This window comes from Coffea arabica, chromosome 3e (genome assembly GCF_036785885.1).
Source record: "Coffea arabica cultivar ET-39 chromosome 3e, Coffea Arabica ET-39 HiFi, whole genome shotgun sequence".
Lineage (NCBI taxonomy): Eukaryota > Viridiplantae > Streptophyta > Magnoliopsida > Gentianales > Rubiaceae > Coffea > Coffea arabica.
This window is the reverse complement of record NC_092315.1, coordinates 38,526,995-38,599,083: the sequence shown is the minus strand read 5'-3', so window position 1 is coordinate 38,599,083 and position 72,089 is coordinate 38,526,995. Positions and strand designations below refer to the sequence as shown.

Here is a 72,089-nt window from a genome sequence, read left to right as displayed (position 1 = left end):
GATTGTGCTTTTTGTATAGTTAGATCAAATAAAATCCATCATTTGATGCTTAATCAAACAAGAGTGTGAAGAATTTCTCACACAATAAGTCATTCCTGGTCTCTTACTTGATTATTTGAGTTATTATAGAATTTTGATAATCTTTCAGATTTAACCTTCTTCAATAATCTCTCCCAATCCTAGACAAGTAGGATGAGGGATTGTGATGCATATCTTTCTAAGAGAGTCCATTATTATTTTTGTTACCTATTGATAACAAATAAACTAAAGATGTTTAAATCTAGAGCTGTCAGTTTTGTTACAATTACCTTCTTTCAAAGACTTTTTATTTAATGTAAGGGCACATTTGTAGAAGTAACAAGTTTGACAATCATTTCCTTTCACTTATCTGAACTCCAACTAATTTGAAATAGTAGAGGTTTTAGTTCTACGAAGGCGTGGGTGAAACTTTTATGAAATTTTGACTTTTAATAGTTATAAAGTAATAAAATACAAAACGTTTATGAGAATATGAGAAGTATCATCAATTAATGATAATAAAATTATGAAAAATTAAGAAACAATTAGAGAAAAGCATATTTTTATGATATTTGGTATTGATAATAGAATGGAAAACATGCCAACATAGTTGTGGGTACCTAAAAATGTTTGTGTGATAAGAAACAATATTTCAGTGTATTTGGATAGTAGATTATTTGGGATAATTTTGTGAAAAACTACTGTAGCTCTTTTTTCATGTGATGTATATGAGACAAAAATGTTTTTGAAAAATGTGGTAATGATGCAAGCAAAAATGTATAGAGGGGTTTTCTAATTTGCTGAGAAAAGCTGAGGAGAGGAAGGACATAACAGGCTTGAGAATTAGCAGACAGGGACCTATCATCTCACACCTTTTCTTTGCAGACGACTCTCTTATTTTCTGTAAAGCTAACATGAAGCAGGCATCAGAAATCATGAAGATACTCAAGATATATGCAGAGGCCTCAGGACAGTTGATCAACCTTGAGAAGTCGTCTGTCTTTTTTAGCAAGAATATGTCTATGGAGCAAAGAAAAGATGTCTGTAGCTCAATGGGAGGGATGGCAGAAATAAGCCAAGGAAAGTACCTAGGTCTGCCTATGGTCATCTCTAGGTCAAAGGACCAGATTTTTGGATTCATTAAGGAAAACATTAAGAGAAAGCTGCAGGATTGGAGGAACAAGTTGCTGAGCTCAGCAGGCAAGGAAGTGATGCTTAAGGCAGTCTCAATGGCTATGCCAACCTACGCCATGTCTGTTTTCAAACTACCAAGGAAGTTATGCAAGGATATTAGCTCACTGATGGCCAATTATTGGTGGGGGGATTCTAATGGCAAAAACAAATTGCACTGGCTTTCTTGGAAGAAACTGTCAATGAAGAGGAATGCAGGAGGCCTAGGATTTAGAGACATTGAAGCCTTCAATAAGGCATTGCTAGGTAAGCAGATTTGGAGGATACTCACTAAACCAAACCTTCTGTTAAGCAAAGTGATGAGAGCACGATACTTCCCCAAGGGATCAATCTTAACTTGCAAGATCCACAAAAATTCTTCCTGGATATGGCAAGGATTATTAGGAGCTAGGAGCTTGATGGACAAAGGGGTGATCAGACGGATAGGCAATGGGAGGAGTACAAGAATATGGGACCACAGGTGGATTCCTGGATCTAGCTCAGGTAAACCAACCTCATCCAATCCACTGAGCAGGGAGCTGAAGATGGTTCATGAGTTAATCAGCCATCACAAATGGAATAGAGTCACCATTCTTCAGAACTTTCATCAAAGTGATGCTGAGAAAATCCTAAACATACCCATAAGCCTAACGGACAGGGAGGACAGCTATTATTGGCAACACAATGCAGGGGGATCATACACGGTCAGTTCAGGATATAAATTTCAAGTGGAGGAGAGTGCTAAGGCAGAGATGGAAAAAGCAGAAGGAGCAGGGCCAAGTATTAAAGATGGCAGTCAACAAGTTAGACAAATGTGGAACACCCTTTGGAAGCTCAACATCAAACATAAGATTAAGATTTTCATTTGGAAATGCTTAACAGGGGCATTACCAGTAAGAGCAGCTATTTACAGGAAGACAGGATTGGGAGATCCAGTGTGTAGAATCTGTGGGGAAGAGCAGGAAACAGTGGAACATCTTTTGCTTAAATGCCAACACACTCAGGAGGTATGGAAGGTAGCACCACTACAATGGGATGGGGCGGTAGACCAACAAGGTGACTTCAAACGATGGTGGGTAAGAATCTCAGAGGCAAGGGAAAGGCCAAAGGGGATGGAGCATATTGGCTTGACTGCAAACATCTTATGGCAAGTGTGGAAAGATAGGAATAAGAAGGAATTTGAAAATATAAGCAGTGTTGTACCAGCTAGGACAATTGGGAAAGCTCAGAAGGAATGGCTCGAGCAAGAGGAAAGCTGGAACTCTAAAACCAGCCAGAGCCCAGAAGAAACAACTTCCAACATTGTAAAGCATCATCAGGGGCAGGCAGAAGAAGGCACCATTATTTTGGACGTGGCTACAACAAGTCAGTATGACCAGGTCTCACTGGGGATTGGAGTTACAGCTACAAGACATCCAAGCATCAGACTTGCAGAATGGGCACTTAAAGAAAGAAGTCTGGGGGATAAAGCTATTGATGAAGCAGTGGCCATTAAGCTGGTGTTGTGCAAAGCTCTAGAGCTGCATTGGAGTAGAATCAAGATTCACTCCCACAACCAAGAACTGTTGCGACAGCTAAAGTACAAGAGCCCGTCCAACAGTAGATTAGCCACCTTGATAGATGACATTTTGAACATGCAAAAGTTGTTTCGCATGTGCTTGTTTTGTTTGGTTAAGAAAGAAAGCATAGTAAGAAGTAAAATGTTAAGTTCTCATGCCTTAGGCATTATTGTGGATGAGGAATGGACTTTCCTCAGTGCTACTGAGCACTAGTTGTACAGTATTCTCGAGCCTTTGCTCGCACTTGTAATTTTCTTGTTATATTGAATGAAATGATCCTACCGTTTCGATAAAAAAAAAAAAAAATGCAAGCAAATAAAATTTGGCAAATAGTGTCTATCCGAGCAAATTGAATGATAATATTCCTTTATAAAAATGGTGAAATTGAAAGAAACTAAAGTTTTGGTGTTAAGATGCAATTTGTTGAGTGTTTTCTTTTCGCTCTATTCATGATTACAGCTTAGGCGTGCTCAAGTGGTCCCTTCAAAACAATTTTGAAGGCATCCATATCAAAGCTTAATAATCATAAAAATAGCAACTACTACTCCCCACAAAACCAATCAATATATATTTCAAACCAGGATTAACCCATCCAATTTCCGATGCCCTCCTCTAGATTTAGAACCACAATTGACAAAAATCACACAAAAACGATTCAATCAACAAATACCCAAGCACTGAATTGATGTTATACTTTAGTTGTGCTATGGCACTGAATTTCTTCAACTACTGAACTAACATACTTCTTTCCTAATTTACTGTTTTGGAGGTGCCAAGGATTTCAAGATGTTAAAAAAGTTCAAAAAAAGTAGACCTCTTAACCGGGTGCTCTAGAGATTAAATTGAACGAGACATTTTCTCCATTTGGAGCTAATGATAAAATAGTATTTTGGATTCACTGTGGAAAAGTCAAGCGTTTATGGTTAAAAATTGAAAGTGCTTCTATATTTTTTTCTTTTTTTTTTTTTGGGAAAAGTGCTTCTGATGTTGTTCATGTTAAGGCTTAAGGTTTATTCAAACCCTCCAGTCTGCTAGGTACATTCGCATTGCTCAAAAACAAGTGATAATTGTTTCGAGAATTGTTCAAATTATCCGGTTTAATGCATGATATATTATGGAATAATTTGCATGCATAATTTTAACCAAATAATACCCTCAAATGCAAGGTGATAGTCTAGCTAGCGGAGAAAATTAATTTCTGGGACGTTATATATTTCTTTTCTTTTCTTTTTATTTCATATGCTTACTCAATTATGGTATAACTGTACATCAGAAGTAATAGCAGGAGTAATTCAATTCCTACTGTAACTACAGGTGAACACCAATTCATGCAGAATGAGGAATTTTTTCCTTTCCCCTAGTCTAAGAAGATTCAGACTCATAGTAATAAGATACCAGAAAATTTATTTTGCATTACACTTAATAATTAAAGTTGTAATTGCTATTTTGCCAAAAAATTTTAAAATTTATTCAACTTATATCATACATATAATTTTCAATCATTTTTTTTAATCTTACATGTATCATTTCATAAAAAAGCACTACTGTGTTGTTTGCAATATATTTCCACTAGCACTATAATAGTCGTTACCTAATGGTACTAATTATGATGGTTTTTGCTCACGAGAAAATGAAACCTTCTATTATTATTGAACCAATGTCATCGTTTTTCTAGTTTTTGCATTTGGTTTAATGCTGAATAAAATTGGTGATTCCACATAGAAAATCATTTTTATCTACACACAAGTATTCCTTTTGAGGCTTGCTCCGTTAGGATGAAGATGGATGGTATATCAGCTTTTGATCTATTTGTGATTACAGTCTCAAATGTCTTCTGCTTTACAAAATTATTTGCTAGCAATTTCTATCAATTTCTTTGGATTGGATCTCCTATCAATCCAAACCTTCCGTAATAATGGTGGGTTGTTAATGCGTAGTAACGACATGGGTAGAAAAGTAAAGAATTCATTGCCTTTCCTGTCTGTCACGTGATATGTTTGTCGAACCTTTTCTTCCTTTTCATTTTCCTTTTATTGCAGCAATTCTAAAAAGAGTATTCAAAAGCTTAAAAGTACGAATAAATAAAAAGACTAAAAACCACCACCAATTACTAGATTTTGGTTTCATCTACTGCTAACATTCTACTCTTTCTCACCTTCAAACTCGCGAATTGCCAGGTTCCATTCCACGCTCTAAAAAATATCAAATTCTATCTTTCTCCCAGATATCGAGCTGACCGGATGGCGGGCGCGTTAGTGGATGCACTACTTGGTTCCACTACAGAAGTTCTAGTGGAGAAGGCAATAAACTTGGCTTCCGAACAAATTCGCCAGTTCGTTGACTTCAAGAAAGATTTGGAGAAACTGAAGAATACGTTGAAACTAATCCAGGCTGTCCTCTGTGACGCAGAGAAAGAGCAGGTGACTAAAGAGCTCGTGAAGCGATGGCTGGAGAACCTTGAACGTGTGGCTTTCGATGCTGGTAATCTCTTGGATGACATCAACTATGAGATGATCCGGCGCAAAGTTGAGATCCAAAACCAAATGAAGAGGAAGGTATGCTTGTTCTTCTCACTCTCCAATCCCATTGCATTTCGTTGCAGAATGGCCAAAAAAATTCAGAAAATCAATATGGATTTGATAAGTATCAATAAACAAGCAACGAAACTTGGCCTCCAGTCACAGACTGCACCTGCTCTTCCTCTTCCTAGTGAAGCAGGATTTATGGAGAACAGACAGACTGTCTCTGCTGCTGTTGGTGCGAGTTTTATTGGAAGAGATGATGATGTTTCAGCAATAGTAACAAAGCTAACTGCCACAAGTAACAATGAAACTATCTCCGTTATTCCTATAGTGGGGATGGGCGGGATCGGGAAGACCACCGTGGCTCAAAAAGTTTTCAATAGTCTAGATATTGAAAACCATTTTGACAAGAGAATGTGGGTGTGCGTGTCTGATTTTAAAAAAGATTTCGATGCCAACAGGCTTTTTGGTTTGATGCTAGAATCATTGGAAGTCCCCATGCCCGAAGTTGCGAGAAAGGAAGCCAAAGTCAGGAAGCTTAAGGAATCATTAGATGGTAAAGAACCGAATGGTAAAAAGCCGCTAAAGTATCTACTGGTCCTCGATGATGTATGGAATGAGGAGCCCGCACCATGGAATAGGTTTCTGGATTCTTTGCGAGGTATTAGCTCAGCCAAGGGAAGCTGGGTTATTGTGACCACGCGTAACAAACGAGTGGCAAACATCACAGCATTTGCTTCTCGTCCTTGTTCCTTAGAGAAATTATCAGATGATGACTGTTGGCTCATCATTAGTAAAAATGCATTTCGTGACAGGGAAGCACCGGGTGATCTAAAAGAGTTAGGATTAGAGCTTGCAAAGAAATGCCAAGGCTTGCCATTAGCTGCAAGTGTTCTTGGCGGTATGTTGCGCAACAAGGAAAGAAATGAATGGCAGTCAATTTTAGATACTGGGCTTCAAAATATAGGTGGAGACGAAGATGGTGACATCACTAAAATTTTGAAGTTGAGCTTTGACCATCTTCCGTCTCTATCTCTTAAAAAGTGTTTTGCATATTGTTCAATTTTTCCCCAAGATTTTCAAATGGAAAGGAATCAGCTAATCCAACTGTGGGCTGCAGAAGGATTTCTTCATTCAAAGCCAAGGAAAGAGATGTGTATGGAGGAAGTTGGTAATTGGTACTTTACCATTTTGTTGGAGAGTAACTTGTTTCAAGATGCAGAGAAGGATGATTATGGGAATGTTTTGAATTGCAAAATGCATGATCTTGTGCATGATATGGTGCAATCCATTTCCAATTCCAAAACTTTAAGGTTGACAGAGTCTGGTAGTGTTGATATGGAAACGTCTTCTATTCGGTATCTTGCACTGGAGAGAAGTGAAAAAGAAATGCCATTTCCTTCCACTGAAAGTTTCAAGCATATTACGACATTGTTTTTGCAAGGAAACAAATCACTTAATGACAGGGAGATGTCATTTTTTATGTTGCGAGTTTTGAACTGAAGGGCATCGAGCGTCGAAGAGCTTCCTAAATCAATTGGCAAGCTAACTCATTTGCGATATCTTGATTCGTCAGAAACTTCAATCAAAACATTTCCAGAGTCTCTATGTCAGCTTTACAATTTGCAGACATTAAGAGTTAAATATTGTGACTCACTGACAAAGTTTCCTAAGAATTTCAAGAATTTGGTGAATTTGAGGCACTTTGACTTTTTCTCTTCTCATAAATCAAGTGATATCATGCCTTTTGAGATTGGACAGTTGCAATTTCTCCAAACTTTGCCATTTTTCAATATTGGTGAAGAAAGAGGTCGACAAATTGGAGAATTGAGGAATTTGAAGAATCTTAGTGGACAACTTGAGTTACGTAACCTTGAATTAGTGAAAAGCAAGGAAGAAGCCGTGTCCGCAAATCTGATTGGAAAGCCAAACATTGATGAGTTAAAATTACTGTGGAATGAAATAGATAATTCAAGAAATAATAAGTTTGTTTGGATTGTGAATTATTAGAGATATTTTTACTGTAACACTTTTTGTGATGTGATGTATGTGAGATAAAAAGGTAATTGGGAAGATAAAAAGGTGTGTTGGAAATTGTAATGATGATGTAAGCAAATATATTTTGACAAATAAATCGCAATCCAAACAAATCAAATGATAGTGAATACAATCAAGTGCTGGAAGGCTTGCATCCTTACCCAAATTTGAAAGGTTTGATAATTGAAAGATTTTTTGGTGACCAGCTTTCGAAATGGATTGGAGAACTCGGGAGATTGGTGAAATTTGAATTGCAAAATTGTAAAAATTGCAAAGAGTTACCGACTCTTGGACACATGCCCTTCCTCAAATTTCTTTACTTGAAAGGACTTGACAGCCTAACAAGTATAGGCTCTTCTTTTTATGGCAAATCAGGCGTGCATAGTGGCGGTACCAGTCAAGGACACGTAAACTTGTTTCCAGCACTTGAAGATCTCAGTCTAGATGATATGCCAAATTTGAGGGAATGGATGGAAGCAACAGTTGATGATGGGACAGTGGTGGTGTTTCCAGTCCTCCATACTATGAGGATTACTAATTGCCCTCAATTAGCCACTTTTCCAAATTATTTTCCACGTCTCGAGAAATTGGAGATGCATAACACCCAAAATGGATCAGAACTAATGGGATATATTTGTAGCGGAGTCAGCACTCTTACTAATCTTTCCATTCAGAGTGTGAATGGGCTCACCAAGCTACCAAGTGTGTTATTCCAAAACAATCCAAAGCTTGCACATCTCCAATTAAGGGATTGTGATGATTTGGCCCAATTTTCGGATTTTTCGTTTGATGTTCCTCAATCCTTAGAAGGACTAAATGCTGCTCAACATTTGGTTGGCCTTGAGTCGCTAGAGGAATTAAGAGTTAGTGGGTGCGACTTGCTCGAGTCAATTTCAATCCCCAAGGGACACAAATACCTCATTGCCCTGCGAGAATTAAGGATTTACCTCTGCGATGAGTTGACCCACTTGTCCATCCCCCAAATATCTGAGTCAGAGTGGGATTCCACTTCTTCACCCTTCTCCTCCTCCGGCACTTGTCCTTCTCCTCTTCCTCTTGAGACATTGGTTGTATTCGATTGCCCTGATCTTATCTCCTTCCCAATTGATTTAACCCGAACACCTTCTCTCTCTTCCCTGGACATATCATACTGTGAGAAATTAACCTTCTTGCCCAAGGGGAAGCTTTGTTCTCTTAAAAGATTAGATTTGTTAACCATCGGACCATTCTCAGAAACCACCACAGAGCTGCATTCCTTCCTAGACCTCTTTGATGCTCTCCCACCACCGCACCCCTACTTCCCCTCCCTTTCAGAATTATGTCTGCGTGGATGGCCTCATTGGGAATCTCTGCCCGAGCAACTTCAGCAGCTCTCTGCTCTAAGAGAACTTTGGCTAGATGGTTTTGGAGTAAAATCATTGCCTGATTGGTTTGAGAAGCTTTCCTCACTTGAAACACTCAGTCTCTGCGGTTGTGAAAAGTTAGAGAATTTCCCCTCTCGCCAATCTATGAGAAGCCTCACCAGCCTAACAAATCTGTGGATTCAAAGGTGTCCCCTTCTAAAGGAAAGATGCAATCCAGAGAGCAGCAGCAGCAACCGCACAGACCGCAATTCTGAGTGGTCAAAGATCTCCCACATTCGCTCCATTCATATTGATTTCGAGCAGATCAGAGGCTAATCTCCATTTGAAGTTCATAAATAATGTCAGTTTCCCCAATCAAAGCTACTAGGTAATCCTCTATACTACTTCACAGCTTTGTCAATTAATTATTGCTTCTTCTATCCATCTATATTTATTTCTTTTCCCTCAAAATCTTTTCTTAGTATTGACAGCGGTAATGTATTGATACTGTCTGTCAATCGAATCTTTAATTGTGCAGTCTAAATTTTGCCGAATAACTGTTGCGAACCTATCTTTCCTTGGTTCTCTCTGAATTTCTGCTTTCCAGGTAACCTCTCCGTTCATTTGTTTGTGTGTTTTTTCTCTGAGTTTCCACTTTTTAGATATTCATTTGTGATCTACTACCACTTTTAACTTCCTCTGACTGATTGTATGTTTCAACTTGTTAAAGAATTAACAGTGTCCGAAAGTTGGTTGATGACAGCAATTTTGTGAGACCATACCTGGAATTTATTGCGAAACATGATTGTCGTGTCTGATATGGTTATCCACAACCATTTCCAGTTGCCATATTTTGTGGAAAATTTCAAAATTTTGCAGTTTTTAGTGGGTGATATAAACTTAACCAACTTAGGGCGGTCAATTAGGCTAATTTTTCACCATATCCAACAAGTATTTTTGATCGAATTTGTTCGGTCTTATTTTCTTTCTACTTTGCTTAAGCACTGTGTGCGTTATGTTTCAATATTTTATGTCCATTTTTTTTTCTTAATTTCATTACTGATCATTTCAGTTAATTGTTAATTCAAATCTGGATTTTTAGGCAGCAGTGGAAGTGTAAAATCTTGCCTTTTGCTCAAACAAATTAGAGACTGCCTTGGCTTCTTTTGAAGTTCTAAAAGTGGTATATTTGGTATGAGTGAGCTTCTGTGTCACAATATTTAGCTACGCAAGCTGCTTTCGGCATGCCATTAATGCTTAACAATCATTCTTCCTGGTTTCTCCTTTTTACCATTTATATATTCATCCTTGCGCAACCCCTATGCATATGAGATTGTAAGGATTGACAACTGAAGTGGCTAACTAACACCACTATCATGTTGAAGTGTTAAGAATGTTTTACATGAGAATGACAGTGGACAAGCTCAGTGAGTCATATAGGAACTTATGGGTGTCTTTCTAGTAAAAGCTTTGTAACATAATGAGCAAAGGGATAATGTTTTGTGGCAGTGATGCAAAACTTTCCATTCAGTTGAGAATTTTCACTTATTAGCTGAAAGCAAGAGGTTTTTACTCAAAATGCTGATTTTTCCCCGTGTCAAAGAATGCACTTCATGAAGTAATTATGAATTCCCAATGTAAGAGATTTTTCCTCAAAATGCTGATTTTTTTTTTGGGACTTCAAGAAGTAAACTCAATTCCCTATGGTTACATGGAGATTCTGAACTTAGCATGATTCTGAGCATGATCCTTTTTTCACTTTCTTTAAACAAATTGTAGTAGTACTCGGAGGTTGTTAGGCTATTAAGTATTGGACTTGGAAAAGGTCAATATTTAGTGGGATTAGGATAACACACTTTGGGTTAAATAGTTCTGGTAAATCAACTCTCTAACCTTTGTTGAGGAGCACAGGGCTGTTAACTAGTTAATCTGCTATAGCAACATTCACTACTTGGAAAAATAGGGATCACTATTTTGTATTGTCTGGCAACTTATTTGATAATCATCTTATTTTGGGTGTTTGTTTTTTTTTTTTTTGTCATTTATGATCTTTTCTTTATAACATTACCGAAATCTCCGAAGTCTTCAGCTATTGCAGTTTCCTTTTCCTCAAGAGGACTTGTTCACTTGGTGAGGGCCTTCTATCTTCAAAAGCGTCCATCAGGGCTCTTCCAAGGGGAGCTCTTCCTTCTTCTTGATATGGAGAATGTTTTTAGGCGATTCATCTCTTAGTTGCAGAGTTAGTTCTTATCCTTTAATAAATTATATGTGTCTATTGAAAAATATTACTAGGAGATTACATTTTTTTATGTCATAAGTTCTCAAATGCAACCCTGCTTTTTATGCAGTTGTTTGAGAGCTGGACATCTGATGAATGGTCTAAAGAAATGTTTTCATGGGGCTATTACAAGGTTGATGGAAAAGATGTCATGGTTAATACTCTCCCTTTGCTCATGTCATAAAGTCCTCCAGCCTATCATGCTATATTGATAATTGTGAGTCTTTGAAATGAATCAGGTTAATGGACTATGGAGAAGGTCAAATTTTTTATGTACGAGTGGTATACATGAAATTCTGATCCGTATCATTGAATCAGGAAGGATCAACTTTGTTAGCAGTATAGTCCTTGAGGATGGCAATTCCTGGTGAGAGAGTGTCCATGCCTTGTAAGGGGAACCTGTTATGAAAAATACTTGGTGAGTTATTTTTCCTCTGCAAAATTATAAGTATGGTGAATAGACAAGCCAAACACCTTTTTTAAATATGCTGCAATTAGAAAAACAAGTGAATAAAAACTCTAGATTGCCCATTATCTGCACTAAGTAGCTTCATTGGGAAAAAAAAATATAAAGAATATGCTATTTAATTATCAAGAAACATCACTTGTCGGGATTAGGATTTACAGTCTTGCAAATTCAGTGTTTTCAATTATTTAGTGAGTTCTTACAAAATTATTTGTGCTTTTCAAATTTGCAATTGCTTATAAATTTTGGGGAGGGTACTTGAATGCTAGTGCCATCCTCTAATGTTCTTATTTCTTTGCTTATTCGTGATTTTTTATGTATATTGTTGTGGACTTCTGATTTTATATTTCAAGTGTAAGGACTATTCCTATTGAAACAAGTCTTCTTATCATCTTAGAGTGAAGATTTGAACAAGATCCAGAGTCCAGATACTTTGTTTGGATAGTTTGACTGCTTGGACATATAGATTGAGGTGGGGCTATGTTAGAGGTTCAAATGGTTTTCTAGTGGCATAACCTGATGTTAACTGCATTCGTGATAAACACTGAGATGCTAGGTTCCACCTAAGGAAGTAAAGTCAATTTTAATAACTTGGAAATAGGTGACCTTAATGTGGTTAGCTAGTTAACACTTTTATACTTTTGTTAGTATTAATTTCTCGAGAACAAAATATACCATTTCATTCCTTTAAGATTTAGCATTGATTCATGTTGTTATCTTCTAAGAACTGTATTTCACTGATTGTTTCACTTTATTGTATTTGCTGCATCATGGACTCAGCACGTCTTGCATAAATTCATAGCATGAAATTCAAAATGCTGTTGACTGAGGCCTGATGGTAGGTCACAGCTTTTTTGGTCACAAGACACTTTTGAACAGAAAAGGCATGGCACCTTTTGAGGAACCTTTGCTATATTATCTAGAATATGCAATGACTTCTGAGATTTCGGTCTTTACTTGGCCTAGTTCAAGTGTCCTCTGCAGTTGCACTAGAACAAGTAAGCAGAAAAATATTTTAGTTGGAGCGATCTATCTGGGCTCCCCCGAAAGGAAGACTCTTGCACTTTAATCACACACAGATAACGTTAAGTTACAATTCAGCATGACTGTAATCCATTCTGTATTGATGATGTATGCTTATTGTTCAACTTGTAATCTGATGCCATTTCTTCTGTGGTCATAGGCAATTCTAAGCCTAATTTAAGTCTATAGTTACAATGGTGAGTCCATGAAAGTATACAAGAGGCTGAGGCAGAGAGAGAGATTTTATTGAGGCCTAAAGCTCTATAAGAATCTGCATGAATGATGATTCTGGCTGGCTACAGGGATTCTCATTCATGTGGTGGACTTCTCTTTGTGATTTTAATATTCTGATTCAAGGAAATTTATCCGGTTTTTGTTACTTTTGCTGATTTCTTTGTTTTTTCGACCGAGTTTCATAATCAATAGAATCAAAAAGATCTTGACAGATTGCCATTTATTTTAAACTTGTATGAAATTGTGAATCTTTTGCCCATTGTTTACAAGGTAAAGAACAGATATATGGATTAGCCAATACATGGGAAAGCAGCTGGTTGGATTTTAAGTCATGGTGTGTCCTTGCTCTCATAATCATGAATATACTCCTGGGTCTGCAGCATCCATTTTCTGGAGCGTACTTACTACTGCACTTAACCTAATGACTTTTTAAATGCTTATAGTCTTGCAGAAACAGAATTCGCCCCCATTCTGATGACGAATGCTGCTAATGGGGCTTGTCAGCCCTTTAAGGAAACATAGCTTGGTCTCCTCAAGAAGCTTTCATTGATCTGTTGAAGGATTCTGAGTTGGCACATCTGAAAAGCTTGAGTGGTAACCCTCGTACCAATTCATCAGAAGCCTCCCTATAGGATGCATATCTTCTGATCTAAAGGGAAGGTGCTGTAACAAGAGCTGCTGCCCCAACATTGAATGGTACTGGCATTACCAGATACTCTACTTTGAGATTGATCATATTCTAATTGGATGCTAAGTTGTCAAAATTTGCTCAAATTCTCAGAAAATACTTGTCTATGCCTATGTTATGGATGCCTCAATACAGTATATACCATTATGCTGGCTTCAGTTCTATGTTAAGGATGCCTCAATGCAGTATACACGATTATTGCTACATGTAAAGTCAATGAGTATTACAATTTAACACATTGTAACGTATATGATCTTGCACAATCTATTTTGAGTTTTGGAAAATCTGGTGCAGAGAACATTTGCAAAATTTGTTACCTTGAATTTAAATCATTTGGAGAAAACACATGCACTTTCAGGAAGGAAATGGCAAGTAGTCTTTTAATATTGTTTTTGGAGGCTAATACATTTGATGTCATGTTCACCTGCAAGCTTTTGCCTTCTTTTTTTTTTTTTTTAATTCTGACTTAGGTAGATATTAATCAGTTGCCAACATAAATTAGCAAGTCGATACACTTGCTTTTATCTTGATCTATCAATTACGGCAATCAAAACTTTGCCGATATCTGTTGGCAAGCTTTACAGGGAGTTTTTGAGAGTTAAGAAGCACTACTGTCCATGAGAACTCTAGATCCCACCATTGCCTAAAATGGGGCATTTTTCTTGTCTTCAAACATTAAGATTCTTTCATGCAGGTCAAGACCAATGTCCTCAGATTGAAGAATTGGGATATCTAGAGAACCTTTCTTGGAGACTGATTTTCTGCTATCTTAAGAGATTCAATGGCAAAGAAGCTTCTCAGAGGGGCAGATTTGTTAAAGATCCAAATTTGTCCAAGTTGGAATTCCGATAGTAGGTTTAAGAATAACAAGAATGTGTTAAAAAGTTACTCAGCCTCAACCAAATTTAAAATACTTAACAATTCTAGATTTTGTGCAAGATCGGTTACCGTCATTGCTTATCAGAATGGAAGCTCATATTGATAATTCATTCCTAAGGCTTAAAAAATTGATGGAGGTCAAATTGTCGCACCGCAGCAACTTGCAATGGATTCCCAACATTTGGGCGTTAACTGTTTCTTCACTGTCATGTAATGGATTGACTACATAGGATAACAAGCCTTAGATTTTCACTCCAGTTGTAAAGTCCTTTCCAGCACTTAAATCTCTGGCCCCACATGTGGAACCTTGCAGAGTGGATGGAATATTTCTGATTTCTCCCGCAAGTGTCAAAACAATATGCAGAAAATTCTGAAATCAATTATGCCTTTAGTATTCTCTTGTCATACTTAAAAAGGATATTTTAGAAAGTCTCTTCAATGGTTTTTGACTGTATCACCAACCCAAGGAGTATCACCTTTTTTCTTAGCTTTTTTCAACAAGAAAAGAATGGAATTTAAGAAATAGGGAGAGACAAAGAAATTAAAATCAAGACCTCTAAGTCAGTTTTGTAGTTTTAATCTCAGCCACTAAATTACCCAATCATATTGAATGCTAATGAACCAGTTGACACCATGATCACTTAGGTCTTTCCAGACCAAGTTTTTTTTTTTTGTAGTGCTATGAGCTCAGAGCTAGAAAAATTGTGAACCTTTAGTTTTTGTCCTTTTCGTTATTCAAGATAGCAATGGTAATTTCACGTTAGCATACGGGACCAAAAAAGTGTTGCTTTTTTTTTTTTTTTTGGCCGGGGGGGGGGGGGGGGTTGGGTTGTTTAGTAGCCAATCTTTTGTGGATTTCGATTTTTTCCTTCCACATTTTTTTAGGAGTTTAAGTGCAAAAATAACTGTCAAACTATCTCTTTTTTTTGGTTATCAATCTTGCTTTTTCTTTTTCCTTCTAGATTTTCTTTCAGAATAATTTTTAGAACAGCAACAATGATTCAATATAAAGTTGGCATCTGAGGACTGAAAAGGTAGACTGTTTGCATGTAGAAACTAATCGCTTTCCGTCAATTTCATTTATTTTTCTTCTATTCTTTTTTACCAAAATAATTGTTAGAATAGCAAATGTATATTGTAACTTCCTGCGTTGCAATTACAAATATATATATATATTGTAATTTGTAACTTCCTATGTTGCCATGGTGATTTATGGTTCAGTCTCGTCAACAGGGGAAAAAAAATCATATTCCTAAAACCTCAGGGTTTCTAAGTTTTGTTGTCAAAAGGCTTTGAAATTATACCTCAGAAAACCTTTCATAGTTTCTTAATTCTTTCAGTCTTTTTCTTTTTCCTTTCTTTTTTTCTTATTTTTCCTTTCTCTCTTTTTCTTAAGAAGAAGAAGAAGAAGAAGAGGAGGAGGAGGAGGAGGCATAATTAAATAGAAAATGGCAGTGGTTGGGAACGAACTCTTTAATTTCATTACATGAAGCATCTAACATACAATAATTAGAAATTTGATCATATTTAAATTTTAACAAACAATTTATTGTGATAAATATAAGACTTTTGGCTCCATTACTTTGTGTAGGAGGAACTAAACAGTCGAAACTGCTACTATAAAGATAAATTTATGATGGAATCAAAAAAATTGTAAATAAATATGTAAGGGAACCCAATTAGTGTTTTTCCTTTTTCAAAAAAAATTAATCTTTCGAGAAATTGGGTGTGAATTACCTTTATCCTTTGGTTCTTATAGTCTATTTAGAAAGGAATCTGAATTAAAAAAAATGAATTTGTAAAGACAAAATATCTAAAACATTTTTTCTTTTACTTTCAGTGTGAAATCTAAAAATTTCCCTTCCATAGCGCATAAGTACAAAATGGGAGAATAGGACCATAGCAATTGAGTACCTATCGGATAAGATAGACTAGACACTAAAATAATAATCTTACATACTAAACTGATGAAATGGCTATAATATGTATTATTCATATGCGAGGCCTACCACATTTTTACATTTTCTGGTATTTTGCGAACAAATGCTATGTTTATGTTTACAATCACCAATGTCTTGTTGGCGTTAAACAACAATAAAGGCAAATATGCATCAAATTGCATACGCAAGTAGTAAGTAAAAATTCAAAATATTCACATTAAATTAACAAATGAAAATATTTGAGGCAGCAAGCGTCAATTTTCCTATAAGTGAAATAAAATTAAATCTGAAAAGTGACTAAAATGCAATGCCGACCATGGTTTCTTATCGTATCTTTTTTTTCCCCTTCTTTTGGGGAATATTATTTGTCATAAGTTTTCTAGTCCATACTGTATAGCTAATCTATAAAAAGGTCATATAGCAATAGCATAATATCTGTGAAAAGATTCTTTTTGTTTTGATTTATTAAGGATTTCGTTTTAGACATTTTAACAAGTGCTCATTGAATACTCTAGCTTTCAATTCACATGCATGAATGCCCATAATCAAAAGGTTTTTCCACTCAAAATGGTAGAAGTAACAATTTATCACTCTAGAATGTTTGGTGATCAAGTCTCAGTGAAATGTCGATTCATTTCCAGTGTCTGATATAATCAATATTTACATGTCAGATGGAATACAATTAATAAAATTTTAACTTAAATACCCATGATTAATTTATAAAAATAATACTTTTTATTTCTTTTTTTGTTATTTGTTTGTTTAGATCAAATTTTGACACTTTTTTCCTTTAGAATAATTGAGAATTGATGTTAAAATTTTGGATAAAAAATAAAAAAGCTCCCTGTGATAAACCTAATACACAGAAAAGCCTCCCATGGTTTCAAAATATACAACACGACTCCTCATACTTTAAACTAAATTGTAAAGGTGACAGAATCCGTTAAACTTAAAGGAAATGGACAAAAGGACCAAAATGCCCTGATATAATTAAGCAAAAGACTAGGGATGGCAATGGGGGCGGGTGCCCGCGGGTGCCCGCCCCGCGGGGGGCTCACGGGGCGGGGGTTGGGGCGGGGGGTGGGGCGGGGGCGGGGGGGAATTTTTTCCCCCCGCTTAGAAACGGGGCGGGGGGCGGGGGTATACTCCCCCGCCCCATCCCCCGCCCCGCCACCCGCAAAAAAAAAAAAAAAAAAAAATATATATATATATATATATATATATATATATATATATATATATATATATATATATATATATAAATGACTATATATTATATGTAAGTTAATTAGTTATAAACTTATGATAATGATATTATTAGTTAGATGTATTATATAATGTATATTAGTTTATGTAATATAATTGATATTATCAATTATATGAATAATTATACATGTCTACTAATAGAATTTATTAATTAGTTATACTAAATTTACTAATACATTTATACTAAATTTCTAATTACACTTAATAGAATAACACTTTTTTCTCAAAAAAAAACACAAACACAATGATGAATTAGTGATTGCATTTGTACTAAAAGTGAAAATTTGACTATTTTAGTTATATTTATTTCATCATATTGGATTGTATTCAAATAACTTCTGTTTGATTGTTTTTATGAGTTTCAATTGTAAAATTACAATGAATAATAATTTGGTGATGTGTTGATATTTTAGTACTTGATTATTTATTAAAATTTAATTATAATAAAATTATATAATAAAATTTTATTAACCCCGCGGGTGCCCCCGCGGGGGAAGCGGGGCAAGGCGGGGCGGGGCGGGGCGGGGGGAGCGGGAGGCGGGGGACGGGGCGGGGGACGGGGGGAACTAATAGGCAACGGGGCGGGGGACGGGGGAGGGGTCCCCCGCCCCAACCCCGCCCCGTTGCCATCCCTACAAAAGACAGCTCAAAAGAATCATTTGTTTTATTCTCTAAATAGAGAGAATTGAGAGTTAAGGGATAGAATAGGTATATTTGATAAAAATTAGGTATAAATTTTTTTTTAAGTTCCAACAAGTCATTTCCGTTAAATTTAATGGATTCCGTCACCTTTACAATTTAGTTCAAAGCATGAGGTGTCGTGTTGTATATTTTGAAACCATAGGGGGCTTTTCTGTGTATTAGGTTTATCGGAGGGGGTTTTTTTGTTTTTTACCCTAAAATTTTTTAATTGTAATACTTGACTCATTCTAGCATATAGATTTTTATGTTAAAATTTTGCATCATAGTAGAATATAAATTACATAAATCAAAGTAAATGTAATATATATTGTAATTTTTATTATGTTTTCATTTTGAAATGAAATTCAAAAATTTTCACACATTTGTTCAAACATCATATAATAAAGTATCTTAAAACACTTGTTTGCTCGTAAAAAACAATTATTTAAATACTAGAAATATTATTTATTATGAAAAATAACATTCAAATATTAATTAAGTTGACAAATGTCCAAAGATATGGTGATGCAATAAAAAAGACTTATAAAAATAAATTTGACATCCTACTATTTTGGACATTTTGAGATGAAATTGGAAAGAACTTCCATATGTTTTTTTTGGAAATATTAATAAAAAAGACATATAAAAATATTTGACATCATAAGAAAGACTTATAAAAATAAATTTGACATCCTACTATTTTGGACATTTTGAGATGAAATTGGAAAGAACTTCCATATGTTTTTTTGAGCAATGGAGATTTGAAGAAAAAGGTTGAAATGAATATTTAAGGCAAAAAGGTTTCCCAATTAAATGATCCATACCAAACTTGGAATGAAATAGACAAGCTAAAAAGATCTTTTGTTTTCCAGGCCCTTCCTGCGTACTAAACGTGGAGTAGTAGTATACATGTAAATATTATACACTTTGTGCTTACATTTCTTTTGCATAATATTATAATTGCAAGATAGGATTTATTACTGGCCCTATTAATTATTTTTTCTCCCGTGGGCTTTGTCTTTTCTCCAAGACTATCATCGGTCACCTTTTCTTCGGTAGATTGGAAGGATTTCATTTCATTTTTACACAACATGTATACACACAAAACAAATTAAGGATCTTAACATTTTTAAATCAATCTCACAAGAAAATTAGACTCTAAAAGTGACGCATGTATGTAGACACTAACCTGTTAATGCAATAATTAGTTAATTATAAACACTACTACCTAAATGTTTGTAGTAGGTGCTATTTATCAATGGATCCATCCTCTTTTAGAGGATGTAACTAACTTCCGACTTTGGCACAATGAATTCAAAGTGGAAAAGTCCTCATTGCAAATTATCTGGTCCCTGCTCTTTTTAAGGGATGCATTCAACTTTTTACACTATGCTAACAAAATCAAATGAAGGGTTTTTCACCCAGAACTATCTTGTTTAATAAAATTGACAATTGTTTAGGATTTCCTCCCAGCAAAAGGAGCTTAAGGGTTTAACTATATTTTTACCTTTCTTATCGATTCTATGTGACTATCAATCTTTTGCCTTTTTGTTTGGGGTGGGGTTGGGGATGGGGTGAGGTTTTGAGGATAAGCGTTTATCAAAATTTAGAAGCCAATTTTCAGATTATTTACTATGCTCTGCAATAAAGTGATTCTTTGTCAAATTTGATACTTTGGATGAGATATGCAACTGACTCGGAGAAGATCTCAATCGTACGTTGTTTGCTTGAAGCATAATATCAGAATCATTTGCAAGATTTTGAGACAAAATTCTAAGCTATAGAATAAGAGGGAAAACTTCCACTATTAAAGTATTCTTTTTCTATTGAACAATAAACAAGTAATTTTAGCATCTAACTTGTTTCGCTAAGAATTTTTAATGCACCGAGATTGCATGTCTTGCATCATGATAAAAGATTTTTCAGAAGGTGTGTATAATCTTTTCTCTCTTTCTAAAACTCTGCTCTTTGAAAGTCAAGGACAAAGTTAAAAGTTAGTCAGATTAGCCTAAAAACACAAAAAAAAGGGTAAATTGCATCTAATTTGATGCATCCGCCATGAATGACTGCACTAAAATTTCTAATGCATGGACTAACTATTCAAGTGAGCTTGAGTTTTGTAATTTTAACCACACGAGAACATATGGATTGTTGGGATAGATTGTGAAATGAAATAGAAATGTGACTTGTTGGAACAAGGAAACTCAGAACCTTTGGACAAAACGAGACACAAGATCCGCAAATGGATCCTTGACGATCCGTTTGTGGATCTAGATTTGGCTCTGAATCTAGCCGAATTCGATTGAGTCCAAGGAGTTTGCGATTCTCCGGTCACAATCGGCGAAGCCAATTGGTTCTAAGAAAGGTTTATCCGTCCGGGACATTGTGAGGCTCTTTTAGCATAGTGGATCCGCGACTGGACTCCCAGTTGGGAAGGTGGACCCATCCGCGAATCCTTCTCAGAGGCCAGAAAGTTTCTGAAACAGATTTTGACGCTGTCTATCCAATAAAGGAGCTTAAGTGTTGCCTCTAAAATAGTTTTGTGACCCTTTGTTTGTATTTTTCACTACAAACTGACAAATCTCTAACAAATCAAATTTTAACAAATCAAAATTGGGTAGTACATCCTTTTTTATGCATTGTGCAATGCTTTACTTTAGTCAAGTATTTTACACTTCCTTTTCTGCACCATTTTTTCTTGATCAAATCCTACTTTTAGGCAAATGCTCTTTTGCAAGTCTCTCTACTCGATGAAAGAGAGCAGAAACAGTTACCAAACAACCAAGGAGTGTAATTCTATTCCAATGCCAGCCCTAAAAATACAGCTTGGATAATTAGCCTATGAGATAAAAAATGGCCATTGAAGAATCATGGATAAAATAGCAAAACAATCATACAATGATGGAATTAGTATTTTAGATTGTTATTTATTTGCAAATGTATAGTCCAAATTTTCACTACTAAGTTATTTATTTGCAAATGTATAGTCCAAAATTTCAATACTAAGTTAAATAAATAGCAATGGCCTTGCAAATATTCTAGGATGCCACAGACAAGGAAACAAAAGGACATTACTTTCTTTTTTAAGAAAAAGAATTGTGAAATTAAAGATCGGAAATGCTGAGAAGTTAAGGCGAAGTATACTAGAAGGTTGAGGAAATCAAAGAACTGTGAAAATGAATGATGGTTTGGGTTAGGCCTTTAGAAGATTTTCACGTGGGCAGAGATACAGGTATGCCTAAGTATAGTAGGAAGTTCTTTTTTTTTTTTCTCTTTTTTCGTAAATGAGGAAAAATCATGACAACTAATGATAAAGGTAGTGCTCTCTTGTTTCACGAGTAGCTTCCTTCATATTTCATTTGTCATCATCCTTCTTTCTCTTGAATTTGTCAAGAAATTTGATTAAAGCTATATAGAAAATTGAGTGAATCTATAGCCAATTGGTTAAGGATGGTGGGATTTAATGCTTTCTTGATCATACTTGTTCCATGAACTGTAATACTCTATCCGAATGAATTGTCTATACTATCGGACTAATGTATTTGATAAAAATTATTACATAGATCAAGTAAAAATTAACCTTTAACATCATAATTTAACATATCTAAATTACATAACCACTAGAATTCCTCTACCCTCACCAAACAAATAACCTCATCCAGCAGTATTTTCCATTGTATAGAAATTGAACTTTTCTTTTTTCCCTTTATAGAATCAAATGCCATCTTAGGTGGTCAATTCAGGTACTTATTTTTCCTTTTAGACATTCAGGAACCTAAAGAAATCATCCCACAAATATTTGTTAATTGTTTGATAGTCAGTTAATAACTCTCAAGCAATGAAAGATTGAGGAGACATGAAACTTCACTGCCATAACCAAATTGAATATAATCACTCGTACACTTGCATTGAGCCTACGACTTAGAGACCAAGAGTTATATGCAATTCATAAGGATGGCTTTTGTATTAGAGTAAGAGTAGGAGTGCTAAGAAAGTCTTCATGTAATAGCTAAAATTGAAATTTCAAAAATTAGAGGTCTTGAGTTCAAATTCCTCGCCTCCTTCCCTATTTTTTTTTAAGATCCACTCCTCTCTTGCTTGCAAAATTAAAAAGAAAAAGTAGGAGCAAGAGTAGATTAAACTTATAGTGTTTAAAAAATAATAAAAAATAAAAAATTTATTAGAATGTGTGCTTAACCCTTTACGTCTTTCTAAATCTCTGCTCAATAAAAATTAGGAACAAAGTTAAAAATTAGCTAGATTAGCCTAAAATCACCAAAACAAATTCTAAAATGTATCTAATAAAGTGCGTCTACCCATCTACCATGGATGACTATGGTTGTAAGTTCCTTTTCAATCCCACCCACACTGAATTTTTTTTTTTTTTAGTCACCACACTGAATTATTGAGATTGTTTCGTAAGTTCATTATTGCTTCAGACTTGCGAGCATAGTACTGGCCACCACAAAAATATAAAAACACATGGATAGACTCAGTTATCCTTTTTTTTTTCCTTTTGAAAGATAGACTCAGTCATCCTTTGTTTAGTTAAAGTCTTTTTACACTTTTCGTACTCTACTTAGTAGGTCAAAATTTACCACATCATTTTATCAATTTAAGTATTTATGCACAATGAAGAAGATGCGTCCAAATTTAAATTTTAAATGATTAGAGCTAGTAGATTAGGTCTTATCCAAACTTTTATCGTGAAAAGAAAGCAGAAAAAGTTAACAAGTGTAATTCTATTCCAGTGAGTTATGAAAGGGAAAAACCTGTCTCGGGGAGTCTGGGGGGTCTTTATCTCTTAGCAGCGGGGCACCCTGTGGGGTTAAGTTCCCACATCGCTTGGGGGGGTTTGGGGGGTTTAGTAGTTAAGTGCTGCGGAGCACTTCAAAAGTTGCCGGCTTTTGAAGTGTCTTCGCAGAGTCCATTTATCGAAACACTCATACAAAAAACTGTGAGTTATGAAAGGGTAATTCTATTCCAGTGCGAGCTCAAGTAGTAAATGCAAGTTGTAACCGTTTAAGGTTAGCCTAAAAACACAAAAAAAAAAAAAAAAAAAGAAGACGCGTCTACCATGGATGACCGGGGAAATGGTTGTAAGTTCCTTTTCAAGGTAAATTCTGTAGTGTAGAGTGAATTATTGAAATGGCCCAGTGACGTGAGTTTTGCCATGTCTGACTTGTATGCATACGACAACTTTATGTTAAATTGTTAACGCAGGTGCATCCGGAACAATATAGATTATTATATAGGTAGAAAAGTAAAGAATTCATTAAGCCTTTCCTGTCTGTCACTTGATATGCTTGTCGGGACCTTTTCATTTTCCTTTTATTGCAGCAATTCCAAAATGAGTATTCAAAAGCTTAAAGTACGAATAGAAAGGTTAAAAACCACCACCAACTACTCGTAGACTTTTGGTTTTGGTTTCATCTACTGCTGCATTCAACTTTTCCTCACCTTCAAACTTGCAAATTGCCCGGTTCCATTCCGCACTCTCAAAACTATCAGATTCTCTCCTTCTCTTAGATAGAGACCTGATGGCGGACAAGGTGGTGGATGCACTACTTGGTTCCACTGTTAAAGTTCTAGTGGAGAAGGCAATAAACTTGGCTTCCGAGCAAATTGGCCTGTTTGTTGGCTTGAAGAAAGATTTGGAGAAACTGACGGACACGTTGACTCTGATCCAGGCTGTCCTTCGTGATGCAGAGGAACAACTGGTGACTCAAGAGTTCGTGAAGCGATGGTTGGAGAACCTTGAAGCAGCGGCTTTCGATGCTGGTAATCTCTTGGATGACATCAACTATGAGATGATCCGGCGCAAAGTTAAGATTCAAAACCAAATGAAGAGGAAGGTATGCTTCTTCTTCTCACTCCCCAATCCCATTGCATTTCGTTCCAAAATGGCCTGCAAGATTCAGAAAATCAATATGGATTTGAAAAGAATCAATGAAGAAGCAAGGAACTTTAGCCTCCAGTCACAGACAGCATCTGCTCTTTCTCCTCCCAGTGAAGCACGATTTATAAAGAACAGAGAGACTGACTCTGTTACTGTTGATGCGAGTTTCGTTGGAAGAGATAATGATGTCTCAGCAATAGTAACACAATTGACTGCCATGAATAATAATGAAACTATCTCCGTTCTCGCTATAGTAGGGATGGGAGGTATCGGGAAGACCACCTTGGCTCGAAAAGTTTTCAATGATCCAAATATTGAAAAACATTTTGACAAGAGAATATGGGTGTGTGTCTCGGAGGATTTCAATTCCAATAGGCTGTTTGGAATGATTCTACAATCGCTGCAAGGTCGAGAGCCTGAAGCCAAGGATAGGGAAGCCAGAGTCAAGCAGCTTAAGGCATTATTGGGTGGTAAAAAATACCTACTGGTCTTGGATGATGTGTGGAATAAGGAGTCCACGCTGTGGAATGATTTTCTTGGGTCTTTGAAAGGTACTAGCCAAGAAATGGGGAGTTGGATTCTTGTGACCACTCGTGAGCAACAAGTGGCAACCATCACGAGAATTTCTTCTCCTCAAGATTGTTCCTTGAAACAATTATCAGATGATCAATGTTGGCTCATTCTCAAAGAAAATGCATTTGTTGGTGGGGAAGTGCCGGTTGGGCTGCAAGATATAGGGTTGAAGATTGCGCAAAGATGCCGAGGCTTACCATTGGCTGCAAGTGTTCTCGGTGGCATGCTGCACAACAAGGGACCAGATGAATGGCAAAGCTTAGAGAGTGGGCTTCAAAGTTTAGGCGGAGATGAAAATAGTTACGTCACTAAAATTTTGAAGTTGAGCTTTGATCATCTTCCACATCCTTCTCTTAAAAAGTGTTTTGCATATTGTTCAATTTTTCCCCAGGATTTTGAAATGGAAAGGAATCAATTAATCCAACTTTGGGCTGCAGAAGGATTTCTTAATCCAAATCCAAGAGAAAAGATGTGTATGGAGGAAGTTGGTAAGATGTATTTTAACATTTTGTTGGATAGTAACTTGTTTCAAGATGCAGAGAAGGATGCTTATGGGAATGTTTTGTACTGCAAAATCCATGATCTTGTGCATGATATGGTGCAATCCATTTCCAATTCCAAAACTTTAAGGTTGACAGAGTCTAGTAGTGTTGATAAGGAAACGTCTTCTATTCGGTATCTTGCATTGGAGAGAAGTCAAGAAGAAATGACATTTCCTTCCACTGAAAGTTTCAAGTGTATTACAACATTGTTTTTGCGGGGAAACATATCACTTAATGATAGGGAGATGTCATTTTTTATGTTGCGAGTTTTGAACTTAAGGGCATTGAGTGTCAAAGAGCTTCCTAAATCAATTGGCAAGCTAACTCATTTGCGATATCTTGATTCATCAAAAACTTCAATCAAAACATTACCAGAGTCTCTATGTCAACTTTACAGTTTGCAGACATTAAGAGTTAAATATTGTGACTCACTGACAAAGTTTCCCGAGAATTTCAAGAATTTGGTGAATTTGAGGCACTTTGACTTTTTCTCCAAGGATAAATCAACTGATATCATGCCTTTGGAGATCGGACAGTTGCAATTTCTCCAAACTTTGCCATTTTTCAATATTGGTGAAGAAAGAGGTCGACAAATTGGAGAATTGAGGAATTTGAAGAATCTCAGTGGACAACTTGAGGTACGTAATCTTGAATTAGTGAGAAGCAAGGAAGAAGCCGAGTCTGCAAATCTGATTGGGAAGCCAAACATTGATGTGTTAAAATTACTGTGGAATGAAATAGACAATTCAAGAAATAATGATAGTGAATACAATCAAGTGTTGGAAGGCTTGCATCCTCACCCAAATTTGAAAGGTTTGATAATTGAAAGATTTTTTGGTGACCAGCTTTCGACATGGATTGGAGAACTCGGGAGATTGGTGAAATTCGAATTGCAAAATTGTAAAAATTGCAAAGAGTTACCAACTCTTGGAAACATGCCTCTCCTCAGATTTCTTCACTTGGAAGGACTTGACAGCCTAACAAGCTTAGGCCCTTCTTTTTATGGCAGATCAGGCCTGCATAGTGGCGGTACCTGTCAAAGACCCCTAAACTTGTTTCCAACACTTGAATGTCTCATTGTAGAAGATATGCTAAATTTGAGGGAATGGACGGAAGCAAGTGTTGATGATGGGATGGTGGTGGTGTTTCCGGTCCTTGGTATGATGAGGATTATTAATTGCCCTCAGTTAGCCACTCTTCCAAATTATTTTCCACGTCTCAAGGAATTGGAGATCCATAACACTCAAAATGGATCAGCATTAATGACATATATTTGTAGCGGAGTCAGCACTCTCACTAGACTTTCCATTGAGAGTGTGAATAGGTTCACCAAGCTATCAAATGTGTTATTCCAAAACAATCCCAAGCTTGAACATCTCGAATTAAACGAATGTGATGATTTGACCCATTTCTTGGATTTTTCGTTTGATGTTCCTCAAACTTCAAAAAGACCAAGTTACCAATCAGTACTTGAGCACACTTGTATTGACAAAAATGATCCTCGACATTTGGTTGGCCTTGAGTCCCTAGAGACATTAATTGTTCATCACTGTCCCTCGCTGGAGTCAATTTCAATCCCCAGGGGACGCAAATACTTCACAGCCTTGCGAGAATTAAACATTCAGTGGTGCCATGGGTTGACCCACTTGTCCATCCCCCAAATATCTGAGTCAGGGTGGGATTCCACTTCTTCACCACTCTCCTCCTCCAGTACTTGTCCTCCTCCTCTTCGTCTTGAGCGATTGGTAGTATACGGATGCACCAATCTTATCTCCTTCCCAATTGATTTAGCCCGAACACCTTCTCTCTCTTACGTGGACATATCAGAATGTGAGGAATTAACCGACTTGCCCAAGGGTAAGCTTTGTTCTCTTACAAGCTTGAGAAGGTTAGAAATCGGACCATTCTCAGAAACCACCACAGAGCTGCATTGCTTCCTAGACCTCTTTGATGCTCTCCCACCACCGCACCCCTACTTCCCCTCCCTTTCAACATTATTTCTGTTTGGATGGCCTCATTGGGAATCTCTGCCCGAGCAACTTCAGCACCTCTCTGCCCTAACAGCTCTTGCACTAAGTGGTTTTGGAGTAAAATCATTGCCTGATTGGTTTGGGAAGCTTTCCTCACTTGAAAAACTCAGTCTCTGGGCTTGTGAAAAGTTAGAGAATTTACCCTCTCACCAATCTATGAGAAGCCTCACCAGACTAAGAGAGCTGCAGATTTTTTATTGTCCCCTTGTAAAGGAAAGATGCAATCCAGAGAGCAGCAGCAGCAGCAGCAGCGACCCCAATTCTGAGCGGTCGAAGATCTCCCACATTCCTTATATTCTCATTCATTAGAGGCTAATCTCCATTTGAAGTTCATAAATAATGTCAGTTTCCCCAATTAAAGCAACTAGGTAATCCTCTGTACTACGTAGTTTTGTCAAATAATCTGTGCTTGTTCTATCCATCTATGTTTCTTTCTTCTTAAAATCTTTTCTTAGCATTGACAGTAGTAAATCTTTTCTAACCACCACACCACTAGTTTTTTACAGTTTTTTCCAATTTGGTAGCATAAACTTTTCCAATTCGGTGCTGTGAATTAGGCAGTTTTTTCAGCATATCCATCATGTGTTTTTATCAAAATTTTCATCTTATTTTCTTTCTGCTTTGCTTAAAAACTTAATACATATGTTGTAAGACTGATCTTTTATCTCTATCTATATTTTTAATTGCGTTGTCAATTATTTCAGTTAATTGTTAATATAGTTCTGGACTTATATTCAGTAGTGAAAGTTTTGGACTAGAAAAGTCTTGCCTTTTGCTCAAACAAATTAGTAGAATTAGAGAAATAATAGCATTACTCAAAGGCAAAGGGTTTTTAGTTTCTCATTTCTTTAAGTATTTATGTATTCAACCAAGAGTATGCCATATCCAGTTTATAGTTTGAAATTTTTACATGAGCGATGTGTTTGCCAGATTGTAATGGCTGACAATAAAAGTAGCCAGCCAGCAAAGTGATAGTATTTAAGCTTTAAGAATGCTCTGCATGAGAATGACCGTGGAGAAGCTTGGTGAGTCATACAATTATAGATACTTGAGCCTATCTTTCTAGTAAAAGATTTGTAGTTCAATAAGCAAAGTGATAATATTTTCAAGCAGTAATCAGTGATGCGAAGTTTTTCATTCAGATGACGAATTCCACTTATTAGCTAAAACTAAGAGCTTTTTAACTAAAAAATGCCGGATTTTTTTTTCCCTGTCAAAGAATGAGCTTCATAAAGTAAGCTTAACTCACTATGTTTACACTAGGATTCTGAACTTAGCATGATTGTGAATATGCTTTTGATCCCATGTCATGTTCTTTGAACATATAGTGGTCCTTAATTTGTTCTGAAATTAGCTCAAGGTCATTGACCAGTTAATTGTTGGAGCTTTTGTATCTGTTGCTATTTATGCTATAGGAACAAATGCTAAAATCTATCTTTCACTACTTGGTTAAATGTTGATCACTATTTTGTGTTGTCTGGCAAAGTATTTGACAACCATCTTATTTTGTGCGTCCGCTTTTATTTTTAATTGTTTTTCAATATATGATCTTTTCTTATATGGTAACAGATGTATTGAAACAAAAGTCTTCAGCCATCATGGTTTCCTGTTTTATGGTGAGCAGATAAGTACCTACACATTCTTGGCATTTGCAAAACTGATGGTCTGTTTGTTATGGAAGGGCTTTCTAGCTTCAAATAGATCCATTAGGGAGAATTCCAAAAGGAATTCTTTCTCCTTTGTATGGAGATGTTATGGTACAATTCAACATTCCTGTAATGCTTTTTCTTTTGCTGTATTCAATTGTTATGCAGCTTCTGATCTAATGGCATCTTTTCTTGTGTTGTAGGCAATACCAAGTTTAGTATTAGAGTCTACAATGAACCATTTTAAAAACACATGGAATAGCATAGAGGGCTGAGGGTGTAATATGTTTTCTTGAGGCTTCAAACTCTCTAACATGCTGCAACAAGGATTGTTTGGGTTGGCTAAGGGGATCCTCATGTATGAGGTAACACTCATCTTTCTGATGAAAAATTTGTGAGTCAGGAAAAATTTATCAGACTTCAAAGACAATCTAAAGGGGTAATGATATGTCATTCTGCATAATCACATTCACAAGCATCAGGAGTACTTCTTCTTTTCAGAATCATCTTCAGACCATCCCCATAAAGGCACCACTTTTTTGTATTCAGGTTGGCTATGGGGATTCTCATGCATGAGATAACATTCCTCTTTCGGATGAAAAATTTATGATTCAGGAAAACTTTAACCAACTTCAAAGACAATTTCAAGCAGCAATGCTATTTAATTGTGAAGCTTGTCAGATGATTAAATAGTCAAGTAGCCTTGAAGCAATTGTTTGATATGTCATCCAATTAGAGCTAGTTGGTGTAATAATTGGCAATTTTCTATTTTTATTTCAGCCAGTATACAGTGATTTGTAGCTGGTCCTTGATATTACTTTATCTATGGTTAACCAACGAGAATATTTTCATGTGGTTGATCTCTTAGTTGCGGAGTTAGTTCTTATTCTCTAATGAATGTATGTGTATGTTGAACAATATTAATTAGGGGATTACATTCTTTTATGTTGTGAATTCTCAAATGCAACTCTGCTTTCTTATGCAGTTGTTTGAGTGGGAAAAATCTGATGAATGGTCTGAAGACATGATTTGAAGTTTTATTGTACATGAAAAGCTATGTGTATCAGCATAAGCTGTTGTCTCAATCTGATGGGCCTCATACTCTAGTTCAAGGCTATTGCAAAGTTGATGGAATGGATGCCATGATTAACATGCTTCCTTTGCTTATCTCATAAAGTTCTCCAGTCTACATTTTCATGAGATTTTGATAACTGTGATTCTTTGAAATGAATCAGATAAATGGACTATGAAGAAGGTCAAAATTTTTATGTAGGGGAGGTAGAGTTCAGTGCAGGGGTACACATGGAATCTTGATTCATGTCGTTTCAATAGGAAGTGTTCTGAGAGGAAGGATCAACCGTTTTGGCAGTACTGTTCATATGGATGGCACTTTGCTAGTGAAAGAGAGTGTACTGGTAAGGGAACCTGTTTCAGAAATACTTGGTGAGTTACTTTTGCTCTGGAAAAATTTTAATTCCTTTTGTAAGCACGCTGAAATTAGAAAAACAAAGAAAGAGATGAATAAATAAATAAAAATAAAAAAAATGGGCCAATTATCTCTAACTACAAAGTATTCTGGTTTTCTAACTACAAATAAAAAAGTTTAACTTAGACAATCAGCTATAAAGATGATATGTAACTTCATAATATATAATCACTCCATACCTAGTGAAATGAATAATGCCAATTATCTCTACTAAGTAGCTCTGTTGGAAGAAATAGCGAGAAAATGCTATTTAATTATCAAGAAACGTCATTTGTCGAGATTAGTATTCGTAGTCTCTTGCAAATTCAGTGTTTTCAATTATTTATCAAATTCTTATAAAATTAAATTTGCAGTTTTCAAAATTGCAATTGTTTAGAAAATTTGGGAAGGATTTGGTACCTGATGCCACTGCCATCCTCTAATGTTCATATCCTTTTGCTTTTTATTCATTATGTTCTGCTTCTGATTTCATATTTCAAGAATGGAAGGACTACTCCTATTGAAACAAGTTGTCTTATCATCTTAGAGGGATTTGAACAAGATCCAAAGTCCAGATACATTGTTTGGATAGTTTGATCCCTTAGATATGAAGTTTGAGTGTGGCCATATTGCTGGTTCAAAAGGTTTTCCGGTGTCAATAACCTGATGTTAATCTGATTCATGACAAACTTGGTGCACCTAAAACACTCAGATGCTAGGTTCCACTAAGGAACTAAATTTTAATAACTTGGAAATGGGTAACCTTAATTTAGCTAGCTACTTGCACTGTTAATATTTATATATAGTTTTTTAACTTCTCAATAAAAAAAAAAATCTACCATTTCATTCCTTTAAGAACTTAGCATTGATTTATCTTGTTATCTTCTAAGAACTTTATTTTTCTGATTGTTTTTATGCTGTACTTTCTTTTATTTGCTGCATTTTGGAGTCAGCATGACTTGCATAAATTTCTTAACATGAAATTCATGCTGTTGATTGAGGCCTAAGGATAGCTCTCTGTTTTTTGTTCACAAGACACTTGTTTTAACAGAAAAGGCATGGCACATTTTGAGGAACCTTTGCTATGTTATCTGAGATTATGCAATGAGGATATGACTTCCAGTGGAAGATTTAGGTCTTTACTTGGCCTAGTTCAAGTGATCTTCTGCGGTTGCATTAGAAAAAGTAAGCAGAAAACCTTTATAGTCATAATGATCTATCTGGGCTCTCTCAAAACAAAGACTCGCACTTTAATTGCATACACAACAGGTTAAGTTATAATTCAGCATAACTTTAATCCATTCTACATTGGTCATTGGTATATGCTAATTGTTCGACTTCTAATCTGATGCCATTTTTTCCTATGGTCATAGGCAATTCTATGTCTAATTTGAGAGTCTACTATCACAATGCTGAGCCCATGGAAGTATACATGAGGTTGACAGTGATAGATTTTCTTGAGGCTTAGAGCTCTTCAAGAATCTACATGCAAGACGATTCTGGCTGACTATGGGGATTCTCGTGCATGAGGTACATTTCTCTCTGTGATTTTAGTACTCTGATTCAAGGAAATTTATCTGATTTTCATGGCTTCTGATTTCTTTGTACTTTCCACAGAGTTTCATAATCAGTGGAGTCAAAAAGATCTTCATAGATTGCCATATATTTTAAACTTGTATGAAATTGTGAATCTTTCACCCATTGTTTACAAGGTAAAGAAAAGAGCTATGGATGAGACAATATAGGGAAAGCTATTGGTCGGATTTTAAGTCATGGTATGCCCTTGCTCTTGTAATCATGGATATACTTCCTGGATCTGCAGCTTCAATTTTCTAGAGTGTACTCACTATTGCACTGAACCTAATGATTTTTGAAATGCTTATAGCTTTTCAGAAACAGAATTTGTATCTATTCAGATGACAAATGCTGCTAATGAAGCTTGTCAGCCCTTTTAATGAAACATAACCTGGTCTCCTCAAGAAGCTTTCATCTATTGAAGGATCGTAAGTTGGCACATCTGAAAAACTTGAGTTGCAAACCTCCTACCAGTCCATCCGAAGCCTCCCTATAGGAAGCACATCTTCTGATCTAAAGGGAAGGTGCTGTAACATGAGCTGCTGCCCCAACATTGACTGGTGCAAGTACTACCAGATTACCTACTTTAAGATTGTTCGTATTCTAACTGGAAGCTAGGTTGTAAAAATTTGCTCAATTTCTTGGAAAATTCTCATCTACGCCTATGTTAAGGATGTCTCAATGCAGTATACACCAATCATTATGTTGTCTTCAGTTGTGTATATTCAATAATCTCATGATGCTGTACATTCTTTTGAAATTTTGATGAAGAGCTCCTTATTGTTAGATGTAAAAGTCAATGACTATTGCAACATAACACATTGTATAGTGTATGATCTTGCGCAATCTATTTTGAGTTTTGGAAAAGCTGATGTGGATGGTATTTGCAAGATTTGTTACCTTGGATTTAAATCATTTGCGAGTTATCTATTAATATTGATTTTGGAGACTAATGTTTTTGATGTAGCGTTCACTGGCAAGTTCTTGCGTGTTTTTATCCTGATTTAAGTAGGTATTAAGTTGTTGCTAACGAAAGTTAGCAAGTGAATACATTTGATCTATCAATTACTACAATCAATACTTTGTCGAGATCTGTTGGCAAGTTTTACAAGTTTCCTTTTGAGAGTCCCATGTGCTCTAATCTCCATGTGAGAACTTCTAGATCAGTTCAGGGATTTGATAATCGCAAGGCATTTTGATTTTTCCACAATTTCAAATGCGATGTGCTGCCCAAATGGGGCATTTTTCTTGTCTTCAAACATTAAGAATCTTTCATGCGAATCAAGACAAATGTCCTCAGATTGAAGAATTGGTATAGTTAAAGAACCTTTATGGTAGGCTGATTTTCTACTATCTTGAAAAAGTCAATGAAAAAGAAGCTGCTCAGCGAGTAGATTTGTTTATAGAGCCAAATTTGTACAAGTTGGAATTCAAGTGGTGTTAAGAATGACAAGAATGTATTAAAAGGTGTCTCGCCTCGACCAAATTTAAAAGATATCTTCATTAGTTGTCAGCATGGAAGCTCAACATTAGCAACTCTCCAAATACATGAGATCAACATTTTGTTTAGTTATTACAGTTAACAATAAGGATGAAGACACAACAAAATGAGAGATATCTAATGTCAAGAAATGAACACACCATTCCTATCAAAATGCAGCTGCAAAACAGCGTAGCTTTATCTTTTTGACCCAGTAAAAATAGAAAAGGGAAAATAAATTATGGAGCACTAACTTCGCTAACGAAAATTAGTTCTTAAAATGTTACACTTCCTCTCCTTCGTTCTCTATGTCTCTTTTAACTTCCCTCTCTATCTTCCTATATTATTGATATTCTTTGATGCTAAAGGAATTTTTCAATGATTAATCTCGATTCTCACTCATAATTATTAAAGTCTAAGCTACATTCTCTCTTTACAAAAGAATATAGGAAAATCAATTTGTCACTTGATATGTCTTATACCATAAAATTGTATGTGCAAGGAATAAACACTTGAAATTTCTTATAGGAGGTATCATATTGGACAAGCTTGCGGCCATTAGCAGGAGCTAATATTTGGAAGGTTTGAACTACTTTTTGGGATTGACCATAGAACTAGTTTGCTGTTGCCTACTAGTTGTTCGATAAAATGATTGTGAAATTGATTTTGATCTTTTTTATTGAACTTGAAATTGTAGATTGTTTGGTTCCTTTTTATTAGCTTGTTTCGTCAAAAACTAATTTTCATTCAATCCTTGATCAAATATTTAGAGAACAAATAAATATGGTGATGTTTCACAACATGATGACATAGGTAAATTTGTGGCTAGAAGGAATGTTTAACAAATTATTTCAGTGAATTTACATATTTTTGTTTGCTTTGATAAATCCAAGGTGTTAATGCATTCTTGTTGGAAGGAAGGATGTTATATTATTATCATATCCTACTTCTTAGCTGTCTTTTTTTTTTTTTTTTGTTCTTTTCTAGCTATTAAAGCATTAGAGTTTCTTATATTAAAACATCTCAAATGGTGGTCTTACAGTAGTCATCTTCAGAATTGACACTATGTCCAAATTGATGCAATCAAAAAGAGAAATTTATGGAATTATATTGAAGTCCATAGTCATATGAGTTCACAATCCTGAAGATTTCAATCAAAACTAAAAATCAATATGCCTATATGAAGGTTTAGTTTGCTTTTGTGAGTTTCACTCTCATATATACTTCTCACATTTAAAACATCTAAATGAGACTTGAAATGATTTTTCTCGAGTTTGGAAGTTATCATCATTGACATTTAGTTTCAATCATGCTTATTATGTTAGACAATTGATTACTGTATTTTAATTACTTATTTTTACATAGGTGCACTACTTAATATCGTGAAAGTTACTGGCAATAGAGGAAAATGAACTACCTATTGAGAGTTACTGTGGGCAACTTAAAAATGATTCTCACTTGTTAAATATGATCCTGGAATGTGTACTTGCCTTTGTTGGGAATATGAAGTCATGAGTCACAATCCTATCAACAATCTGGGTAGTTTTGTTTTTTGGACAAATTTGAAGCATCAATAATCTATAGTTGAGTCAATTAATGAGTTTGACAGGTGTTAATGTTTAATATGGAGCAATTGAAATTTTAAATTAAAACATGTGGAGGATGCTTTAATATCTGTATCTGTATCAAAGGTATCGATTGCGTTCATGCTAATATTGCAGGTGGAAAATCATGCTCCTATCAACAGAATCAGTTCAGCAACTTTGAAATTATGTTTAACATGATGAATTAGGACAAGACTAACTTAATTTTGTGTATTGCAATATGAGTTAATTCTTTTGGAAAATTTGCCAATTTAGTCCCTAAATTTTTCATTAAAACTAATTTCATCCTTAATAATTTTTTTGACCAATTTAGTCCTTGAATTGTGTTTTTCGTTCCAATGAAGGCCTTTCATGGCTGAACCGCCACATTTTTTATCTCTTTGCAACCACAAGTTAGGGGTATTTTGGCCAATAAAAAATTAAAACTATAATATAAAAAGGTAAAAACTTGTGTATGTCTATGGGCCTGCTCGTAGACCGGGACATAAAAAACTAGCCATATCATCATTAATTAATTCAATACTCATAAAATTCTTCCTCTTTCTCTTCCAGCATTTTCCCCCAAAACTCCGTCTGGTGTTTTTTTTTGTCAACTATGTCTAACCCTTTTGTCAAAATTCCAAATGCCGAAAATCTTTTATATTCTTTTAATTTATGTTGTTCTTTTTTTCTTTTTTTTTTAAGAGGGATGAGGGAGATTGTAGTTTTTTATTTTTAGTTTCTTTCTAATTTGTTGCCAATTGATGTCAATGGACTAAAAATCTTCAAGAATGATGATGAACTCCTGACCTACGTCAGAGAAAATGGAGACTTGATCTAGAGTGCTCACCATTATGTGCCGTAAATCATCCTCATAAGATGGATGAAGACAACAGAGACAGGTCAAAGCTAAAGCCTTTTAAGAATAGTTCACAAGGAACCAAGAGACAACTCGCAAATTTTTTTAATCAAATCTGTCTCCCCTTTACAAAGGATAGTAAACGGCTTTATATAGCCAAATAGACCTACTAACCAAACCCATATTGGAGTTGGATCTATTTAACTCATCAAATACGAATTGGACTTGAGTTTATTTAACCTAACTATAACTTTTTTCCCAAATCTAACAAACTTGGCCGATTTATTGAAAATACATAATAATGAATGAATGCAACTAATAATTGGCCAACTAAAATGGATAAAAAATTAAAAGGAAATGTGAAAAATACTAGAAAGTAATCCGATGAAATCTGGCACTGGACATAGCACCGGAGTTGACACCGGAAGCCCTGTGGAAGTGATCCATGGGGCAAGATCCGCAGGGTGGTGGTCAAAGATCGGGTCATGGGTCCGGTCTGGCCTTCTTCTGGAACACTTCCTAGCCTGAACACGCAAGCAGACTGCACCTTGAATGAATTCCTCAACCTTGCACCTTCTGAACGCCCCTTTACACCTTTTGAACACCTTTCAAACCACTTAAATGGACACATAAATCTCTGCATTTGCAAGGTCATTTCCTTTCACCTTGTTAAGCAAACGAATCATTACTTGAAATATTACATGTAAGGGGAATCAACCCTTTCTAAGCCCATAGTGGACCTTCAATCCTCCCAACCAAATAGCTGGTAAGTTTTTGTTAGAGAGACAAATTTGCGCAGGACATATATTACAGCTCTATTCTCTAAGTTTTGTTTCAGTGAAATCAATCTATTGGAATTTTTTTTAAAAAAAAATAAAGCAAGGGCATTATATTCTCTTTAAATGAAAAAATGTGATGGGAGTATGAAAAACAAAAGTGGAGTACCATTAACATTCCCCATATACATAAATACATATAAACATGCATATATATATATACATACATATACATATCTCTCTCTCCCTTTATATATAAATATATATATAGTTATATAGACACACACACACACATATACACATATACACGAGCAATTTACCCAAGTGATGTCAAAGAAAACGAGGAAGCAGCTCTCAAAAAAAGGTAAAACAATGCAAACACGTCAAGATGTTAAACCAAATTTCCATGCTCACTCACAATCCCACAAATGTGGGGCACCCTCATGTGGATGATTTCGTTCGATTGATCTGTTATGTGTTTTAATCATTTTTTTTTCATATGTTTGATCCATAACTGTCTTTCTTTTTTACTTCAACAGAGGTCAGGTTTGGCCCCCCTCTAATTCGCTGTATTTTTTTCGATATAAATAAATTAGGGGATGGCATCCCTACCCCAATTTGGGGCTTTGCCCAAAAAAAATAAAAATAAAAATATATATACACACTAGTAATATCTTATGTGCTTAACATATGATTATATCATTTTGAAATATAATACTTTTAAGTACGATGATTATTTGTGAATTTTGATTTTCAACATCGTGTATAATATTCATATATTTTTAATTTTCATTGATAAATTGGTTTTAATTGCGTTAGATAAATTTGAATTCTTAGATCTAACATTATTGAAACTTATTTTTTATCCTTCTAGGTAATTGATTACTTCAACTCTCAAACATAAATATTTATATTAAATCGTCCTGTATAGCCATATTATCATCATACTTCAATCATAATATTATAATGTTTTTATACAAAATAATGTTGTCAGATGAGAAAAATTAATGTACTCATTAGACATGGGAGCAAGAAATAACATTTATAAATACTATAAAGTCAAAGCTTAACTATAACATCAATTTTGAGAGAAGAAATAGAGGAAATGAATAAGTTTATTTTAATAGCTCAATTGGTTTGATCTGTGTGTTCACCTCAGTCTCACTTAATTATCAGTCGAAGTCCAAATGTGCCTTCATCGAATCAAAATAAAATTCACGAGTGACTTTCTAGTGGGATTATCAAATTTTTACCGTTAAAAAAATAACATTTGACATAAATACTAAAGGTTTGACATAAATATCTATACTTTAGATGGTGTATACAAAAGCAATACCTTTGATTATTTTTTTTGGGTATAGACAAACAATTTGTAATGATAGAATCAGAATGGATTGATTAATGGGATAATTTCATAAACCTCCCCGAAGGTTTTTGACTATTTCACTTAGTTCTTTTGAAGTTTTAAAAATTACACTTACTTCCCTTGAATTTGACACTTTGGTAACCAAACCTTAAAATAAGGTCAAAATTTTAATGAATACCTTAAAATGCCCTTATCTTATAAAGTTCAATTAATTTTTCTAAACAATTGTAAAGTGATTTGACACAATTATAGAAAAAAAAGGAGTCTCAAGTTTTTCATGCCAATATTTGTTATTTAATAATCAACTATAACAATAAATCTTTTGCTATGATAGCTATTTTTTCTAGTGTTTTATTAGGAATATAGATTCTTTTTTAAAATAGAGAAGAAAGTGTTACCTTGTGTTTTTTAAGTTTATGGACTATTTTTTTTAATAAAAGTTTATGGACTAGTTTAGTGATGGATCTACCATAGTTTGGTAGTGATTTTGGACCATTTGTTTTTAATTATTGTTGATTTTGGACCATTTGTTTCTGATTATTGTTCATTTTCATTTTTGTTAATCAAAAATACATTGGCACAAATTACTGGGCATTCATTCTTCTTTGCTTTTCTTTTATGTTGATTTTATTGTCTTTTTGGCGCACGCCCCAACACAATGCAAAAGCAACAAAGACTTCTTCATCCTAAGAGCAATGGGATGTTTCCTTTTAATAGTTACCACCACAAACTTGATACATAATATAGGACTATCAATCTGGCTTTATGAGTCAAGCTTTTGCAATCCGAAGTTCCCCCACCAAAAGAAAGAAAGAAAGAAAGAAAGAAAAAAAGTCCATTGGGCTTATATTTTAAGGCTCATACTAGACTCCTAAAGAGATTAGGCCTTCAGACCTACTTTGGACGTAGTTCAAGTTCACTATTAATACATGATTATTGGTGATATCAAGCCTCGTCTGAGTGTGTAATATTAATGATCATTACATCTTTGAGTAAATCTACAGTAGAGTCAATCCAATCTCCATTTCCAATACGTTCCGCATTTTCTTGATTTCCAGCTTCTGCCTCATCTCCTTCGTGTGTAATATTCGTGGTTAGTACACTTTTAAGCCTCTCTTCTGCATTTCTATCTGCTTCCTCAGCTCCATTATTTCCGGCCTTTTCTTCATCATTTTCAGTTTCTTTCTTAGCATTTGAACCTGGTTCTCTAAGAGGGAACAATATGGCCCAGAATATAAGCCAAAGGAAATTTGTAGCACTCAGGACAGCAAGCACACAATAGTAGCGATCCAAGCGACTCTGATTTAATGTGTACTAAAACCAATTCAGTTTCCCTCCTTTTTCACTAACTTTACATGCAACATAAACTGATAAAACACTTCCAATTGTTCCTAGCCTGGATAATCCAGGATTGAGGTAGACAAGGTGCTTCATCAACGGAGGACTGTGATCAGCAATAAAGGGGTAACATTGTTTTCACAGAACGAGTCCAGATGACAGGTATTGAACATGTGCAATAATAATAAATAAAATCTAACTACCACCTTAAACAGTCAACAATCAATTCCAGCACTGGAGCAGGGACCCTAGATGTGCAATGGATTACTTGATTCATCCTGTTCCCGAAAAGTTTGCTTAATCCGATATATCAGAATTAATTATTCGACTAAACTCACTAACTAGTAGATAGCGGCAAGCAGGGTCGTCTCCTCAGGGACTGGAGAGAAATTTGTTTCTTTTCGAGTCAAGACAAATGGGGGTGTTCAAGATCAAATGCTAACTAAATAAATCAAATACAGAAAATAATTAATTAAAAGAAATATTTGGGAGCACTCTAGCCAAGGATACACTTCAGAAATGGTTCATGCACTGATCATCGATTCATAGGTAATTCCAACATTTATTAATAGATTGGTTATAGTTGTCATGCACGCGATAAACAACCAACATTTCCTTAGTTTCTTGATAGTTAAGGTACGACCGTTAACTATTTCTCTAATCCGGAAACAACCCTAGGTACAACTGTAGGATTTAATTTCTAAATTGCATTAATAATTAGAAAGGCCCAATCCTAACTAACAAACACAATACGAGTGTTTGTTTAGCTTAGATCGTATATTTCCCTGGCATAAACCCAATTACGCCAGTTGCTACTGAGATGGAGATAATCGAACAATTACGGATTCAATTACCCCTAATTAGCAAAATAGCCTACATGAATAATTAATTATTGCGCACTAATCAATCACACACAAGAGCTATAATGATTAAAAGTAGGAAAAATATAAATACCAATAATGAAGAAAACAATTAAAAACGGTTTAGATCTCACAGTAATTGCCGAACCAAATCGTCCGTTGCCCCCCTTAACTAGAATTGAAAAGTTAGTTCTCTATTAGTGGAGAACACGCCATGTAAGACAATTGAAGAAAAGCCGTCGTCTCTTGTCTCTCCCAACTCGGCCAATCAGAGAAAGGGGAACAAGAAAGGTTGTCGTTTTCTATCCTTTTCCAATCAAAGCAAACAAGAGAAATTGATACTTGTTCAATTCGGTCAACCGAGGAAAGAAAAGAACAATTGATTTCGATTGTTTTCAATTGTCTCCAAAGCCAAACGTACAGAGAGTCTGATGCTCTCTTTTAATTTTCGGTCAAACAAGAATGAAAAGCAATTTTCAATGGTCCAAGATGGCGGCTAGCTTTGTTTTCTCCTCCTAATTGCTACTAAACTCCACGAAAGTCAAAGGCAAAAAACCTCCCTCCAGTACCATACCCTTTTTCCGCTTTCTAGCCCCATAAAAAGTGTAGGAATTCCTCTCAATGTCGGCCAGGCCCTACCAGTGAGAGAAAAATGTAAATCTGCTCCAAATCTTTTCCTAAAAGTTAGATAACAAAAACCTTCTAATTAACAAATCCTATTACAGATAGCTTTCTTCAGTTTTGGGAGTGGCCCCACTGCTTTTCCAAAGTTGTTTTCCGCTGCCTTGCCCAGTATTCTGGAACGTGCAACTGAATACGGCCTTTTTGGGTTGGGGTCAGGCATGGGCACGCCTAAATATCAAGAAATCCTCTGGAATTCATTTTTCAGCATGTTTCCGCATTACTTCCTGCAATTAACACAAATCACCAAACTTGAGTAGAATCCATCCAATAGTCCACTAAAACGCATCTTATCAATCTCCCTCACACCTGAACTATGCTTGCCCTCAAGCATACTTAAGTCAGGAATACAATTAGGATACCAAGCAATTCACAACAGTTCATACCAATAACGGTATTCCAAATTCCCCAATAACTGCATAGAAATCAGAATATACCAAATTGACAATTCTCACATTCATTATGCATTCATTCACTCCAAAGTGTATAGGATATGGATACAAGATGGCTCTCAAATCAACACAGTAAAATGACATTACCATAAGTTTGCACATATATCATATCTCCACCACTTACGTATGAATTTAAATGCACCAATCAAAGGGACTTTGCAAGGTTGTCATGAGGCTGGGTTAAAGGGTAGGATAAAAAGGATTTTAAGGGTGTAAAAATGTTAAAGAAAATGCTCAGAAATTCATTGCACAGATTCTTGCACATTTGAACCTTCAAGGCATCTCAACAGCCCAACAAATGAAGGAAAAGTCGGCACTCATCACAATCACTTTGATTTCAGCTTCTTTTCTTTCTCTTTTGTCTTTTTTTTTTCGTATATTTCTCTTCTCTTTTTGTCTCTCTTTTTTTTTTGAACAGGCACCAACACCATAAAAACCAACTTCACTTGTTGATTACTTGCATTTTTTTCCTTTTTTTTTACATATACACTGCCTTTCAAATAATACTCCAAATTCCTATGCAATGAAATCAAAGCACTTCTTTAACACGAGGTTCAAAAAGAAAGTCTAAAAAGAGGTTTTATGGCTAACAAATAGGGTGTCAAACAAAGGAGAAGGGTTACGGCTCAACTTGGCTCACTAAGGATAGATAAACTAAAGGTTGGTTTTTAAGAAAGTCCAAAAATGGTTCAATCCTAGGTGCCCTATCATTTTAATGCATTAAACTCATTTAAATGTGGTCTTGACATGCATAACCGAGCAAGTTCTAGAATTACAAATCATGTACAATAACCACTCAACAACCGAAAAATTAGGCCCCAAAATCGCACAAGTGGTCAAATTCATGTCAAGTTCAACATACTCATCAATCAATTCATCATCGAGAAAATGTAGAACACCCCCTGGCATGAACTTACTACGTATACTCATATCTCAATTGCATTCATCACCATCTAAAGAAAAGAACTATTAGGGCAAAGAAAATACAAATCAAACAACTAAAAACACAACTAAAAGTATAGTTAACCCTCCCCCACACCTAAACCTTACATTACCCTAAATGTAAGCAAATGAAGATCAAAATAGAGGTAATGGGCTAACGACACTTCCCTTAACACGGAGGAGGGCAAAAATAAACTAAGACTCTAGAGAAAAGGGCGGGCGGAAACCCACGTGGTGGAAGTACTGAGCCAAGTTCTGCGCCATTCCGGCCATTTGACGCTCCATTCGCTCTAAACGAGTATCCATGTGGTGCAGCTGGAAGCGAAGGACTGAAGACTGGCTATCGACGGAGGAAGACGGTGGAGATGCCGACGAGGAAGGTCCGGGGGCATCCGTAGAAGGGCCACTGGCCTCCAAGGTGGCGGATTTGGAAGCTCTGTGCTTCGGAGGAACCTGGATCTGCCCTGGGGGAGCAAATTGGAAGACTCCGTTTACCTGTTGCATTAGGTCCATCTTTTCTAAACAAACTAAATCAAGGGGTTTCATAGTACAAGATTGGTGCAAATTATGATTAGTTAAGTCCAGAACCCCAAGATTTATAGTCAATTAAGTGATATATGAACACAGAATTAATGACTTATTTTTCTTACTTAAAACAGTTCGGAGTTGAGAAGCGAACCAACAACCCATATTGACCTTAACCTGAGCAATCACACACCAAATGAAAAAGAACTCGGGTTTGGTGAAAGTACCCGAATTGTCCTTCCTACCTGAGAAACTATAAGCCAAAAAACGATGTAAATAGCGAAAGACAGGGTTCTTAAGAAAAGACGCCTTAAAATGGCTGGAGTCATAGTTTTGTCAGTCAACCGATAATTCTCTCCAATAACCAACGTTATAAGAAATTTGGCTCCGTATATTCGCAAGCGCTGCCTATATATTCATCACTTTGAGAAAAAGAAATGTCAATAAAGCCAAGAGCCAAATTAAATTCAGTGATAGACTGGGTGAACTCTTTACCCATCAATCTAAAATGCACCACCCCAGGAGTAGTAATGGAGAACTCATTAGGAACATTAAACTCAAAAATAGCATAGAATTCCCACGTTAACTCAGTAAAAGCAGGCAAAATGATAACAGCATAACGGGCCCAACCAATGGCGGCTAATATCCTAGTGACCTCATCCTTATATTAAGAAGCTCAAGTGTAGGGTCATAAATATACTTGCAAGGAATAATCTTCCTTGTGCAGGCAGCGGTGTACCTGTCCCTATCGGTGGTCCTAGTAAAGGTCAAATGGCCGCCGAAATGGGCCGGAGAGAAGATGCGAACCTCTCTATTCCGCCCAAGGCGAGTCCGGGATCCCCCCGGAGCAGTCGCCTTGGAAGACCCACTCAAGGGCATAGTAGGGTGCGGGGTGGAGGTGGAGGGTCTACTCTTACCTTTATTTTTAGGTTTGGTCATTGAATATCAGTGAACAGGGCAGGGGCAAGGTAAAAGTGCTCAAAAGAAGTCAACAGGCAGCCAACTCAACAAAGGATCCCGAAACAAATCTCCAAACACCAACAGTGAGAGAAATAGACAAGTAAAACCTCAAAAACTAATTAAATAGAGGAAACCAGCAAAATTTCCTCAAATACCACCAGTTTACCCCACAATTGAACAAATGGTCACCAACAGCTACAGATAAAATCACAGTACCCAAATTAAGTACAAAATGTCTGTCATCAATTAGAAAAAGCGAAAATATCTGGCCTCAACTATAAATCAAAAATCTGTCTTCAGCTAATCAACAATTAGAAATCTGGCCTCAGCTAAAAGGAACAGAAAATTAAAGAAAGAGAACACCTTCGGCAGCAACGGAAGGTGACGCGCGTGGCTTGCATACACGAACGTGGCACTGGGCAGGCGCGCACTGCTGCTAGGTCGCGGCTGGGGATGCGCGAGTGGGTCTGGAGCTTTCTAGGTGTGTGAGCAGGAGAAGCACGCTGGACTCACGCGTTGGGTGGCGCGCCTGTGGGAGCACTGGTCGTGCGCCTAGCGAGCGCTCAGGTCGCGCGCTTGCTGCTCACTGGGCGGGTACGCACGCGCAGGGAACTGAGGCTGGCGCGCAGTGGGCTGCGTCTGCACAGGCAGGCACGCGGGTGGACCGCAGCGTTTGGCTGTCGGCTGTCGAAGCGCGCGATCGAGCTGGGGCTGGCAGGCAAGGGCGCACTGGTGGCACGCGCACGGCTAGCTGCAGGTGGCGACGGCCTTTGGCAGCGAGGTCGGCGGCGGACAGGGACGAATGCGGCGATGGGTGAAGAACAAAGGAAGAAGAAGAAGAGAAAGAAAGAAAAGAAAGAAGAAGAAAGAAGAAAGAAAAAGAAAAGAAAGAGGAAGAAGGAAAGTAGGGCAACCGTGGGCTTTTCCCCCCTTTTTTTAGTAAGGGCAAATTCATCTTTTTACACTTTTTTTTTTTTACAAAGAACCCCTGTCTTAGGCATAGGCATGCCTAACTGCCTACTAGTCTTCTGACCATCCGTCGAGATTTTTTTTTATCCTTAAGTGTGACCACTTGGTTTGGGCACACCTAACTACTATAGAGTCTTCTGACCGCAGACGAGAATTTTCTTCCCTTAAACATGACCACCTGGCGTGGGCACATTTAACTACAATAGAGTCTTCTGACCGTCGTCTTCCAACTCTCTTCCTTAGACGTGACCACTTAGCGTGGGCACGTCTAACTATCAATTTCCTGTCACAAAACAACAAACTACTAAATGACACCAACACTTAACAAAAACTCCAAAAATATATGAAAAACTAAAACAAATAGCCTTGGATTGCCTCCCAAGTAGCGCCTTTCTTTAACGTTTTTTGCTAGACATGGCCGGAGCCCTCAAGTAAGATAAATTGGGTCCTTAAGGTGTACGATTTTGATTTCCTCAACAGAGAATCCTTCATAATAAGGTTTGAAACGATGACCATTTACCATGAATTTTTTCTCCGTTTTTAAACTTTGGATCTCCACTGCACCATAATGAAACACATTAGAAACAACAAATGGACCAATCCAATGAGAACGTAACTTACCGAAAAAAAGTTTAAGTCTCGAGTAATACCAGAGGACTTTTTGCCCCACTACAAATGATTTTCTTGAGACTTCTGATCATGGAAGAGTTTGCTCTTCTCCTTATAAATCGTGACATTCTCGTATGCCTCATTCTTAATCTCTTCCAATTCTTGTAACTGCAATTTTCTTTTGACCCCCGCTTCTTCAAGGTTCATATTGCACTGTCTCACCGCCCAAAACGCCTTGTGTTCGAACTCCACAGGAAGATGGCAAGTTTTACCGAAGACTAGTCTATACGAGGAGATCCCAATCGGCGTCTTATACGCGGTGCGGTACGCCCATAGTGTATCTTCCAACTTTAAACTCCAATCCTTTCTATCGGGGCACACCATCTTTTCCAATATTGATTTTATCTTCCTGTTCGACACTTCGATTTGACTATTTGTCTGTGGGTGATACGGCGTAGATACTTTGTGGAGTAAACCATATTTTCGAAACAGGGCAGCAATAGTCTTATTACAAAAGTGCGTGCCCCTATCACTTACCACAACTCTTCGCATCCCAAAGCGGACAAATATGTTAGACTTTAGAAATTCTGCAACCACTCTAGAATCGTTAGTATGGGTGGCTTTTGCTTCCACCTACTTAGAGACATAATCAACGACAAGTAAGATGTAAAGGAAACCAAAAGACAAGGGAAAAAGATCCATGAAATCTATTCCCCAAACATCAAAGATTTCAACAAACAACATAGGGGTCTGAAGCATTTGGTCCCTACGAAAAATATTTCCCACCCTTTGACACTTATCACCAGATTTACAAAACAAGTACGCATCTTTAAAAAGGGTGGGCCAATAAAAGCCACTCTCCAACACCTTACAGCTGTTCCCTTAGGCCTAAAATGCCCTTTACATGCAAACGAATTACAGAAATTTAAAATGGAGTGGAATTCACTTGCACCCACACATCTTCTTAGTACTTGATCTGAACATTGCCTCCAAAGGTAGAGGTCGTCCCAAATGTAGTATTTGGTATCACTTTTTAACTTGTCTCTCCTAGCCTTTGGCCAACTTGTAGGCAATTGATTAGTTACTAAGAAATTTACAATATCAGCATACCAGGGTGCCGACGAATCAACGGCAAGTAGTTGCTTCTCTAAAAATGTCTCTCTCAATGGCTGCTCCTCCTTATGTGTAAGCAAGCTGATAGGGATATAATTATGCATTTTATTTGTGGTTATTTGGTCTTAATTTTGGCAGTTTAGTATGCAAAGTATTGGATTTCTGCTCATAATTAGTATTTGTGTTAATTACAGGCAATTAGTGTTGAAAGTGACAAAAGGGAGGCAAAATCCAGAAGACTCTTGCTTCTAAGGCGTGCCCACGCCAGATAACGCGGAGCTGCGTGATAAGGACGGAGTATGCGATCCTACTCCTTGGAGGCTGCCGCAATTCTTGGAAAGTGATGGTAGCTACGTGGGATCAGGAAGTTTTTTCAAAGAGGACTTTTAGCAACAATCCAATGAGGGAATTAAGGAAATAATTCGTTTGAGAAACAACTTCTTATTTTGGCTAGCAAAAAGGACGGCGGGCAGCACTACAAATTGGGGGGATTGCAATAGACTAGGGGATCTTTTGATTCTTTTGTTTTTTTTTTCCTTTTACTTCTCCACGCAAGCTTTAGACAAGCCGCCGCACCCTTTTACTTCTTCATAGACAAAATTACTTGGAAGCTTGGAATCGCATAATGATTATGTAGCAAGGCTAGTTCTTTTATCTAGTTGAGGAATAAATCAAGGATCGGAGCACCATAACTGTGAGATCGTTTTAATTGTTTATTTTTAATTTATATGTTCATGGGTATTTGATTATTCTCTATTTTTTCCTAAGTTATTATTGTTTAGATTTATTGGATAATTAGGCCTGTTATTCGAGTGTCTAAATAATTGATAGCCAATTAGGATGTTGGCGCGTCGCCTTTAAGCATCTTGATTAGTGGCAAACGAGACAATTTCACCGCCTCGCAAGCGGTCTAATTTGGATCGTGGGGATAATTAATCTAGCCTAAACAAACTCGCATGTGTGTTTGTCATCTAGAATTGGGTCTTTCTAATTCCTAATGCTGTGGCTACATTAAATCCTATGAGTGTTTCTGGGGTTGTCTAGTCACAAGAGGGTAGTTTATGAGCGTCTCTTGACTACCATAAAATTAAGGAAAGATTGGTGGTTGGGCGCATCGCTTGACCACTATAACCAGTTTATTCGTGAGTATATGAATTGTCCCTTGTATCCGTGATCAGTTGTGTGCTTCGGTGCCAAGATTAATTCCTTGACTAGGTTGTTTAATTAATTGTTATTTGTATAATTTGGTTCCCGCTATCTTACTCAATTTTGAATTTCAGTTTTTACTCCTTTTTCATTAGTTGGTACTATTGCTAAAATTTCCTCCCCATTTTCCTGTGTGATAAATCTACCGGTTCCCTGAGGAGACGACCCTACTCACCACTATACTCATTCAGTTTTGGTAGTAGGTCTAATATAAATTGTATTTTTGGTGGTTTGACACCCACCAAATTTTGGCGCCGTTGCCGGGAAATATGTGTTTTAAGTGACTTATTGCACAGGCTTTAGTTTTTATTTTTATTTTTATTTTTTTTATTTTTATTTTATGCCTCGATCTTCTCGTACTGGAGAATTAGAATTTGATCCAGAGATCGAGAAGGCTGCAAGAAGGTTGACCAAGGAGGCAAAGTTGCGTAAGCAACAAGATTCAACGTCACCTTCAGAATCTGAGCAAGAGTTTGTTTCCAGTGATTCATCAAGTGAATCTGAAAAAGAAGAAGTGCATATTCCCCGAGTAGCAATGGCAGCCCCAAGAACTTTGAGGGAGTTGGCAACTCCTAACGTGAACCAGCAGCCATTATGCATTACATTTCCTAACACGGAAGAGGCATTTGAGCTTAAATCTGGTCTTATTCACTTACTTCCTACTTTTCGTGGTATTGCAGGTGAAGACCCACATAAACACTTGAAGGAATTTCATGTGGTGTGCTCCACAATGAAACCTTAAGGAGTCACTGAGAACCACATCAAGTTGAGAGCCTTCCCTTTCTCTTTGGCAGATAAGGCTAAAGATTGGTTATTTTACCTGCCATCTGGATCCATCACTACGTGGGAAGAATTGAAGAGAAGATTCCTCGAGAAATTTTTCCCTGCCTCTAGAGCCGCCAATATAAGGAAAGAAATATGTGGAGTTAGGCAGGCAAATGGGGAAACTCTATATGAGTACTGGGAGCGCTTTAAACAACTGTGTGCCAGTTGCCCACATCATCAAATCCCGGACCAGCTCTTGATATAATATTTCTACGAGGGATTATCACCCATGGATTGGAGCATGTTAGATGCAGCCAGTGGCGGCGCTCTGGTGAACAAGACCACAGACGAAGCCACGTTATTGATCTCCACCATGGCTGAAAATTCCCAACAATTTGGAGTGAGAGCTGATGGAGCAATAAGAAGGGTCAATGAAGTGAATCACTCTGACTTAGAAGGTAAACTATCTGAGCTTACCTCTCTGGTGCGTCAAATGGCAAGGGGGCAATTACAATCTGTGAAGACTTGTGGTATCTGTGCTGCTCCCGGATACATGACTGACATGTGCCCAACTCTCCAGGAGGATTCACCTGAACAAGCCAATATAGTGGGAGATTTTTCTGGACCACCTCCACGAAGGAATGATCCTTTTGCACCCAATTACAACCCAGGGTGGCGAAATCATCCTAATTTTAGCTATGCTTCAAAACCCCCTGGTTTTCAACAACATTTTCAACCACGGCCACCAGTGCAACAACCATCCACTTCCAATTCAAACATGTCTCTTGAAGATATGGTGAAGTCACTGGCCCAAAGCACGAGTCAATTACAGCAAGAGGCTCAAAAATCTCAACAGGAATCTCACAGATCTCAACAAGAGACTCGTGCTAGCATTAGGAATTTGGAAGCACAAATGTCCCAATTGGCAACTTTCATGAGCAACCTGGAAAATAGCAATAGAGGGAAATTACCATCTCAAGTAATTCCTAATCCCAAGGAGAATGCCAGTGCAATGCAATTACGGAGTGGCAAGGAGGTACAGTCTCCTAGGCGTGCCCACGCCAGAGAAGAAGAAGTGCCCAGGAAGGTGGAAGAGGAAGAAGAGAAACAATCCTCTGAAATCTCAAAGAAAGTTGACATTCCTCTTCCTTTTCCTAGCAGGTTTACAAAAGCTAAAAAAGAAGAATCTGAGAAAGAGATTTTGGACACCTTCAGGAAAGTGGAGATCAATATTCCTTTGTTGGATGCTATTAGGCAATTGCCTAAATATGCTAAATTTTTGAAGAGCTTATGCACTAATCGCAATAAGTTGAATCTGGATGACAAGGTGAAGGTGGGGGAGAATGTCTTAGCGATGTTTCAAAGGAAGTTGCCCCAGAAATGCAAGGATCCAGGTATGTTTACTATACCATGCATAATTGGCAATCAAAGAATTGAAAAAAGCATGCTTGACTTAGGTGCTTCAATAAATGTCATGCCTCTTTCAATTTTTAAAGTTTTGAATTTAGGATCCCTCAAAGAAACTAGGGTAATCATTCAACTAGCAGATAGGTCTAATGTCTACCCTGAGAGCCTAGTTGAAGATGTTCTAGTAAATGTCAATGAATTCATTTTTCCTGTGGATTTTTACATTGTTGATATGAATGATGAATACTCTACTAATTCAGCAGTGATTCTTTTGGGTAGACCCTTCATGAGTACAGCAAGAACTAAAATAGATATACATGAAGGAACTTTATCTGTGAAATTTGATGGAGAGAAGGTCATGTTCAATATTTTTGATGCAATGAAGCATCCTGTGGATACTGAGTCTGTAAATTTTGTTGGCATGACTAACACCATTGCGCAAGAGAATTTTGAACAGAATTTCATGGGGAACAAGTTGGACTTTGTCTTACAACAAGGCAAGACCAATTTGGAAGTGGACGACATGGAGGAGGAGGAAGTCAAAGAAGCTATCATGTCCTTACATTCACTACATCCGCTTCCAGGCAGGTTTGAAAATTCTTTTCTACCATTACCAATTTCTAATGAAAGAATTCTACCTTCTGTTCAACAGGCACCTAATGTGGAATTGAAGGAACTGCCCGAGCATTTGAAATATGCTTACTTGGGAGATAACAAGACTTTGCCTGTAATCATTGTCAATGATTTAACTGCGTTGCAAGAAGAGAGGCTCTTACGGGTCTTACGGAAATTTAAACCAGCAATTGGATGGACGTTAGCAGACATCAAAGGCATCAATCCATCCATTTGCATGCATCACATCCTTTTGGAGTCGGACGCAAAACCCGTGAGAGAGCATCAACGCAAGCTCAATCCAGCAATGAAGGAGGTGGTGATGAAATAGATTCTCAAGCTCTTAGAATTAGGAATTATTTTTCCTATCTCTGACAGCCAGTGGGTAAGTCTAGTCCATGTTGTTCCCAAGAAGACTGGAATCACATTGGTGAAAAATGAAAAGAATGAGTTAGTGCCAATGAGATTGCAAAATGGGTGGAGAATGTGCATTGACTTTAGGAAGTTAAATGCCGCAACTAGGAAAGACCACTTTCCACTCCCATTTATTGATGAAATGCTTGAGAGATTGGCAGGTAAGTGTTTCTTTTGCTTTTTGGATGGTTACTCTGGATATTATCAAATTATTGTTGCTCAAGAGGACCAACATAAAACCACTTTTACCTGCCCTTTTGAAACTTTTGCATATCGCCGTATGCCTTTTGGTTTGTGTAATGCTCCTGGAACATTTCAAAGATGCATGATGAGTATTTTCTCTGATATGATTGATAATTGCATTGAAATTTTCATGGATGATTTTACAGTATATGGTGATTCTTTTGATCAGTGCCTAGACCATTTAACAAAAGTTTTGAAAAGATGCATTGAAACAAACTTGGTTCTTAATTATGAAAAATGTCATTTCATGGTTAAGGAAGGCATAGTTTTGGGCCATGTTGTTTCATCAAGGGGTATTGAGGTAGATAAGGCTAAAATTGATTTGATCACTAGTCTACCTTACCCTACTAATGTCAAGGATATTCGTAGTTTTCTAGGCCATGCAGGTTTTTACAGGCGTTTCATAAAAGATTTTTCAAAAATTGCTCAACCGTTGTCTCGCCTGCTTCAAAAGGAGGTGCCATTCAACTTTGGAGATGATTGCAAATTGTCCTTTGACACACTCAAGGGTATGTTGACCACGGCACCAATCATCCAACCCCCAGACTGGAAGCTATCCTTTGAGCTCATGTGTGACGCCAGTCAGTATGCCGTAGGAGCTGTGCTTGGACAGCGAAGTGGGAAGTGTAGTCACGTGATATACTATGCGTCAAAAACATTGACACCAGCTCAATGCAACTACACCACCACGGAGAAGGAGCTTTTAGCTATTATTTTCGCTTTTGAGAAATTTAGATCATATCTATTGGGGTCAAAAGTAACGGTTTACTCTGATCATGCAGTTTTGAAGTATCTCCTGTCAAAAAAGGAGTCCAAGCCAAGACTCATTCGTTGGGTGCTCTTGCTGCAAGAATTTGACTGGGAGATCAAGGATAGGAGAGGGGTGGATATTCAGTAGCTGACCATTTGAGTAGGTTGATAAGAGAAGAGGAAGTAGTTCCCATATCTGAGGTATTTCTTGATGAACATCTTTTCTATCTCAAAGGTAAGGAACCTTGGTATGCAGATATTGTGAACTTTTTGGTCAGTCATAAATTTCCTATTGGCATGAGTAAGAGTAAGAGGGATAAGATAGTCCATGATTCTCGATACTATATTTGGGACGAGCCATATCTGTGGAAAATAGGCTCTGATCAAATTATTCGTAGATGTGTATTTGAAAGTGAAACTCCTTCTATCCTTGCTCATTGTCATAATTATGCATGTGGTGGCCATTTTAGACCTAAGAGAACTGCTAGAAAAATCCTTGATTGTGGCTTTTATTGGGAAACATTGTTTCGTGATGCTTATGCATTTTGTAAAAGCTGTGAAAAATGTCAAAAATTTGGAAGTTTGTCTCATAGGGATGAAATGCCTATGTTATTTTGTGAAGTGTTTGATGTTTGGAGTATGGACTTTATGGGACCTTTTCCTAGCTCTTTTGAATTTTTGTATATTCTATTAGCAGTTGACTATGTATCGAAATGGGTAGAAGCAAAGGCTACCCGAACTCATGATGCTCAAGTTGTTGTAGGATTTCTCAAATCCCACATTTTTAGTAGGTTCGGGGTGCCGAGAGCCATCATCAGTGATCAAGGTACCCATTTCTGCAATCGCACCATTGCAGCTCTCATGAGAAAATATGGAGTGCACCATCGTGTGAGTACAACATATCATCCTCAGACCAATGGGCAAGCTAAAGTCTCCAATCGAGAGATCAAGAGCATATTGGAGAAAACGGTTAACCCCAACCGTAAGGATTGGAGCTTGCGATTGGATGATGCTTTGTGGGCATATCGAATACAATTGCGATTTGGCTCCAACAAGGACTACACTGGAAAGAACTAAAAGGAAACCATCTGAGGATCACAAGACGTATGCAAAAAGATGGAGAAAATTGGCTGCCAAGGTGGAACCCTCCATGACTGAAGATGAAATTGTGCGTACATTTATTAAAGCTCATGACCCGCCCTATTTTGAGGAGATTTTTCGCATGACTGGATGTTCCTTCGCAGAAATTGTTAATAAATTGGAAGAGTATGATGAGTTTGTGAGAGCAGGAAAGATTGTTAATGTGTCAGCTCTGAAATCACAATTGGAAGCGATGCAAAATCAAGGCGATAGTAGTAAGAAATCCCAGTTCGAGAAGAAAGAGGAGGAAACTTCATTTGTTTGGAACCAAAGCCCTTCTTTCCGACCTAGGTACCGACAATACCCCACTTATCCATCCCATTACTCACACCAGTCACATCCTCGACCTGTCTATCGTACTACCATTAACCATCATCGATCCCGACCAAATTATCCAAACACACCCACAACACCATTCCATATTTCTCCACCTAACTTCCAAACTAGACCTCGCCCTCCTTATAATCCCAGACCTGTTCCACCAAACAAACAGAACTACAACCATCCTCAAACCCATGAAATACAAAATCCCGGCCGATCTCGAGTTTTTACCAACTTAGTCAGGCCCATTGACCAACTGTACGAACAGCTCAAGGCCGCCGGTAAAATTGATGACATACCTCCTCCAAACTACCCTCGTCGAGGCTTCTCTGTTGGGTACGACCCTCAAGCCGCTTGTGCTTATCATTCTGAAGCACCCGGTCACTCGACTGGTAACTGTTGGGTACTGAAGCATAAGATCCAGGATATGATTGGATTGAAGCAGGAGATATAGTGTTAGAGAAGAGGGAAGAACAAGGATCGAGCACAAGTACAAATCCCTTTCCCGAACACAAAGACACCTGTGAAGCATTTACCCACGATGAGGAAACTTGAAAATCCCGAACTAGTGAGATCACTCCCTCTCGAAGGGAGTTTCGATAAATTTGGGGAATTATTTTTTATTAAATCCATGAAAATTGTTCATGCACGTGTCTTTTGCTTAACCATGTTTTTTGTAAATATTTTCAATCAAGTGACTTTTGAAGACACGTTTCGATCTTTATCTTAAAATGCAATAAAATGTACAGTTTTATACATACTGTGTTACTTACGCATTCTTTTCAGATGGTCACGAATAAAATCCCCTGACCCTTTGGATATCACTGTTCCGAAATTTGATGCCAGCCATCTAGATTCTCACGAATGTGAATTTGAATTTCAAAATGAGAGGAGTAGTGAAGAGACATCCGAAAATGTTTTAAAGAGGCCCGAATGGTATAAGGAGGAACTCAAACCAAATGGGGATCAAGATGAAGGAAATAAAATTAGTGGTCACTTGAATAAAAAGCAGAAAAAGGAGGCTGATGGAAAGTAGCGTCAAGAACAATAATTTCTAGTTGAGAAGAAGCAACCAAATACAGTCAAAAGGAGCGACCTGTGCTTACAATAAACGAGACAGCGTGACTACTCAGAAAAGAGACAAAATGTTGAAGCAGCTGTTGTCAGTGCAAGATTGGAAGGGGTTTGTTGTCAAAAAAAAAAATGATGAGAAAAGTGAAAATGAAAAAAAAAAGAGAAAAAGAAAAAGGAAGAGTATTGCCTGGCGGATCGCTTATGTTTCACAGATATGGATGAAGAGGAGTCTTCCTCAGTCAATTAATTCAGACACATGCAAGAAATTTCGCATTGATGGAAGTTTCCTTTCAGAGTTAATGTAAGGAACAGAATAAAAGTCAGGCCATCTTCCTTTCCCATTGAGACATTTTTTATCCCTAGTTATCCCTTTTGAACCTTTAGAATAAATCATTTCGTTTGGCAACCTCGGAGGATCGCAAACCTCACACTGGGGCAAATTTAGTTTTGAAAAAGAAAAAAAAAAAAACCCACACTGGGGCAAATTCAATTTTTGAAGGAAGAAAAAAAAAGGGATTGAAAGAAAAGAAAACCTCAGTTAAAAAATAGACTGGGGCAAATTTTGAAAGTTTCAAAAGAACGGCAAAAAGCCGAAAAAAAAAAAGGGAAATGAAAAAAAAAAGAGCCTTAGTTAAGAATAAATTAGGGCAAGTCTTGATTTAACCCTAATATAGGGTTGATGCAACAATGCGATCTCAGATCATTTGAACCACTTTTGAAATCAACTTTCAAGCCTTAACTTTTCTAAGCACCTCACCTGACCCCAGTATAAAAGCCAAAAGTCCTGACTTCTGTTCTTTGCAATATCTCTGTCAAGAAATTTTCTAATTAATTGGCAAGTGATGTTCATATACTGATGCCAATATTTTTTAGATGTATTTCTGAATTGATTAGGTGTGAGGTCGACACGACTCATCATGTGAAAACCTGCAAGGACGCCTTTTTAAAAAAAAAAAATCAAAAAAAAATCAAAAAAAAAAGAAAAAGAAAAACAAAAAGAAAAACAAAAGGATGGAGGGTAATTTTGGTGGAAACCCGAAATGACGCTGAGGTAGGGTTGCACAAAGAAAGCAAAGGTGATTCAGTTCATTGGGATTCCTTTTTACATCGTGGTTTTTCTGCTGGCATTGAATTTTGGACGGATGATATCCAAAAGGGTCAAACGGGACACTTTGTTGGAGGCCAAAATATTTTGGTCATCAACATAGATTGCTGGATTTGTGATTCATTTTTCTAAATTCATCTTTTTCTTTCAATACGAGTCGATGGTTATTTTTTACATTACTTTGGTTTGTGACATTTTTGTATAAAAATTCTTTGGGTATTGCATAGTTTCATTTGTCTCATTGGACTTTTTCAAATGACAATTCCCTCAATTTATCGAAAGGTGCATATCTATAAGTTTTCATGTTAAGTTAGCATTGGAAGCTAAGACGATCGGGATGCAATTTGCGGTGCAAGGTCGGCTTTTGCAGCATCAAGGGTAAACATCAAAACACTCATGTTTACTCATTTCTCGAAAGCTGGACAGATCGAATGGTGGTGGCATTATTTTGATTGTTTCACATAGCAAAACTGGAAGAATTATTTTTGTAATTAAGTCATGGAAAGTCACCCAATAATCAAACATCCAGGGTTCAAATAGAAGAGGAAATACGAATCAAGACGTTAAGAAGAAGCAACGATGACACAATGCAAAGCAAATGATTGGTTGAACAAAAAATGATTCAAACTGGGGCAATTTTTTGAAAAGCTTTTTCAGGTAAGTATTCAAGAATTTTTTTTATGCAATAACATGTCTTTTATCACCGTTAGCATTGAGATTTGACTCACTAACGTATGCTATTTTTTGTCACATCCGTTAGCATCGGGTCCAACCCACTAACATGTCTTTTATCACCGTTAGCATCGAGTATTGACTCACTAGCGTGTGTTTTGCTTTTTTTGCATCCGTTAGCATCGGATCCAACCCACTAACGTGATCTTTATCATCGTTAGCATCGAGTATTGACTCACTAACGTGTGTTTTGCTTTTTCATATCCGTTAGCATGGGGTCCAACCCACTAACGTGATCTTTATCATCGATAGCACCGAGTATTGACTCACTAACGTGTGTTTTGCTTTTTCATATCCGTTAGCATCGGGTCTAACCCACTAACTTGTCTTTTATCACCGTTAGCATCGGGTCCAACCCACTAACGTGTTTTTCTGTCACCGTTAGCATCGGGTTCAACCCACTAACGTGTCTTTTATCACCGTTAGCATCGAGTATTGACTCACTAGCGTGTGTTTTGCTTTTTTGCATCCGTTAGCATCGGGTCCAACCCACTAACGTGATCTTTATCATCGTTAGCATCGAGTATTGACTCACTAACGTGTGTTTTACTTTTTTGCATCCGTTAGCATCGGGTCCAACCCACTAACGTGATCTTTATCATCGTTAGCATCGAGTATTGACTCACTAACGTGTGTTTTGCTTTTTCATATCCGTTAGCATCGGGTCCAACCCACTAACGTGATCTTTATCATCGTTAGCATCGAGTATTGACTCACTAACGTGTGTTTTGCTTTTTCATATCCGTTAGCATCGGGTCCAACCCACTAACGTGATCTTTATCATCGTTAGCATCGAGTATTGACTCACTAACGTGTGTTTTGCTTTTTCATATCCGTTAGCATCGGTTCCAACCCACTAACGTGTCTTTTGTATATCATGTTGGGATTGAATTTTTGTCCCACCAATCTCGGCAGGCTCGGGTTTTATTAGGGGTGGCAATCGGGTCGGGTTCGGGTTGGCGGGTCGGGTTGAGGCCTAAGTATAACAAAGAACCTGCTGACCCGAACCCGACCCGCCAACCCGAAACGGGTCAGGGTACCTGACACGAACCCGAAAATTTCGGGTTGGCGGGTTGGCGGGTCGACCCGAAATGACCCGAAACTTTATTTTAATTTATTAATTTATCACTGTAATTTCTAATAAAATCAATTTTTCACAAAATTAATTACATCATCAAATAATAAAAATTTAAATAAATAATTTCAAACCAAATCTAAAATAAATTAAACACCATAAAAGTGTTTTATCCCAAACCAAATATAAAATAAATTAAAACAGTATAAAAGTAAAAAATAACATAATATATTATTTGTCCAAATATAATAATTTTAACTTCACACAAGTTAAATAAATTTATTTAGGATTAAGTAATTAATGCCTTTGGAAAAAAAGAATGATTTAGTTTAGTTAGATAAAATAATTTTTATGTTTATTAAATTAGTTTTAATTCGTAAACGGGTCACATCGGGTCATATCAGGTCATCACGGGTTGACCCGAAATTGACCTGTTTTCTTTTCGGGTTCATCGGGTTCGACCCGATTCTGACCCGAACTCCCGAAACCTCAACCCAAACCCATTAATTTCGTGTTAGGTTCGTGTCGTGTTTTCGGGTCGTGTCAGGAATTGCCACCCCTAGGTTTTATCCCACTGACCGTTTTTTTTTATTTTCGTTGGGCATGGGTTTTATCCCTCCAACCTCGGCAGGCTCGGGTTTTATCCCACTGACCGTTTTTTTTATTTTCGTTGGGCATGGATTTTATCCCTCCAACCTCGGCAGGCTCGGGTTTTATCCCACTGACCATTTTTTTAATTTCGTTGGGCATGGGTCTTATCCCACCAACCTCAACAGGCTCGGGTTTTATCCCACTGACCGTTTTAATTTTCGTTGGGCATGGGTTTATCCCTCCAACCTCGGCAGGCTCGGGTTTTATCCCACTGACCGTTTTTATTTCGTTGGGCATGGGTTTTATCCCTCCAACCTCGGCAGGTTCGGGTTTTATCCCACTGCCAGTTTTTATTTCGTTGGGCATGGGTTTTATCCCTCCAACCTTGGCAGGCTCGGGTTTTATCCCACTGACAGTTTTTATTTCATTGGACTTGGATTTTATCCCTCCAACCTCGGCAGGCTCGGGTTTTATCCCACTGACCATTTTTATTGTCGTTGGGCATGGGTTTTATCCCTCCAACCTCGGCAGGCTAGGGTTTTATCCTACTGACCGTTTTTATTGTCGTTGGGCATGGATTTTATCCCTCCAACCTCGGCAGGCTAGGGTTTTATCCCACTGACCGTTTTTATTGTCGTTGGGCATGGGTTTATCCCTCCAACCTCGGCAGGCTCGGGTTTTATCCCACTGACCGTTTTTATTTTCGTTGGGCATGGGTTTTATCCCTCCAACCTCGGCAGGCTAGGGTTTTATCCCACTGACCGTTTTTATTGTCGTTGGGCATTGGTTTTATCCCTCCAATCTCGGCAGGCTCGGGTTTTATCCCACTGACAGTTTTTATTTCATTGGACTTGGATTTTATCCCTCCAACCTCGGCAGGCTCGGGTTTTATCCCATTGACCGTTTTTTTAATTTCGTTGGGCATGGGTTTTATCCTCCAACCTCGGCAGGCTCGGGTTTTATCCCACTGACCGTTTTTATTTTCGTTGGGTATGGATTTTATATTTCCAATCCCACCAGGCTCGAGTTTTATCCCACTGGCTGTTTTTCTTGATTATTTGATTAATAATTGTGCTTTATCATTCATTTTGTGTTTCATGTTCTCAGACTTTTTCGACTTTGCAAAGATCACAGTTGGTCAACGCACTTGTTTCATTGTGGTTCACTTGCATTCGAACTACGTTTGACATGATTCTCATGACGGGATACGTAGGCAACTCTACATGAGTTCGGTCACGCTTTCTGCAATGTTATTGCATCAATTTGCTCAATAATTTCAGCCAAGTGTTGGCTTGTTTATTTTAGCTCAGGTACAGATAGAAGAGACAGGTAAGCAATTTGGTGTCTACGTCTTTGTCTAGAGTTTCAAAGAAACTCTAGACAAAGAGGGGCAAGCTGTAGACACCAAATTTTTGTCAATTTTTAATATTTTCCCAAGATTTTTCTATTTAATAATTTATTTATTGTCTTAATTTTAATGTGCATTTTTCTTATTTTTGCAGGTTTGTTTAGAAAAGAAAAGAAAAAAAAAACAAAAGAAGAAAAGAAAAATAACAAAAAAACAAAAACAAACCCATTTGAAAAAAAAAATCTCTCTGCCATATCCCTTTTTTTGCTCGTTGCACACAACATACAAAACACACTCCCTCAATTCACTCTCTCGAAGGGAGAGGAGTGACAAGAAAGGACTTTTTGGGGCTCAAAAAAATCTGTTCTCTCAGCTCAGACAGAGGACAAGAAACAAAAAAACAAAAACAGAAGGAGAGGAAGAAAAGCAGGGGATCTCCCTCACTCTCTCGGCTCTTTCTTGGAAGTCAGAGACAAGAAAAAAAAGAAGCACTTTCCACTCCTCACTCTCTTCCTCTCTCGAATTTGGGCAGAAGAAAGAAGACAAGAGGAACAACAAAAAGGGCTCTCTCTATACATTTTCTCCCACAAAATCCAAACACAAAAAAAAAAAGAAAAGGCAGCTATCGGTCAAGGCTTGGAAATTTCATCAAGCTTCAACCGAAAGATTTTCATATTCATTGAGGTATCTCCTTTCATTTTCTCTTCTTTTTCCAGCTTTTTATTTTCTAATTCGTTATACTATAATCATGTGTAGACGTTAGCTTTGTTTCTTTTCTTGCTGGTTTATGTTGTCATTATGTTGTTGGGTTGCTGAATTTGGGAATGGCATAACTAGAATTAAGGAAAAAGAAACGGGCCCATGGATGCATGTCAAGTGCTTGCGAAAATGCCAAAATGAAAAAAAGGAAATTTAGGGGCTGTTTTGCTTTATTGTATCCTTTTTATGTTGTTTTCTTGTCAAATTAAAATCATGGTTGTATTGTAGAAGTTGTAAGGAGTGTTTTGGCATAAATTTTATGTTTTTTTGGTGAAGATTTGAGTGTTTGAAAAAATAAAAACTGGACTGTTTTTTGGCCCTTTGACCACTTTTCTTTCCTTTTTTGTAAAAAATAACTCCGAAAATGGAACCTACACGAAAAATCGAGTGAGGGAGTGTATTTTGGAAAAATTCGGTGACCGGAGAGGTCGCCGGCGACCACCGGCGACGGCGGTCCGGTGGCGGCGGCGCCACCGGCGTCCGCCATGGCCGCCAGCTGAAGCTTCCTCAGCTGGTCGAAGAAGAAGGAAAAAGAAACGGCTGAAGGTGGATTAGGAAGAAAGAAAAAAAAGAAGAAAAGAAAGGAAAGAAAAGGAGAAAAACAAATGGTTTGGGCTAATGTTTTTATTTTCGGGTGGGCTTGTTATATTTCTTTAGTTGGGCTTTCGTTTTATTTCTTTTGGGTTTCGGTTGGGCCGGAGGTTTAGAACCCATGCATTTCTGGGTCGGGTTTGAGTGATACAATGACGGGCTGGCCTGCTCGTTTCTCTGGATTTTCGGCTGGGCTTAGGTAGTTTTTGGCCCAGAAGTAAATAAAATGATGGCCCAGTGGCCTGATTTGTTAAGGAATAAGAAAACGTTTTCGCATATCAGTCCCTGAGCTTTCAAGTATTTTTACTGTGGTCCAGAACATTTTAGATTCCTTTCATCTAGGTCCTTAAATTAATTTCACGTTGGTCCTTGAATTTTATCTTTCATTTAATTTTAACCCCTGAACTTTGAAAATATAATTTTTGTCCCCCAAAAGTTTTCAATTTTTGCAATTCAGCCCTTGACAAATTTTGGCTCTCTTTATTATGATTGTTTCTTTTCTTCAATAACTAATTATGTTACTTTTGAACATATACTTAACTTGTAATTTTTAGATTTGCTTAAATTTCTTTACGTCTGACATATTAATGTGAATTTAGTGCTTGTATTATTATTTTCTTTTTCAATTAAATTGGTGTCATGATCCTTTTGTTCATTGTGAGTATAAATAGGACAATTTGACTCCATTTAGTCACCACTTCAAACGGGAGGTACTCCTATTTTATTATTTCAATGTCAATTACGTGCTCTTATGTGCTCCTATGTGTTCCTATGTGTTTATATATCTTTATATGCTTTATTTATTTGATTTAAATATTCATTCAAATTTTCTTATATATGTTTTAGTTAATTTTTTACAATGATTCAAGAGGCATTTAAAAACCTCAAAAATGCAATAGATAGGATAATTAGATTTGTTTTATTATATTTTTCCCTTCTAGATTGTAGTTAGGCGCTCCCCGATGTAATAGATAGGTTGCGTGTTTATGTGGTTTATGTGTTATGTGTTTTATCCGCTTTTCTTAGGATTTTAGCATCTAGATATTATGTTTACGTGTTATGTGCTACGTGCTCTTATGTGTTTATTTGTTTTAATTTATGCTTTATTTGATTTACTATGAATTGTTAATGCATGACGTCACCACACTAGTCCAACGCTAGTTGTGGCTTCTCCCTCCGCTTACTTGCTAGTCCAACGCTAGTAAGGATTTTTAGAAATGGGCTAGTCCAACGCTAGACCCTTTAGGTTGTCTTGTGCTATATTCATCTTTGTGTGCTATTCACTACATTTTCATGCATATTTTCATTTTTAGGATCTTTTCTCATTTGCATGATATTCCCTATTATATTATCTCTTACCCTCTATAGGTACTAAGCATGTCATTTAGAATCGCATCTCATTTAAGTTAGTTCATTTACTTGTTCATGTTAGGATAATTATTTTCAAACATGAGAAATGGGTGATTATAACTTTTTAGTTTAAACATCCCATTAATCCTTGTATAAGAAAATTAGGTCACGAGTTTTTGCCTTCCCGTACCCTTTATGTTGCATTCCCTTTTTCTTTGATCATTTATATATGTATATAATTTAATTTCTTTTCTTTTCTTTTAATTTCATCATTCGCATATTCGTGACACTTTCAAGGAATCATTGTGGCCTTCGCAATTAATGCGATTGGTTCGATTAAACCCTTGAATGGATATTTTGACCCTTTCGGTATTTTATAAATTTAGATTTGCATCCATGTAGAAAATATCCAAATATGATAAAATTAAGGGTTAGATTAGAAAAATTTTGCCTAAACCTCGCAACTAGCTTAGACTAGGTTGAAAGGGTGCCTTTGGTTTGAGTTAATCGAACATTTGCCTTCCCTTTCTTCAACCGTGACTCCCGAATCCATTTTCTCTTATTTTTCAAAGATCTGGAGTTGTCGAAAAGGGTTTTATTTTATTTTATTTAAATACACTTTTTGGGTGACTTGGTACACCCAAACTCAATACCAAGTGGCGACTCCCCTTTTTCTTGAAAACCCTTTTTAGACTAAATATTTGGACCCAAATTGTCGCATTTTTTAAAGTCCCATTTTAGGTCCTTTTCATTTATTTTAAAATAAAATTACATATTTTGTAAATACCTATTTTTATACTTATATTTTCCATCACAAAAAATGGGGCGCGACAGGTGTTTTGCTGCAGTTTTATTCATTCAGGGAAGGTTTTTTTTGCTCCCTTCACTTGACTTCAACTTTTCGTTCTTACATTGAGGACAATGTAGAGTTTAGGTGTGGGGGGGGGAGTAGTCTAGTTTTTCCTTCTTATTGCTTTCTTTCTTCCAAAAAAAAAAAAAAAAAAAAAACCTTTACCATGTCTTTTGGATTTTTATGGTTAGCCCTGATAAGCAAGGGCTAGATTTTCAAATTTAACTATTGTTACGGTTTTAGATGATAATATGTTAAGTATGATATGATAACATTTTAGGATGTCTCTCTGGTAAATATTTGAGATTTTGTGACTCTTGCAATTTCTTTTGGTTAACTTTTCTAGGCATTGTAAATATTTTTCTGACATTTTTGTGTGAACTGGTTCAACTATTAATTTTAGTTCTCCATGTTAAGGAAATGAAGCAGGCTTGCATGGTTTTAATTTTACTTGGGTGTTTATTTGTGAATAACATTCGGCTAGACTCTGCTGGTTATCATTGACTAGTAACCGGGGGTCTTCACCTAAAGTGTCGATTTTCGCGTCAAAAAGCAGCGATAACTATGAGTATGTGGTCTTTAAGCGGTTAAAGTTGAGTAAACGGGCTCCTTCATTGGAGAGATGTCGGAGTTCGCGTCAAAAGACTTGAATGGCTCAAGACTTAGCACTTCCTTCAAAAAAAAAAAAAAAGAGGAAAAAGAAACAGAAAAAAAAATGAAAATGATGAAAAAAAAAAAAGTATACGAGCATGAAAGTATGTGAATAATTGTATTGCCTGCGGATCCATGAGTCTTTATGTTGAGATTTTGCTTAATAGTTAGACCAGTTATTAAAGAATGTTGGTTGGATATTTTCTATTCTTAGATTAGTCTGGATTTGAAAGAGTCATTGGTTTTAAAAGCTAGTTGGAGAGTTATCTCGTAAAATTTGTCATTAGTACTTGACAGTTATCTAAATCATACATTGGCAATAGTTGCTTTGATTAATAGCCATTGTTTTGAATTCAACTGCTGCAAAAATGTTTGCTCGCTGGGTTGTGTATTTAAAGTTTGAAACGCTTGAGGACAAGCATTGTCTTGGTGTGGGGGAATTTGATAGGGATATAATTATGCATTTTATTTGTGGTTATTTGGTCTTAATTTTGGCAGTTTAGTATGCAAAGTATTGGATTTCTGCTCATAATTAGTATTTGTGTTAATTACAGGCAATTAGTGTTGAAAGTGACAAAAGGGAGGCAAAATCCAGAAGACTCTTGCTTCTAAGGCGTGCCCACGCCAGATAACGCGGAGCTGCGTGATAAGGACGGAGTATGCGATCCTACTCCTTGGAGGCTACCGCAATTCTTGGAAAGTGATGGTAGCTACGTGGGATCAGGAAGTTTTTCCAAAGAGGACTTTTGGCAACAATCCAATGAGGGAATTAAGGAAATAATTCGTTTGAGAAACAACTTCTTATTTTGGCTAGCAAAAAGGACGGCGGACAGCACTACAAATTGGGGGGATTACAATAGACTAGGGGATCTTTTGATTCTTTTGTTTTTTTTTTCCTTTTACTTCTCCACGCAAGCTTTAGACAAGCCGCCGCACCCTTTTACTTCTTCATAGACAAAATTACTTGGAAGCTTGGAATCGCATAATGATTATGCAGCAAGGCTAGTTCTTTTATCTAGTTGAGGAATAAATCAAGGATCGGAGCACCATAACTGTGAGATCGTTTTAATTGTTTATTTTTAATTTATATGTTCATGGGTATTTGATTATTCTCTATTTTTCCCTGAGTTATTATTGTTTAGATTTATTGGATAATTAGGCCTGTTATTCGAGTGTCTAAATAATTGATAGCCAATTAGGATGTTGGCGCGTCGCCTTTAAGCATCTTGATTAGTGGCAAACGAGACAATTTCACCGCCTCGCAAGCGGTCTAATTTGGATCGTGGGGATAATTAATCTAGCCTAAACAAACCAGCATGTGTGTTTGTCATCTAGAATTGGGTCTTTCTAATTCCTAATGCTGTGGCTACATTAAATCCTATGAGCGTTTCTGGGGTTGTCTAGTCACAAGAGGGTAGTTTATGAGCGTCTCTTGACTACCATAAAATTAAGGAAAGATTGGTGGTTGGGCGCATCGCTTGACCACTATAACCAGTTTATTCGTGAGTATATGAATTGTCCCTTGTATCCGTGATCAGTTGTGTGCTTCGATGCCAAGATTAATTCCTTGACTAGGTTGTTTAATTAATTGTTATTTGTGTAATTTGGTTCCCGCTATCTTACTCAACTTTGAATTTCAATTTTTACTCCTTTTTCATTAGTTGATACTATTGCTAAAATTCCCTCCCCATTTTCTTGTGTGATAAATCTACCGGTTTCCTGAGGAGACGACCCTACTCACCACTATACTCATTCAGTTTTGGTAGTAGGTCTAATATAAATTGTATTTTTGGTGGTTTGACACCCACCACAAGCGGCTCAAGTGATCAGCAACCAAGTTCTCTGTCCCACTTTTATTTTTAATCTCCAAGTTGAATTCTTGCAGGAGCAGGATCCATCTGATGAGCCTCGGTTTTGCATCCTTCTTTTCATCTGGTACCTTAAGGCTGCATGATCAGAGAAAACTGTTACTTTTGCACTCAATAAATAAGACCTAAATTTTTCTAATGCAAAAACAACGGCTAGTAATTCTTTCTCCGTTGTAGAGTAGTTAAGCTGAGCTCCGTTCAACGCCTTTGATGCATAGTAGATTACATGTGCCGCCCTGCCAATTCTTTGTTCCAACATTGCTCCCATTGCATAATCACTCGCGTCGCATATTATTTCGAATGGGAGGCTCCAGTCTGGAGATTGAATGACGAGCGGTGATGTCAATGACTCCTTTAGTTTATCAAATGCCATCCTGCACTCATTGGTAAAGTCAAATGCTACGTCCTTTTGCAACAATTTGAACAAGAGTGCTCTAATTTTTGAAAAGTTCTTGATGAACCTCCTATAGAACCCTGTATGACCCAAAAAGAAATGTACTTCCCGTGCACTTATGGGGTAAGGTAAAGCAGAAATAAGGTCGACTTGTGCTTTATCTATTTCTATTCCTCTAACCGACGCTACATGTCCTAAAACAATACCATGCTCCACCATAAAGTGGCATTTTTTTAATTAAGGACTAAATTTGTTTCTATGCATCTTTTCAAAATTAAAGCTAGATTCTCGAGACATTCATCAAAACTATCCCCATATACACTAAAATCATCCATAAACACCTCAATAATCTTTTCTACATATTCGGAGAAGATACTTACCATGCACTTTTGAAAAGTTGATGGAGCATTGCAGAGGCCAAAAGACATTCTTCGGTAGGCAAATGTACCAAATGGTCTTGTGAATGTGGTTTTCTCCTGATCCTCCGGTGTTATCGCAATCTGAAAGTATCTTGAAAAACCATCGAGAAAACAGTAATAGACACGACCAGCCAACCTTTCTATCATCTGATCAAGAAAAGAAAGAGGGAAGTGGTCCTTTTTTGTTGTCGGTAGTCAATGCACTGGTGCCATCTTGTGGGTTTGCTCACCGAAACCATCTCACCTTCCTGGTTCTCTCCTACGGTTACTCTCACCTTTTTCGGGACTACTTGAATTGGGATTACCCATGGGCTGTCTAAGATGGCGAAGATGATTCCCACTTCCAAGAGTTTGAGTATCTCCTTCTTGATTACTTCCATCATTAGCGGGTTCAATTTTCGTTGCACCTGTCTCACCGGCTTTGTATCATCCTCAAGCCGTATCCGGTGCATGCATAAGGACGGGTTGATTCTTTTGATGTCTGCTATACTCCACCCTATCGCCTCATTATAATCTCGAAGAAGACGAACTAGGTTGTCTTCTTGACTCGATGACGGTGTGCAGAAATTATCACCGGTAGGACCTTCTTGTCCCAAAGGAATGCATACTTCAAGTGTTTCGAGAGAGGTTTAAATTCCAACTCGAGTGCCTGCACAACAGAAGGTAACAACTTTTTCTGCGTTTCAGGTACAAATACAGAAGCGAGCTCATACCTTGAGAAAATTAGTGAAAGTGAGTGCAGTGCTTCAACCGCACGATACAACTCATCACTTATTTTCACACTGAGTGTTGCTCCTAACTCAAGGTGTTTCGCCAGAGCTACTTCCAATTTGTCCTCCCTATCCAGTTTAAACTTTTCTTGTACAAGGGGCTCAATAACACTCAAAATAAAAACAGAGTTAGATTCCTTTGGGTATTTCATCGCATCAAAAATATTAAAATTTATAATTTCTCCATCAAATTTCATTGACAAAGTACCCTCATTCACATCTATTTTTGTCCTAACAGTGCTTAAAAATGGTTACCTAACAAAATAGGTGACGGATTTAATGACCTTTCATCCCCCATATCTAGGACAAAAAATCTGCTGAGAAGACTAACTCATTGACCTATACCAAAACATCCTCAACTAACCCTTTTGGATAAGCATTTGTACGGTCTGCTAGTTGGATTATCATGCCTATGCCTTTTAATGGTCCAAGATTAAGAGACGCATAAATAGTCTTAGGTATTACATTAATCGACGCCCCTAAATCCAACATCGCTTTCCTAATTGGGGTACCTCCTATTTTGCAGGGAATTGTGAACATACCTGGGTCTCCACACTTCGAAGAGAGTTTTCTTTGGAATATAGCCGACACATTTTCTCCCACCGCCACTCTTTCGTCACCCCTTAGCTTCCTTTTGTGGGTGCACAAATCTTTCAAAAATTTGGCATACTTCGGTATCTGCTTGATTGCATCCAACAAGAGGATGTTGATCTCCACTTTTCGGAACACATCCAAAAGCTCTTTTTCCTTTTCTATCTTTTTTGTCTTTTCCAACCTGTAAGGAAAAAAAGGTAAGTTAGATTTAATAGGGGGTGAAGGAGTGAGTTTTACCTTAGGGTTCTCGCGAATGCGTCCTTCCTCTTCAATATCCTTTTCTATTTCCTCCTCACTTTTGCTTTTCGAATTTTTCACTTTAGGTCCTTTCACTTTCTTGCCACTCCTAAGTGTCATGGCACTTACATTCTTGGGATTTGCCTCGGGTTGCGATGGTAATTTTTCATAAACGTGGGATTCCAGGAGATTAATGGCAGTTGTCATTTGGCTCATTCGAGTCTCCATATCTTTCATGCCTGCTCTGGTGTCCTGTTGGAATTGAGTAGTGCTCGTGACCAAGGATCTAGTCTCTTGCTGGAACTGAGCAGTAGTCGTGACCAAGGATCTAGTCTGAGTGGTAGTCGTGGCCAGGCTTTTTATAATATCCTCCAAAGAGCTCCCTGAGTTGGAGAATGAAGGTTGAGGTTTTGGTTGCCATGGTTGCTGAAATCCTGGTAGACGATTTGAGAATGAATTCTGTGGCCTGTTCCCATATCTGAAATTTGAATGGTCTCTCCAACTGGAGTTGTACGTGTTGGAGTACAGGTCATACTGCTTATGGGACGTGGGCACGCCTCAGGCCATATTTACCTGTTAAGACCCATCCTCTTACATAAAGGGACATGTGTCCGTACAGTGATCCATGCTTGTACAGATTCTACAGACCTTCGCTCGCTGCGTATTCCCTACGGCTAATTGCCGAACAAAAGAGGTCAACTCTGACAGTTGCTGCTGAATGGATGACGTTTCTATCTCGTTGACCCTACGGGTGGGGTTGCTCTCACGGAAGTCAAATTGCTGAGAGTTTTCTGCCATGGCTTCAATAAGCTCCCACGCTTTTTTCGGTGTTTTGTTTGCCAGTGCTCCTCCACTCGCAGCGTCAATGATACTTCTGTCAGTTGACTAGAGCCCTTCATAGAAGTACTGGATCAATAGTTGTTCACTAATTTGATGCTGCGGGCATCTAGTGCACAACTTATTGAACCTTTCCCAATAGTCATACAAGGACTCCCCAGAATACTACTTAATGCTGCATATCTCCTTCCTCAAACTCGCAGCCCGGGATGCAGAATTTTTCTAAAAACTTATTTTTCAACTGTACTCATGTGATAATACTACCTACGGGTAGGTAGTATAGCCAATGTTTAACTGTATCCTTAAGAGAGAAAGGGAAGGCTCTTAGTCTAATTTGTTCTTCAGTGACTCCAGGAGGTTTCATGTTAGAACAAACCATTTCAACCTCCTTGACGTGTTTGTGGGTTTCTTCACCAGAGAGACCATGGAACCAGGGTAAGAGGTGAATCAACCCCGATTTTAGCTCGAAGGCGGTATTCTCAGCTAAAGTTAGGAATGTAATGCACAAAGACTGGTGAGTCAACTCCGGGGCAGCCAACTCCCTTAGTGTTTGGTTGTTTGTCATGCTATATTCGTTCTCTATTAACTCGTTTGCAGTAGATGATTGCCCTTCTTTTCATCTCCTGGTCTCTTGCCTTCGCCTACGCGCTGCCTTCTCAATCTCAAGATCGTATATCAATTCACCTGTGCGAGAAGAGCGGGGGATAAACTAGCAAAAATACCAAGAAGAAACTGAACTCAAAAAGAAATAAATAATTCAAACACCAGTCCCCGGCAACGGCGCCAAAAATTGATAGGTGCCGAACCTGTGTAATAATAATAAATAAATCTAACTACCACCAACCCTAGGTACGACCGTAGAATTTAATTTCTAGATTGTATTAATAATTAGAAAGGGTCAATCCTAATTAACAAACACGCTATGAGGGTTTGTTTAACTTAGATCGTATATTTCCCTGGCATAAACCCAATTACGCCAGTTACTACTGAGATGGAGATAATCGAACAATTACGGATTCAATTACTCCTAATTAGCAAAATAGCCTACATGAATAATTAATTATTGCGCACTAATCAATCCCACACAAGAGCTATAACGATTAAAAGAAGGAAACATATAAATACCAATAAATGAAGGAAACAATTAAAAACAGTTTAGATTTCACAGTAATTGCCGAACCAAATCATCTGTTGCCCCCCTTGACTAGAATTGAGAAGTTAGTTCTCCATTAGTGGAGAACACGCCATGTAAGACAATTGAAGAAAAGGGTCGTCTCTTGTCTCTCCCAACTCGGCCAATCAGAGAAAGGGGAACAAGAAAGGTTGTCGTTTTCTATCCTTTTCCAATCAAAGCAAACAAGAGAAATTGATACTTGTTCAATTCGGTCAACCGAGAAAAGAAAAGAACAATTGATTTCGATTGTTTTCAATTGTCTCCAAAGCCAAACGTACAGAGAGTCTGATGCTCTCTTTCAATTTTCGGTCAAACAAGAATTAAAAGCAATTTTCAATGGTCCAAGATGGCGGCTAGCTTTGTTTTCTCCTCCTAATTGCTACTAAACTCCACAAAAGTCAAAGGCAAAAAACCTCCCTCCAGTACCATACCCTTTTTCTGCTTTCTAGCCCCACAAAAAGTGTAGGAATCCCTCTCAATGTCGGCCAGGCCCCACCAGTGAGAGAAAAACGTAATCTGCTCCAAATCTTTTCCTAAAAGTTAGATAACAAAAACCTTCTAATTAACAAATCCTATTACAGATAGCTTTCTTCAATTTTGGGAGTGGCCCCACTGCTTTTCCAAAGTTGTTTTCCGCTGCCTTGCCCAGTATTCTGGAACGTGCGACTGAATACGGCCTTTTTGGGTTGGGGTTAGGCGTGGGTACGCCTAAATGTCAAGAAGTCCTCTGGAATTCAATTTTTCAGCACGTTTCCGCATTACTTCTTGCAATTAACACAAATCACCAAACTTGAGTAGAATCCATCCAATAGCGCGGCATTTAGTTCCAACAATTATGAAATAACAGTGAAATAACCCACTAAAACGCACCCTATCACCAGACCTGCTAGAAGGAAATACTGTGGAAGAAGCACAAGCACACTTAAAGGATCTTATCATCTGGTATATCTAGCAATCCATGACTTCTGATCACACGTATCCTTCGATTTTTTATTCTGGCAGCAGTTATGCAGCATAACACTGAGAAGATTGTAGCAAGTGCAATGCCAATTGACGGAGCATGCTTTTCTTTTCGTGTTCCCCTTAAGTAGCTTCCAATGGCAGCATAGATTAACTTAATCTGTGACTTTGACATTTCATAAAACACCAGAATGACTGAATCAGGCCACTGTAGTTTTCCAATCTTGTAATTCATGTGGTTTTCTTGCTATACAAAGTATGTGTTTCCTATAGAACTAATGACTCAACAAATGACCAAGGTGATCCAAATTGGAATCACGGGAAGGATGATTTTTGTCTTCTCTACTTTTGTCCGAGTGCACAGTCTCCATCTGTATTTTTCTGGATCTTCAATTTCAATCATCAATGGGATGGCAGCCTTGTCCAAGAAACTGAGTCAAGTGCATAAAAGATAAAAATGAGCTAGAGCCAAAGTTGAGAAAATTAAATGCATCAAGCTTTCTAAGTATCGAACACGCGATAATAATGTCACATTTGGACTAAATGAGCTTAGAGAATCTAAAATTTATAAATCTGCTGAAAATTTCACAACTCTAAAACCATTCCACTGGCAATGTAGATATTTGGTTGTAAAGCATAAGAATTATTAGAGTTCAGCAAGCTATTATTAGCTATTGGTACTATTTAGAATGATACACTAGAGTTCTTCCATGGAATTTGGGGTCTGGGGGCAGGTACGGCATTGATGTACTTCTTACTAATTTTGGCATACAATCATACAACTTGCTGCATCACTATCAAGAGCCAGTGTACGCGACCAAAATTGACGACTAAAACAACAACTTGAAAGCACATCAGATTTTGTAAGAAATGCAGCATGACAGACCTTGATCACATCTTGCCTCATCTATAGATTTTAATGGATTATTGACTAGGATACACTTTTTATAAACAAACAAGTTAATCAATCTAGAGAAGATAAATAATGTATAGAAAACAAAATACCAGGAGAAAAATTTTTGTCCAACCTGAGTAGTATGAAGCAATTTTGGAGTGCCAGTGTCCTGTTTCTCATAAAAACTCTGAATATTACTTGGGATCTTCAAACATTTTGCGTGCGGAGCCTACAAAGACTCTGAAAACATTTTTAGCTAATGCTCTTGAGTTACATATTCACAATGGCCTCAAACTAATGTTCACACTTTCAAAAGGGACCAAATTAGCATTAGGACTGATGATTGCTAGCCAATCCCCGCAATCATCTATGCCTCAAGACAATTTCTTTTCAACAGGACACCAACTGGATTAATTTAAGTTCTTACATCAAGGGACAAAATTCACTTTGATATTCTTAGTTTGTTAGGTGTTAATTTCCTGCTAATTAAGAGTCATTAGAGTTAAATCATGGGTCTCTAACAGTGGGCTGGAAGTACACTCATGGTTGGATTAAATGAAGTAACTAGATGAAAAAGAGTTGACCACCAGAAGAACTTACAATAGAAAAG

The 72,089-nt window shown here is 37.2% G+C and overlaps 2 protein-coding genes, 1 long non-coding RNA gene, 1 other non-coding gene and 1 pseudogene across 17 annotated transcripts; 4 read left to right on the top strand and 1 right to left on the bottom strand.

Annotated features, from left to right (window-relative positions):
• The first annotated feature begins 4,897 nt into the window (after positions 1-4,897).
• Positions 4,898-13,622, top strand: LOC113736793 (putative disease resistance protein RGA3; annotated as a pseudogene).
• Positions 13,623-23,472: 9,850 nt separating this feature from the next.
• Positions 23,473-32,701, top strand: LOC113736792 (putative disease resistance protein RGA3). 14 transcript variants are annotated; one of them, XM_072083429.1, is made up of 8 exons: positions 23,473-27,516; positions 28,718-28,764; positions 28,998-29,159; positions 29,780-30,237; positions 31,295-31,528; positions 31,633-31,789; positions 31,972-32,034; positions 32,145-32,701. In XM_072083429.1, the coding sequence occupies exon 1, from the start codon at positions 23,645-23,647 to the stop codon at positions 27,455-27,457; it is 3,813 nt and encodes a 1,270-aa protein (XP_071939530.1). In that variant the 5' UTR covers positions 23,473-23,644; the 3' UTR covers positions 27,458-27,516; positions 28,718-28,764; positions 28,998-29,159; positions 29,780-30,237; positions 31,295-31,528; positions 31,633-31,789; positions 31,972-32,034; positions 32,145-32,701. The 14 variants fall into 14 exon arrangements, with proteins under 14 accessions (XP_071939530.1, XP_071939519.1, XP_071939528.1 ...); XM_072083418.1 differs by having other exon boundaries at positions 28,079-28,905; XM_072083427.1 differs by having other exon boundaries at positions 23,473-28,173.
• A 15,753-nt stretch (positions 32,702-48,454) lies between these two features.
• On the bottom strand, positions 48,455-48,561 carry LOC113738328 (small nucleolar RNA R71). The gene has a single exon (XR_003460114.1). It is a non-coding gene; the product is annotated as a small nucleolar RNA R71 (small nucleolar RNA).
• Positions 48,562-48,607: 46 nt separating this feature from the next.
• Positions 48,608-50,668, top strand: LOC113737605 (uncharacterized). The gene has a single exon (XM_027264808.1). It carries the CDS (start codon positions 48,608-48,610, stop codon positions 50,666-50,668), a length of 2,061 nt encoding a protein of 686 aa, XP_027120609.1.
• An 8,675-nt stretch (positions 50,669-59,343) lies between these two features.
• Positions 59,344-64,447, top strand: LOC140038272 (uncharacterized). Its single transcript, XR_011842111.1, has 2 exons — positions 59,344-59,814; positions 63,886-64,447. It is a non-coding gene; the product is annotated as an uncharacterized lncRNA (long non-coding RNA).
• The last annotated feature ends 7,642 nt before the right edge of the window (positions 64,448-72,089 follow it).

Coding starts and splice junctions, on each gene's coding strand:
- LOC113736792 (XM_072083429.1), top strand. CDS start 23,645: ATGGCGGACAAGGTGGTGGATGCACTACTTGGTTCCACTGTTAAAGTT.
- LOC113737605 (XM_027264808.1), top strand. CDS start 48,608: ATGGATTGGAGCATGTTAGATGCAGCCAGTGGCGGCGCTCTGGTGAAC.